Below are 70,666 nucleotides of genomic sequence, written 5' to 3'. Positions count from 1 at the left end.
GTGCTGCTGCCCGCCGCCCCCCTCAAATTCCTCCCCAGAGTTCCTACCTCTGCCTGGAAGTCCCACCTATCCTCTCCTACCTAGCTGTTGGCCATTCAGCTCTCTGTTAAATCAGTCAGAAGGTGCCTTAGGCGGGCAAGGAAAGACAGAGACAAATCTTCACACGGTGTTATCAAATATCCCACAACACAGCCGAGACTACCCTCCCCCAGATCTGTAAACAATCTCCCAAGAGGACTTGGGTTGCTAATAAAGAAAACCTGGAGTCTCTGTGAGTAACCCAACAACTGAGTGTTCATTACATCTTCCAAGATTTGCTGGACATCATCCATTTTGCTTGACCTTGGAGATTTGACCTGGATACAATGTTTTCCAGCCACAACTGCCAACAGACCAAAAATCTGTGAAGGTTTATATCTGTTACTTTGTGCCGCTATGACTGAAATGCCTGAGAACAACTTCAAGAGAATAATTATCTCAGCTCATAGTGGGGGTGGGGGGGGGTGGGTGGGGGGGGATGGATCCACAGTGGCTTGGCTCCATATGCCTGGGCAGAACATCATGACTCTGGGAGCAGGTGGCAGGTGACAGAAGGGAATTCCAGTACTCAGTTCATTCACCTCCCCCTTGTGGTGGTTTGAGAAAAAATCGTCCCCAAAGGGAGTGGCACTATGGGGAGGTGTGGCCTTGTTGGAGTAGGTGTGGCCTTTCTGAAGAAGTGTGTCACCGTGGAGGCAGGTTTTGTGGTCTCCTATGTGCTCAAGCCATGCCCAGCGTCTCAGACCACTTCCTGTTGCCTGCCAAGATGTAGCACTCTCAGCTCCAGCACCACATCTGCCTGCAGTCTGCCACGCTCCCTGCCATGAGGATAACAGGCTGAACCTCTGAACTGTAAGCCAGCCCCAGTTAAATGTTTCCCTTATTTGAGTTGCTGTGGTCATGGTGTCTCTTCACAGCAATAGAAGCCCTAACTAAGACCTCTTTTATTCCCTCCAGGCCTCCAGCCTGTAGAATGGTGCCACCCACACATCAGTCTTCCTCCTTCAGCTAGCCCTCTCTGGAAACACCCTCACAGGCACACCTGGAAGTGTGCCTCACCGATCTTCTAGGCTATTCTAAATCTAGTCAAGTTGACAGTGATGAATATCACAAGGCTGATGAGAATACACACTGGTAAACATCCGTGACCCTGGGGTCTGACTTGCTCGGAAACATCAACAGGTAGATGGCAGTCAGTGTCAAAGCCATTTCAAAACAATAGACTACAGTGAGAAAATTCTCCCTCCCTCCCTCCATCTCTCCCTCCCCCTCCCTCCCCCCTCCATCTTTCCCTCCCTCCATCTCTCCCTCCCTCCCCCTCCCTCCATCTCTCCCTCCCCTCCCTCCCTTTCCTCCATCTCTCCCTCCCTTTCTCCTCCCCCTCCCTCCTTCCTCCCTCCCTCCATCTCTCCTTCCCTCCCTCCCTCCCCCTCCCTCCCTTCTGAAACACCTTCACTTGGAAATACTCCCCAGTTTTGACAGGCTAGGAAGGTCTTCCCACAGGACGATGAGCACACTGTCCAAGGTTATCTAACTGACATATAGCAAGACAAAGGGTAACCGGTCTTAAACCTGTCGACAAATGTCCTTTTATGAAAGGACCAGCCTTTTAGGGGCACGAAGTGCTTGGCAAGTGCTTGGCAAGCAGCCGACTGCCTAGCTCTGCTCTCACCCCAGACCTTGCAGATGAAGAGCTGCAGACTCCGTGTTCAGGACCCCTTGCACACGGGCATCTCCCCGAAGCCCAGACTCTGCCAAGCACACGTGCACTATGACTCAGATGAAGGAAGGTCACTCTGAGATGGCTCCCTGCATGGGGGATGGTGACGAGGAAGCTTACGGCTGGCTGGCGTGGCTTGGCGTGGCTTGGCGTGGCTTGGCGTGGCTTGGCGTGACCCTCTCGTCGGAGCAGACCCTAGATGCAGTCTGTTCCTCGTTATCCCGGTAAGTCTGCATGTCACCTAATGTTCCTTCACGTGCATCGTTCTGCTCCAGCCAGCGGGGTAGACACATTGTCGGAAACTAAGGTCCCTGAGACAGGACAAAGGGTGAGACCTGAAGGGCCTGGGGGCTGTGATGATGAACTTCCAGAGACCGTCAGCGCCCACCCTCTGTGACCTGAAGAGAAGTGACTGCTGCCTTAGAAAAGCCAAGAGCCAAATGGGGAGGCAGGGAGAGAGGGGAGGGCAGGGGAGGGGAGGGCAGGGAGAGGAGGGAGGGCAGGAGAGGAGGGAGGGCAGGGGAGGGGAGGCAGGGAGAGAGGGGGGCAGGAGGGAGGGGAGGGCAGGGAGAGGAGGGGAGGCAGGGGGAGGGGAGGGCAGGAGAGGAGGGGGAGGGCAGGGGAGGAGGGGAGGGCAGGAGGGAGGGGAGGGCAGGAGAGGAGGGGAGGGCAGGAGGGGAGGGGGATGGCAGACAGCACAGACAGGGGCTGGGGGCAGAGCAGGAGGCCACAGAGCCCTCTTGATGGTTGCAGGCAAAGAGTGCCTAATCCTGACATTATTTGCCTTGCGATGAGTGGCATTGTCCCAACTCTCAGTTTCAGTACAATCTGTTTGATCTTTTCATGAATTTGTGTGTGTGTGTGTGTGTGTGTGTGTGTGTGTGTTTGACAGGCCAGTTTGGATGAGTTCACAACTGCAACCACGAGGGTCAAGTCCACTGAAGTCCTAGATGGATTTGTGGCCAACCAGCCACTGAAACACAAGGAGTTGGGAGGGTCCACTAATCTTCCCCTTCTCAAAAGTACACCGCTCCACGTGACACCCGTGTATCAAGTCGGCACTGTCACGATTTCCATTTCCCAAGTGAGAAATTCGGGATTTAAAAAGGTCACATGATGACCCAGCAGATTCATTCAGATCTGTCTATGTCAAATCCAGGTCCAGTACTGTCCTCCCACACCCACTCATAACATGCTATAGTTCTGTTGTAAAGCAATGAACGTTCTAGAAAAGAGCACGTGGCAGACACAACAGAATACCTGACAAGAAGCCACGCAGGGCAGGAGATCTGAGGGAGATGATCTGAGGGAGACCATCTGAGGGAGACCATCTGAGGGAGACCATCTGAGGGAGATCATGTGAGGGAGATGATCTGAGGGAGACGATCTGAGGGAGACGATCTGAGGGAGACCATCTGAGGGAGACCATCTGAGGGAGACCATCTGAGGGAGACCATGTGAGGGAGACCATGTGAGGGAGACCATGTGAGGGAGACGATCTGAGGGAGATCATCTGAGGGAGATCATGTGAGGGAGACCATGTGAGGGAGACCATGTGAGGGAGATCATGTGAGGGAGACGATCTGAGGGGGACCCTGTGAGGGAGACCATGTGAAGTTCACTGAGCCGCTGAAGCCTTCATGGATGCCCATGAACATGCTGTTTGGTCTTACACTCATTTGCAGTGACGACGTCTTGGTTAGAGGTTTGACTGAGTATTTACAGGGTCCCTGGACTATTACCAAATTGCCCTGCACAAACTTACCAGCGTTCTGTCTCAGCACAGGGCACTGCCATCTTAGAATAGCTGTGCAGCGGTGAATGGCCCAGTGGGTACCGGCCCTTGCTGCGCAATTCCAGAGGACTGAGTTCCATCCTTGGAACTCACGTAAAGATGGACAGAGCCAGTGCCACAGCGTCGTGCCCTGGCCCCATCAGTGTGTTTCGATACGCACCCAACAACCCCAAACACAGACAACAATGATAATAATAACAATCTTATAAAATAGTTACACACTAGTGGCAGGGTTTCCTCCTCTGAAGGTGGAATGAAGAGTTGTATTTCCGTGGGACGCTCCTGGTCAGTGGCCCTCTGTGGCCGTTTGAATATAATTGGCCCCATAACCTCATAGGAAGTGCCACTTGTTAACGAAGGTCACTGGGGCAAGCTTTGAGGTCTCTTTCTCAAGCTTCTCTCACTATCACAGTCCACTTCCTGTTGCCTTCCGATCAAGATGCAGCCAGCACCATGTCTGCCTGCAAGGGGCCATGCTCCCGCCATGATGATAATGGACTGAACCCCAAATAATTGTTTTCTTTATTAGCGTTGTCAGGGTCATGGTGTCTCTTCACAGCAATAGAAACCCCAACTAAGACAATCTCCAAACATTTTTTTTTTTCGAGACAGGGTTTCTCTGTGTAGCTTTGCTCCTTTCCTGGATCTCGCTCTGTAGTCCTGGCTGTCCTGGATCTCGCTCTGTAGCCCAGGCTGGCCCCGAACTCACAGAGATCCACCTGCCTCTGCCTCCCGAGTGCTGGGATTAAAGGCGTGCGCCACCACCGCCCGGCTCAGTCTCTGAACAATTTAAATCTTCGTTTTTTGAAGCAAAAAGTCAAGGGAGCAAAAATGCATGAATCCAGAAATGGAGGCACATGTGTTCTGATCACCTACAGGAAGAACTGAGGATGGTTGCCCCTGAGCGCCTTCCTCAAGCGATAGCGCCTGAGGTGGCGACAGTGCTATTGTCTGTAAGCTCCCTGTTGCGTTATATTTTTTTGTCTTCTTGTTTACTTTTTAAAAAATTATTTTAATGTGTGTGTGTGTGTGTGCGCGCGCGCGCGCGCGCGCACGCGCACACACACACACACACACACAAGCATGGATGCCTTCAAAAGCCAAAAGAGGACTTCAGATTTCATGGATCTAGAGTTACAGACACTTGTGAGCTGCCCGATATGGGTACTGGGAACCGAACCCAGGACCTCAGGAAGAGCAGTAAGCGCTCTTAACAACTGAGCCATCTTTCCAGCCCCTTCATCTTTCCAGTCTTAAAAGCATGTCAATGTATTGATTATTTTGCCTCTAATAGGTGACGTATGGATATTGATGTATCTTGCATTTAAATTTATTATCAGAGCCGGGCGGTGGTGGCGCACGCCTTTAATCCCAGCACTCGGGAGGCAGAGCCAGGCGGATCTCTGTGAGTTCGAGGCCAGCCTGGGCTACCAAGTGAGTTCCAGGAAAAGGCGCAAAGCTACACAGAGAAACCCTGTCTCGAAAAACCAAAAAAAAAAAAAAAAAATTATTATCAGAAATGAACACCAAGTAGAGCTTCTGATCTTCCCAGGCTCGTGCAGGAGTTGAAAACTACAACTCCCAGGATTCCGTAAGCCGAAGGGGTGGAGGCCAGAGAGGCGGAGCCCGCGGCTTGCGCACGCGCTCTGGCTCCCGTGTGTGTGCTGTCCACCAGGGCAGGCGCACAGTGAACACCTGCGACACCCGGCGTCAGGTGGGCAGCGCGGGGTCTGCGGCGCAGCTGGGCCCCGGGCTCCAAGCAGGCAGGGCGCAGATCCGGGCTTCAGGTGAGGCGCTGGGCCGGGCTGGGCTTGGTGCCGGGCCCTGGGCTGCAGGGGAGGCCGGCGGGGCTGGTGGACGCCGCCTGGAGCAGGCGCAGAGGTTGGAGGGGTGGGCCTGTGCGCCTGCCCGGGTGGCGCCCTAGACCTTCCAGCTGGAGCCTGCGCAGCCCTGACAGCGGGGACGCACACGCTGGTGCCTGGGAAAGGATGGTGCGCATTTGGCACAGGTGGCGCAAGGAGAGGTGAGCAGAGGGGGCCTGGGCCGTGCCAGCTGCGTTTACAGCGGTGCCTGGGCCGGCCTGTCTTTGACCCTTGGGGTCCGTAGGGAACCAGCCGGGCAGTCGATGAGAGGAGCTTGTCTGGCCTGCTTGACAGTGCCGGGGGAGCCACTGAGGGAGGACCCTGATGGGCTTGCCTGTAGGAACGCGTCTTCTCAGTCATTGGTGGGAGTCCTGGGTTAAAGTTTGGGAATCATGCCGCAAGTGATGAGCAGCCGGTATCCTTTGACCTTATGCCAACCAGCCCCCAGAGCCTGTTGGGAAAGAGGATCTCAGGATTTGGGACAGATAACAGCACAGTTCATTTTGGGTATCTGGACTGTGCCGGGGGCTGGACGTTGAAATCTTGGCTCCTTTACTGGCCATGTCCCCTTAATTAACTCACTCGTCTTCTCTGACCCCTGTGGGGGACCAGCCCCCACCATTTCCTGGGTACTCCTGAGGCGTGAGGGATAAAAGATTTAGAAATATAGAGGGTGAGAAACAGAAACACAGGATAGCTCGGGAGAGCCTGGATCCTTATCCACCTTCTGTCTCTGCTAAAGGGCTTTTTATGGGAATGCCAAGGGGTGGAGCAAAAGACCTCCCCCTAGCACAGCCAAGTGCAGACCCTTCCAGACACCTGGTAACCACGCACTTGGTCAATTCATCCCCTATGCAGCCCTGCTGGGTAAAGCAAGCTCAGCTCTCACTGGGACACCTCTGTGGGCCCCCACAGGTCCCTCCTTTACCTTCTGTAAAATAGAGTGGAAAACAAATAAACGAAAACAAAAAAAAACTTTCACAGAGCTTCTGTGAGGATTCCATGAGGTAATGCTGGCGAGGCTTTCTGTCTGGGTCCTAAACACTGTGAGTTCTAGTCCCCGGTCCTGACTTTTCCACAAACTAGCTGCTCCCAGGCTGCCAGGATCTGGGAGCTCAACCAGCCTACCCTTTGACATGAAGGATCTGAGTTCCGAGTGATGACAGAAGAAAATTAGCTCCCTTATGCTCATAGGTGGCTGGCAGGTCACTTCCGAGCTCAGAGCCCCCGGGAGCCTCCAGAAGGGAGCAGAGGAGAGGGAGGGTGCTGGTGAGCAGATTCACTGTGACTGTGAACATGTGTTGGAGTGTCAGGATGTCTTCAGTGTTTTCCAGTGCTGAAGATTGAATCCAAAGCTTCATGCGTGCTGGGCGATGATCCTACTATTGAGCCACAGCCGCGGCCGCCCCCCTGCTATCTCTTTACTCTTTGCTTTGATTCGAAGTCTCGTTAAGTTTCTTAGGCACACCAAAACTATGATCCTCCTGCTTCGTCTTTTTAGAGAAGATTGAGAGAGCCAGAAAATTAAATTACTCAACACTCCACTCCCAGGGGTCCTTGTCACTCACCTCAACTTGCTGGAGGGACACTCTCCCTCAGGAACTGCTAAAATGATCCCCAGGGTTTTTCCAATTGGACGAGATATTGGAGGGAGAATCCAGAGATGCTCCCATGGGCTTTTGCAGTTCAGGCTTGAGTTTGAACTTCGGCTCCATCCCATAATAGCTATGTGGTACTGAACAATCCATATAACAGCCCCCAGCATACGCCCTTTAGTGTGAATGGGGTTCATAACACCTACTTTAGGTCTGTAGCAGGATGAGACCACAGATGTCGAACACTTGGCATGAGTCAGTAAACAGGTGGTAATTTCACTGTTTCCTTGTAGAGTTGCTATGAGAATAACTGTAGGCACAGTGCTTTGCTCCGTTGGCTCTTTGGATCCACAAACCTGCCCCTCCCTTCACCGTGAAGTAGTAGAAGTGTCTGTCTCTCAGACTGGTGGTAGAGGTTTGCAGTGATTAAGAAATGGTGTAGCAGCCGGCGGTGGTGGCGCACGCCTTTAATCCCAGCACTAGGGAGGCAGAGCCAGGTGGGATCTCCGTGAGTTCAAGGCTAGCCCGGTCTGAGATCCAGGAGAGGCACCAGAGAAACCCTGTCTCAGAAAAGACAAACAAAAAAATTGGTGTAGCATCATTTAGCTGCTAAGTGTCAGGGCCGGAACTCACCTGGCATCTCTGATTGGGGCATTCTTTCCTCTGCTGCCTGTGGGTTCTTCTGTCCAGGAGCCCAGTTAGGGCCCACCGCAGGCATTTCTTAGCCACATGTCCTGCCGTCCCATCAGTGGTGATGCTGAAGGAGGTGGTCCCCTGGGTGAGATGAGGTGAGGCATTAGGAAGAGGCAGCCTGCAGGAAAGCTTCCTTAGCTCTCATCCTGGACCTCGTGGGTTGGTGAGAGCAGCCTGGGTGGGTGGGTCTGCAGCCTGGGTAGGACCTAGAAGGCTTCGTTGGAAGAAAACCCTTGTTTATCTGCTGGAAAGAGTGAGAGCTGTGTGCATCTCGGGCAGAGCTCTGCTTTTGGGAGCAGAGCTGTGGGTGTGAGGTCAGAGTGCTGACTGAGTCCCATGCAGCCACTGTAGCCCTGGCTGCCCGAGGGACCTCACTTATAAAGTAGAGACTTGGGAGAATTTGTTTCCAGAGGCTCTAAAAGGTTGTGGTTTTATAATTGTGTGTTGATGGCTGAACCTTCTCAGCCCAGCACCAGGGCAGTGGGGATAATCGTCACCCCGGCTTGCTACCTAGACTCTGTTTAGGATGAGAGAATGGCCACAGTTTCCTAAGCCACCAGCCAAGCCAGGTGTTTTCTCTGCCTGGCTGGGAGAGTAATTATAGCAAGAAGCCCTGGGTTGCTAAGTTACCATGGAAAGCCTGTGGATCTGTGTTTCCAGAGCCTTCCACACCTGCTCTGCCCTTGAGTCATAAAATCTCCCTGCTCCAAGTTCTTCCCTGCTCCCCTAACACTGGAGACCCCATCAGATGGGGTGACAGCTGGGGTGGGGCTTAAAAATGACCCTTGGAGTTAGGCGTGCTCACATCCTGGTGGTCTATAAGACCTTAAGCATGTGACCTACCCATAGTTGCAATTTTCTCGTATTGAGAGAAAATTAAGGGCTGGGGCTGTGGTTCAGTGGTTTGCCTAGTACATAGGGAGCCCCGAGTTTGATCCCCAGCCCCACCAAAGGAGTTGGAGAGAGAAAAGGGAAGATATGAGGCCCCCGAGGCCTGCATTGGAAGGCTGGGTGAGGCATACAGGAAGGAACTCCGGACAAAGCCGGCATAGTAGGAGAAGCGAGGTGGTGGCAGCATTGGCCTTAACTCTGCACCAGAGGCCAGCAGCCTGATCTGACCAGCACAGATAAATCTTGCATTTTCTATGGCGTCTCTCAGTCTCATCAGTGCCTACCCTCGGACCCAATGTGTCTATCAGAAAATCAGACCACCTGTGCTGCAGGCAGGCCCTTTTCCAGGCCATGCAGTGTGCACAGGCCTCAGCCACACTCAGGAAGGAGACGAGGACCCTTTCCTGCCTATCCCTGCTGCTGCTGCTATTGAAGCAAAGGCTTTCTGTGGGTTGCCACGGTTACGTTTGGTCCCAGAGCTTTGAGAAGGGTGATGGCAGCTGTATTATAAGGACCTGGAGATGCTGTCCAGGCGCTTCTTTCTCAAGAGGCTTGCCTTCTCAGCTGGCCGGCAGGATGACGTGGCATTGCCAGTGTGGGCCACTGGCAGCTGTTTGGAATACCCTCTTCTTCCCTGGCCTCATTTCTCACCACCTCCACACCACAAGCAGCGGTGTCTGCCCGGGAAAGATCAGGTGGGGGAAGCTTTTCTGGAAGATTCCTGTGTGGAAGCTGTCTCAGTCTGCACTGTCCTGGGACTTCAGCTTGGAAGTCACGTCAGCAAAGTTAGCCAGGTTTAGTAACAGGGAGGGAGATCCTCGGCTGGGTCCACCATTTCCTTGTGGCTGAATGCAAATTCCTTCAGAGGATTGCAGAACTGCGTGATGTCAGAACAGCTTTACATCGAAACTGGGCACATGGTGGAATCATCTGGAAGTTTTATCAGAACATGGGTTCCTGAGCCCAGCTGAAAGAATTCTGGGTCATGCATATGTGGGCCACAAAAGTAGAAGAGTTGTACCTACCCCTTGAGCAAGCTCTACGACCCCAAAGGGCTCCTGGGTCTTCCTTCCCCAGGGAAGGGACCTGTTCCTTTAAGTATCCTACATTTGGTAGAATTTCTAGTGCTTTCCCCATGGGGCTGCCTCAAGGTGAGTGTCTCACAAAGATTCACAGTGTGAACTGGGGGTCAAGTGTGTAGACTGATTCCTGGCAGAAGTGCCTATCCTGAACTTGACAAGAAAGATAAACCCAGATTGAGGCATATGTTAGGAAAAAAAAATAGCTATCTGGCTTAAAGACTGTCAAGGTTGGGGTTGGAGAGATGGCTTAGAGGTTAACAGCGTGTGTTGCTCTTGCAGATGGCCAGAGTTTGATTCCTAGCATCCACATGGTAGTTCACAACCATTCGTAACTTTAGTTCCAGAGTATCCAACACCCTCTCTTCCATGGGTGCTGTATGTACATGCATGCAGGAAAAACACTTGGAAGATAAAAAACAAACTTTAAAGAAACTGTCAAGGTCATAGGAAAGACTAAGAAGGAATCCCAGATAGAGAGGTGAGAGATGTGACTCTTCATCCTGGCTTGGATTTTGGACACAGCATAGGGACCATGGATAAAAATAGTATCATCAATATTAATTTTCTTAATTTGCATTATGTAAGAGAAAATTGGTCTCTCAAATGTATACTTAATGGCTATCAGGGAAGATGTCACCAGAATTTTTTTGTTTGTTGTTGTTTTGTTTTGGAGACAAGGTCTTGGTAAGTATCCAGGCTGGTCTTAAATCCTCCAGTCCACTCCCAAATGCTGGGGTTGCAGGCATATACTACCACACCTGGCATCTAGTTTATGTTTAAATAGTTGAGAAAAGGGTTTAGTGACAGAGTGTGAGAAATGTGTCAACTTAGGAAGAATCCAGATGGGGCTGGTTTCCGTACTCTGTGCGGCTTTTGTAAGCTGGAGTTGTTTCCTTGTAGAATGAGGAGATTGCAGACGGCAGAGCCAGCCCCACCCTGAGGTCTCATTTGTACTTGAGCGGCTTCCTGCCCTCCCTTCTCTCCCACCGTCTTTAATATAAATGAAAATTGTCACTGAGGTGAAACAGAGGACCGACCGTGCACCCAGTGACGAGCCAGTGGGTGGTAGTGTCACCATTAGGACAGAGGAGGCTGAGAGTACCACCGCAGTGACGAGACCAAGGGGACCCCAAGCTGAGGCGGTCGCCCCCCTCCTGTCTTAAGCAGGGTTGCAGACGCCCTGGATGTCTGACAGCTGCCAAGTGGCTTCCTTACAAAGGCCTTTACAGGTTCCCCTTGGGGAGTCTTCCTGGTGAAGCCAGCTTTCCGGCAGCCTCACAGCCTGCTGTCTCCACCCCAAAGCCTGGAGTTCCCATTGACTGTGTGGCGTGGCCCCTGCTGAGGTGGTCTCGTGCTTTGCTGTGTCCAGGAGAGCTGCACACAGGAACATAGCGATCACCACCAACCACACCCCTCTAAGCCCTCGCCCGGAACTCATCCACCCACCTCCAGGTGGAGCTTCCTTGGGTCTCTTGTACCTGTGTGTGCTAGGCATACTTTCTGGTGTTTTTTACTGTCTTTCCTACCATGGCATCTCCTGGAGTCTTGATGGATTCCGTCTCACATGGGGTCCAAGTCCTACCTGACATGGACGTTTTGGGGTCTGGGTAGTCCCTGTAAGAATTGGTTTTGAGCTGGGCAGCAGTGGCACACACCTTTAATCCCAGCACTGTGGAGGCAGAATCGGGTGGATCTCTGTAGGTTTGAGGCCAGCCTGGTCTAATAGAGAGTTCCAGGGCATCCAGGGCTGTGCAGAGAAACCTTGTCTTGAAAAACAAAAAACAAGAACAAAATTTGTGGTTTTTTTCCTGCAGTTTTCACCTTAAGAACTTGTAATATCATACTCCTTGTGCCCTGTGTGAGCCTGGGCCCAGTCAGCTTCCAGTGAGACCCATTCGTGCTGTGGAGGTGGACCCCAGGCTGTGAGCAGATGTCTGTATCACCAGGGAACAGTTCCCTTGCAAGAGGGTTGCAGGCCAGCAGGGGAGGCCGAGCCCACCTCCAGCTCACCTGACCCTCCTACCTGCACAAGAAGGGCCGGGCTAATCACCCATCGCACCAGGGCAAAGAAACTCGAGCCTCTTGGAGTTTTTCCTTGAGTTGAAACCCATTCATTGTTACATCAGCTGCTGACACATGGTTCAGTCTCCAGCTCTGAGTTCAAGAGGGTGTTTTCCAGGTCAAGGTGTTAGTATAAGAATGTGAATGGGTAGACGGTGAAGGCTGGAGAGATGGCTCAGTGATTAGGATCCCATTCTGCTCTTGCAGAGGATCTGATTTCCGATCCCGGCCATGTCTGCTGGCTCACTCACGTCTGTAACTCCAGCTCCAGGGGAACCCAACATCTCTGACCTCTGACCTCCACAGGAACTGCACTTATGTGCACACACACACACACAGAATTAAAAATAAAATAAAAATCTAGCTGGGCGATGGTGGCACACGCCTTTAATCCCAGCACTCGGGAGGCAGAGCCAGGCGGATCTCTGTGAGTTCAAGGCCAGCCTGGTCTACTGAGCGAGATTCAGGAAAGGCGCAAAGCTACACAGAGAAACCCTGTCTCGGAAAAAACAAAAAAAGTCTAAAAGCAAAACCAAAAAACCTCAATCACGTGAGCGCAGAACTGCTCAGTGCACCTTTTTTTAAAGATTTATTTATTATGTACAGTGTTCTGTCTGCATGTATTCCTGCAGGCCAGAAGAGGGCACCAGATCTCATTACAGATGGTTGTGAGCCACCATGTGGTTGCTGGGAATTGAACTCAGGACCCCTGGAAGAACCTCTGAGCCATCTCTCCAGCCCCTCGATGCACCTTTATAGTTAATTGCTGCATGTTACAAAGGTGCTTGGGCTGCCTGCATCCTGCTGAAGGAATGATTCCCTTCCCAGGAAGTCCAGTGTGCTTCAAATGTGCAGCTTTTCTCAGCCTTAGGCTCATATGTAGTTTTGGTGCACATACAACCATAGTGTAACTAACTACCTGGTAAACGGGAAGGTGGAGGAGGTTGGAAGAGATTGTCCTGAGGGGCAGCCCGACCTTGTGGAGTGTTTGAGCTTACCCACTTGGAGCGACTGGGACAGCCGCGTGCCACCTGAAGCTTCCATGGTTCGGCACTAGTGAACACATGCTGTGCTAGGCTAAAAATGCTTCTCAGTGTCAAAGTAAGGATTCTACCGTTTTCAGCAGCAAATTCGGGCGGCTTTTAAAAGTCAGATTGCCGTAACATTAGTGTACAACCATCCCCCACCTCTCCTGGACTGGGCCACCCTATCCTTGTCTTCACTCGGTCTGTACGGTTGCCAGAAATTAGGGCTTTTCACATTTTATCTGCAGAAATCAGAAGAGTGCTGTGAGAGACTGAACTGCCCTAACCCAGGGTCCTGAATTCTGGACCTCCAGCCTCCAGTACTGTAGGAGGTAAGTTTGTTGTTTAAGCCACCTAGCCCATGGTGGTAGTTGTCCCAGCCTAAGGTCACTGCTGCCCTGCCAAGCGCTCAGCAAGCTGAGCTTTAACTGTGCCTCCCCTGCCCCAGGCTCCAGGTCATGTGGTCTGCCCTGGCTCTGCTTTCCCATTGGCTCCTGATCTGTGAGTTTGCAGCCATGACTAGTCTAGGATCCTGGGATGCTTCCTCCGTGTCAGACCTTAAGGCCCATGTGGGGTTGTCTGGGGCTGGCCAGGGCATTCAGGAAATGGAGACTGTGTCCATGCTAGATGTCCAGGCTGGCGGTGAGTCCTGTCAGCAGTAAGTCTCACCCTCACTGCCGGGCTGTCGACAAGTGTGCCAGCATCCTTGTGTCCGCCTGTATTTAAGGCTTTTGTGGATGTAAGTCTCTCTCTGTGAAGCTCTGTCCTGACTGAGCCACTGAACTGAATTCATCCTAACCACACTTCTGTTAAGGTTTCTAACTGTGACTGTAGCGGACAGACAGTGCCCAAGTCCGCAGATGAGGAGAGGTTTGAAGAGGAAAAGGAGCCAACCTAGGCCTTGAGGCCCATTCTGTCTGCATCTGAGCTTCTGTACCCACCTGACCTTGTTCCTCCTCTGGGAACTATTATGGGCTAGCCCCTTGAGAAGTGGGAATTATTAAACAAAGGCCAGGCCAGGTGACCATGTGACGTAGTGAAGCGGAGGGGTCATCAGATGGGAATTGGCAGGAAACTGCTTTCCTCCCTGATGGCTTCCCTCCCTGACGTCTGGAGGCAGGAGGATGGCGTGCAGTGATGGCCACCTCACCCCAGCAGCTGTTACTGCTCCTTGGCACGTGTGCCTTGCTGTGACCACTGAATCAGGTCAGGTGTCACAGGGGCTTCCAGTCTCCTCTGCCACAGTGAGACCTGAGGTCACGGCAACCATTTGTCATTTTTGTGTGTGACACCTCCACTAGCCTGGCCAGTGCAGAACCTCATTTCCCATTCTGTTGGCATTCTCTTAAGACTTTGGACTCTGTTCCATAAAAATATGTGCATACATAATTTACATATCTTTAGACATAAATTTACATACGCATATATACTGGGTGTGCATATATACATACATACACACACACACACACACACACACACACACACACACGCAAGCACACACATACTGTATCGCTCATCTGCACACACTGACTTGTACGTAAGATCACTGGAAAATCTGGTTCACTTGCTATGACCCATCTACCCTCCGCTGCCCTGCAAAGTAGGAACGCTGCCTCAGCAGTGCTGGCTGGTGTCCATCCATCCCTCTGTTGGTAGTACACCATGCTGGTGGTTAATCATGTTCAGGGTTGGGCCTGTCCCCGTCCATCCAGTGCCTACCATTGGGACGATGAAGGAAGAACGCTAAGGTCGTTTGTCATGAAAGATTTGAGGACACAGCTTTCCCTGAGTCACAGCTCCAGGCCTTAGCAGGCATGTTTTGTCTCCAAGGTGATTCTAGGTCCTGTCAGGTTGGGACAGGACTCGAGGGCCTGGCTTCTTGCTGGAGATGGAGGGTTGGCCATCTCCCACACTCTACCTCACCTGGGCATCATCCTCAGCTCTCTGCTGCACACCTCTCCTGGAAGGAAGGCCCACTGCACAGACCAGTGTGTACCATGGCAGGAAATGTGGGACAGGTGTGAGTGATGCTTTCCAGCTCCTCTCCCGAGGCCCCGGGGACAAAGGGGGTGCTGAAAATGCTGTGCCTTCCTTCCGTAGTGGGCATCTTTTCCATGTTCTTTCTAGGGGTCTGGGCTCCTTGAGTAAAGTAACCTGAACTTGAATTCTCAGCACCCACATAAAAAGCCATGCACGGTAACTTGTAACATCTGTAACCCCAGGGCTAGGGGCCGGGGATAGGAGCCAGACAAGATCATCTTTGGAGCTTGCTGGCCAGCCAAGCCAGGCTAGCCAGATTGGTGAGCTCCAGGTTCAGTGAAGAGACCCAAAAATAAGGTGGGGTTGGAGAGAGAGCTCAGCAGTTAAAAGTACTTGTTGCTCTTAGAACCCCTTTTGGTTCCCAGTTCCCACATGGCAGCTCACAACTATCTGAGACTCCATCTCCAGGGCATTGGATGTCCTTTTCTGGCCTCCAAGGGCACCAAGTGTTCATATGATGCACAGACATCCATGCAGACAAAAAGATCTAAAAAGAATAAGGTAGAGAGCCATCGAGGAAGGTACTTGTCTACCAGTGGCCTCCACAGGCATGTGCACACATGTGCATGCACACCCTCACATGTTTACACACCAGTCACATACAAGTTTGTTTCCAGTCCCCTCCACAGCAGAGCAGGGAGGGGCCACAGAAGCCACTTCTGATGAGGGGTAGAATCGGGATTAGAGTCCGTTTAAAGGTCTGAGGCCATTTCTTAGAACACTGTTGAGATTGGAGCTAGCCCTTTTTAACTTGTCTGTCCTCAGCCAGGCGTGAGGCTGTTTTCAGGATGCACATGGTGGGCCTGCATAATCCAGAAACAGACAGGCAGGCTCTTCTTTCTCTGTGTGAAATGTCCATCGACACAGACCATCTTGTCAGATCCTGTCTGATGGGAGGCTCTGGAGCCCAGAGGGTGGGTGTGTCCTTCGGCCCTCACAGCATGCTCACCTGCAGACCCTAAAGAACCAGCATAGGTTTTTAGGGACAGTGGGTGGAGACAGGATATGTTTCCCTGCTGGCCCCTGCCTCTCACCCGAGGAGGCTTGCCAGCCCCATTTATTTTTATTGAAGTGCTCCCTGCCTCTGAGATCTGACTCTGCCAGAACTTTTGATCTTGCTGGCCTAAGTAGGATGCCACAATGCAGTGGGGGTAGGGTGATGCAGGAGAATGTGGGAAAGACAGGAAGGATGTTATGGTGATCACTGGCCGCCCCACACCTTGGCTTCTCCACCGTGATACCATAAGGGGATCCATTATAAGACTCTCCAGAAGATTTAAAGCAAGCATGAAGAACAAGTCCATTGTCCGTCCTCCATCCTGGTTCACCTGGGAGAGTGGGGAGGGAAGACACTCAGAAACATTAAGCCAGAATAGCTAGCCCCATGGGTGGACCCAGAGCCATATAGAACAGGTCTGTACACAGTCCCAGCAGAGAGGGGTGTGGGTTGCTAACCAAGGTGGCACCGTTCTGGTCGCTGGATCCCCGTTGCTCGGCCATGATTCAGGCTGCCTCACTGGCTGAAACCCAGTCAGTCCACCCCATGCTTTAGAACACACGATTGGGCAGCATGTTTTCTCTCACCAAAGCTTCACATTTCCCCCCTGAAAGGGTAACACCAGAACCTGACATGCCCAGTGAAGTCTTTGTGGCACATTCCACGGCTGTGCCTGACCTCTGCCAGTGCCGTATTGGCAGGCCCTGGCATGGCCACCACCTGAGGTCTCTCCAGCTACCGCGGGTTGCTGCAGTCCCGCTTCCGTCCAGCAGGTGGCACTCGTGTCAAGCTGCTGATTCTCTGTAATGGTGTTTGGCTTGCTGTGTCGGAGGTGTCTTAGGGAGGCAGTTTCATGGACACAGACGGGTCCCAGGGAAATGGATGCAGCATCATTCTGCTGGGTCTGAGCACATGGCTCAGAAAGCTGTACCCTCCTGGCATGTGCTTGTCTGTGAGAAGCCAGAACCACAACTCAGTCTGGCTTCAAAGATGAAGAAAGCTCTCTCACAGCAGACTGGGCAACATCACCAGGGCCCTGTGTCTCCTGTGCCACCCTTGGCATGCTGTCTGCGCCCTCAAGCCAGCTTGCTTACGGTTGGCAGATGGCAGCCAGGGGACACCCCTTTGCTCCTGTCCCTTAGGCAGGAGCACACACTGGCTGCTTCTCCCCGGTCTGACTGGTTCCTCTTTGCAGCATGTCACTGGGTCGGGCCAGAGCTCCTGAGGTGAGCTGTCCACATCCTGGGTCCCAGGAGACTCAGCATGGGGTCAGAGGAACGTGGACACACTGAAGACTCCTTAGGAAGATCGACATCGATGGACATGATCACCCTGTGCTGACCCAACCCAGAGGCCCAGGCCAGGGTACCTTAGTCGGATGACTGACTGGCCTCTGTCTTCTGTGGCAAGAGTTCTGTGCTTAAATTTAAAACACTGTTTCAAAGTGGCAGTAATGTAAGGGACAGTGCCTGCCTGGCACTGGCCAGCCTTGGCTCTGAAGCAGATGGCAGCAGTGTGCCCGGGGTGTCCCAGCCCCTCTCTTCCCTGCGCTGGAAGCCTCACTTATCAGGGGCTCCATCTGAACATCAGAAAACAATTGGGTGCCAGGACTTGGATTTCAGCCAGTGCGTCACTCCTGACCACCAAAGCCTGGGACAGGGCTGCCAAATTCTTGCTTTTTCCAAAAGGTGACTGAATTCCAAAAGAAAGGCCACCCAGGCCAAGGGAATGAATGTACCTGGCCTTTACTGTGTCTCGGTACTGGCACCGTCTAATTACTGCCCTACCCCAAATGTAGGGGGTTCTGTTTGGAGACAGATGTTGGCCCCAAACCTGGACCTTGCTGAAGTTCTGCAGAGCTCTGGTGGTGGTAATGTCTTTCCTTCATAGGGCATCCTCAGACCGATGAGACCACGGGTATTGTATGGTAAAGCAGAGCAGATTCCACCAGCTGCTGCTGTTGAAAAGGGTGTAACATGCGGGCTGCTCATCCAGGCAGAGGGGTTGTTGCTTCTTGCAGCAGCTGAAAAGCATCTTCATTCTCCCACTCTGCAGCTGAGTGACGCAGGTGTGATTTGAAGGGCTGTTGAGATGACTGAGTAGTGTCTGCCTACTTAAGCATGAGGACCTACTTACCTCTATAATGCCAGCACTGGAGGGAGGCAGAGACAAAAGGATCCTGGAGGTCACTGGCCAGCCAGTCTAGCTGAATCAGTGAGTACCAGGATCAGTGAGAGACCCTGTCTCAAAAATACAAAGTGTAGAACAATCAAGGAAAGACACTTGATTTCTGGCTTCCAAGCACACATGCATACATGTGCCCATGAACACACACACACACACACACACACACACACACACACACACACGAAAGTTTAAAAAGCCTAGAACTTGTCGCTGGACTTGCAGCCACTTTTTATCGCTTACTTTTTCCTGCCTGGCTGTGGCTGTTACCAGGGAGCTTTGCCGAACCCGGTGTGGGGGAGCACACAGTGGGGTGTGCTGAGACCCTGGCTGGGCTGACTCTCTCTCTCCCTTCACAGGCTTTTTCTTGTCCTCCGGCACACATAGGGATGGATGGGTGAGGCCCCCCTGGGCTGTGGCACTGCCCAGCAGCCGTCATCTCGTTAAGGCCCCTCGGTGGCAGTAGGATGCACCTCTCTGCAGTGTTCAATGCTCTCCTGGTGTCTGTGCTGGCTGCAGTCCTGTGGAAGCATGTGCGGCTGCGGGAGCATGCGGCCACCCTAGAGGAGGAACTGGCCCTCGGACAGCAGTCCCTGGATCCGGTTCCGGGGCTGAGGATTGACTACCCAAAGGCCCTGCAGGTCCTCATGGAGGGCGGCACCCACATGGTGTGCACAGGCCGCACCCACACAGACCGCATCTGCCGCTTCAAGTGGCTCTGCTACTCCAATGAGGCAGAAGAATTCATCTTCTTCCATGGCAACTCGTCCGTGATGCTGCCCAACCTGGGCTCCCGGCGCTTCCAGCCGGCCCTGCTGGACCTGTCCACTGTGGAGGACCACAATGCCCAATACTTCAACTTCGTGGAGCTGCCCGCCGCGGCCCTGCGCTTCATGCCAAAGCCAGTGTTCGTGCCTGACGTGGCCCTCATCGCCAACCGCTTCAACCCCGATAACCTCATGCATGTCTTCCATGACGACTTGCTCCCCCTCTTCTACACGCTGAGGCAGTTCCCTGGCCTGGCCCAGGAGGCCCGGCTCTTCTTCATGGAGGGCTGGGGCGAGGGCGCTCACTTTGACCTTTATAAACTCCTTAGCCCCAAGCAGCCGCTGCTGCGTGCGCAGCTCAAGACGCTGGGCCGGTTGCTCTGCTTCTCCCATGCTTTTGTGGGCCTGTCCAAGGTCACCACCTGGTACCAGTATGGCTTTGTCCAGCCCCAGGGCCCAAAGGCCAACATCCTCGTCTCAGGCAATGAGATCCGGCAGTTCACCCGCTTCATGACCGAAAGGCTGAATGTGAGCCACGCAGGGGCACCCCTGGGTGAGGAGTACATTCTGGTCTTCAGTCGCACCCAGAACAGACTCATCTTGAACGAGGCAGAGCTGTTGCTGGAGCTAGCACAAGAGTTCCAGATGAAGACGGTGACCGTGTCCCTGGAGGACCACACCTTTGCCGATGTCGTGCGGCTGGTCAGCAACGCCTCCATGCTAGTCAGCATGCACGGCGCCCAGCTGGTCACGGCCCTCTTCCTGCCCCGTGGGGCCACCGTGGTCGAACTCTTCCCCTATGCTGTCAACCCTGACCACTACACCCCCTATAAGACGCTGGCCACGCTGCCTGGCATGGACCTGCAGTATGTAGCCTGGCGAAACATGATACGGGAGAACACAGTCACACACCCTGAGCGGCCCTGGGACCAAGGGGGCATCACCCACCTGGACCGGGCTGAGCAGGCCCGCATCCTACAGAGCCGAGAGGTCCCCCGGCATCTCTGTTGCCGGAACCCTGAGTGGCTCTTCCGAATCTACCAGGACACCAGGGTGGACATCCCGTCCCTCATGCAATCCATTCGGCGTGTGGTGAAGGGCCGGCCAGGGCCTCGGAGGCAGAGGTGGACAATCAGCCTGTACCCAGGCAAGGTGCGGGAGGCTCGCTGCCAGGCGTCTGTGCAGGGTGCCACCGAGGCCCACCTGTCTGTGTCCTGGCAGATCCCGTGGAACCTCAAGTACCTCAAAGTGAGGGAGGTGAAGTACGAGGTGTGGCTGCAGGAGCAGGGGGAGAACACCTACGCACCTTACATGCTGACCCTGCAGAACCACACCTTCACCGAGAACATCAAGCCTTTCACCACCTACCTGGTGTGGGTCCGCTGCATCTTTAACAAGAGCCTCCTGGGACCTTTTGCAGATGTGCTGGTGTGCAGCACGTAGCCAGCAGGCCATGGCCGGGCCTCCGGGGTGGCCTTGGCAGCTCAGCTTTCCCAGGCCGGAGTCCTGCTGGCGACTATGGTGATGACGCATCTATTTATTGAGTAGGCCAGGGCTAGGCCCGCTCCCAGAGTCCCACTGCTGCGGGGTGCAGTTTGCAGAAATCTTTGTCCTGAAGAGGTGGTACCTGCCCCCTCTGCCACATTGATTGTTCCCACCCAGGAGGAATTCCTTTGTGGCGAGGAGGCGGCACAGGCAGGCCCCAGGGATCTGCTCTTGCTAATTGATTGTGCTGTTTCCTGCCATGGCCTTGGTACAAGTCCTGGCTTCTAGAAACAGTGGTCATGTAGTTGGTGGGCTAGGCAGATAGTCTCTGAGAATTTCACCTGTAGCTGAGTGGCAGGTGTGTTTGGAGCAGTGATTAAATGATTATGAACATCGTGGGTCAAGTCTTTTAATGTCTTATTAGCATATATGAATTATACCTTGTATCGGGTGTCATATGACACTTTCATGCATATGTATAATAATACATTTCAGTCCTATTCAGCCTGTTAACCTTTCCTGTTCCCCCTGCTACTGAGCCTTTCCTCTTTCCAACCCACCCCTCCTAATTTCATGTCCTTTTGAGTGGGTCTTTATATGAGCCAGTGCGTTTCATTGGGTTGCCTGGAAAGCACACGGTTGAGGGTTTGTTTGCATGGGCCTTGCCATCGACTGCCCAACTAAAGAAAATGTCTCCCTCCATCCATTAGCTTTGCTCCTCAGTGAAGGATGAGGCCCCACAAGCTCGTCCATTTCCATGGTGGGTACGACCCGATCCTGTGACGGTCATCACAGCTGCTGTGTATTCAAAAGGACCCAGAAGTCAGTGTTCCACACCACCACCACCCCTTCTTTTTGCCCCTTTCATGATGTTCCCTGAGCCTTGGAGAGAGTGAGATAGATGCCCAGGGATGAGCATTCAGTAGTCAGTCACTTACCCTCAGCACTTACCAGTTACGGGTCTCCGGGTACTGCTGGCCACTGCCAGAGCTGAGAGCAGCGCTGATCCATAGGCATGGAAAGGTGTTTAGAAGACAGTCTCATCGGCGTGCCATAGCCATGAAACATCCCCATTAGCGCCCATGACCTCCCAGCCAGGCTTTGAACAGGTTATAACATCAAACCTGAATGCTCTCCTGTGGGATGGCCCTCGAATCCAATCAGAAAGCAGTTGGTTGCCCCCATGACAGACCTGCCACTACTCTATCAGTAGACGCATCCTGCCTGGCCGGTTGGTATTGCCGCACATGGAGTCTGCAGCCGGTTATCCTGCCCCAGAAGCCTGCCTAACACGGTATAATACTGTGCGGGTTAGTGGGCAGTGAGGAAGCTTCCGGTTCCAACTTGATTTCTCTGCCTGTGACAGGCGTTTGGTGTCCTCAACTGTAGGGTTTTATCATCTAGCACTGTGGGCAACAGTGGCAATGGTCTATATTTGGGGGTGGCCTTAGGAGCCACCTTAAGCTGACAGCTCACGGGAGATGGCCTTCGGGCAAGTCTTCTTGGACACCAGGAAGCAAAGTTGGCGCTGAATACCCAGATGACCTTTAACTTTGATTGTCAAAGGAGATGACACTGTGGGACAGGATTGGGATTGTGAAGGGAGCATGCTGTGCCCACCTTGCATGGCAGTGTCTTGCACAGAGGCTGTGAAGAGGAGTGCATCCGTGGGGAATAGCCACAAAAATCACATTTGACCTGGGTAGTGCGTGGTCGTGCATTCTCCCTGATGCAGTTAACAGTGAAACCATAGACATGCTCTCATTAAAGTCAGGAGTAAGATGTAAATACTGCTAGCTGTTATTCAACCTTTCTCCCAAAAAACAAACCAACAAACAATGAAGGTCACACAACATCATAAATGAAGAGAAATTAAAAATAAAACAGACAATTTGATTTTCCCCTTAAAGGCTCATATAAATATTTATCTAGAGGGCTAGAAAGACTACTCAGCATTTAAGAGCATCAGATGCTCTCCCAGAGGACCCAACTTGAGTTTCCCACACTGCATGCATGTGGTGCACAGACATACATGCAGACAAAACACTCATACACAAAATAAATATTTTTAAGTGGATACTTGTGCGACCAGACAGAATAAAGTAACTTTGATTAGAACAGTTGAAGCAGGGAGCTAAGAAACTATCAGCAGGGCATAGTATAGTTCACAAGTGGGCGTCTGTGTGCTTGGGAACTTATCTGGTAAGAGTATACTTTCAGATTGGTGGGAACAGAATAGACACTTGAATAGAATCTGGAGCAAGGAAACTTAAGTTACACCCCTAACTCAAGCCACTTTCAAATGCAAATTTCACACAAATATGCACTGAAGTAAAAGTACACCAGTGATAGTTCTGTGATCTAAAGGAAACCAGCCTAAGAAGACAGGAACCCGGGAGACTCACAGGCAAAATCAGCAAGTTTGACTGCATAGAATTAGTTTCCTACTTCACGGAAGAGAGTCAAGCCATAGATGGCAGAGAGGAAAGACAGGCAAGCCTAACAGAAAGGGCTGTGTAGCTGCAGCTCAGAGTCCAAGCTAACACACTACCAAGGAAGGGACAGACATCTTACACTGAAAAGTCGGCCCATAAAACATGCAATGGCTAACACTGAAATGGAGAAAATTTCTACAATTATAAGGGAAATTCAGTTTTTATAAAGGGCTTCTCTCCCTGTTGCCATTGGAAAGATGGCTTAATGGTTAAGAGTATGCTCTCATAGAGGATTACACAGAGTTCAGTTCCCAGCACCCATACTAGGCAGTCTGATTGTCCTCTTCTGTCCTCCAAAGGCGCCCAAACACATGTGTAACACACACACACACACACACACACACAATTAGGGGCTGGGAGATGGCTCAGCGGTTAAGAGCACTGGCTGCTCTTCCAGAGGACCCAGGTTCAATTCTCAGTACCCACATGGCAGTTCACAGTTGTCTAACTCAAGCCCCAGGGGTCCCTTCTGGCCTCTGCAGTCACCAGGGACGCACATGGTGCACAAATTTATGGGCAGGCAAAACACCTATGCACCTAAAAGTAAATTTTTAAATTAAAAAATGAATCTTAAAAAAAATAGGCTTCTCTGGTTGGGCATGTGAGTTCAGTTGGTAGAGCCCTTGCCTAGCATGCATGAAGTTCCAGGTTCATGCGTATATCTACATACCTCACACAGCACTGCATGTACATGTGCAGGGAACGGTTCACAGAACATTCCTAAACACTTTTATTGTTGCATGTGAGTACATAGCCAGAGCTGAGGATGCAGACAGGAGTGTGAGGTGGGAGGCCTTCCTCCATCCCCAGCAGGGGAACTATCCCGTGGCACTGTAGGCTCCGCCAGTTCCTGGCTTTTCCCATGTGTCAACAGGATGGCCAACACTCACCAGCTCAGGCTTACATTGTGGGAAGTCCTCCAGCAAGGTGTGCTCTGCCCAGGCAGAGATGGGCTCACAGGTCCTTGTCCCTGAAAAGCGTGAGGTTGTGCTTCTGGATGTGTCTCAGCAAGATCTTCCCTCGCCTCTCCAGTGTCTCAAGGACATGCTTCAGACCTCTGGCTCCACCTTGGCTCTCCCAGAACACCTGGTCCATCTGCAGCGACTTGAGCAGCAGGTTCTGTAGACACCCTGATGCAAGAACCTTCACAACGGACTCAGGAAACCTGGGGCCGAAGTCCCAGAGCCCATGCAAGAAAGGAAAGGCATAAGTGAGCTCAGAGAGTCTCCACATGAACCCAGAACTTGCCCCCTAGGGAACCCAGCAAAATGAGCCAGGGAAATGCCAGGTCTGTGCCTGCTGGCTCCTTGTCAGAGGATTCTGTGACTTGCTGTGTCATAAAAGCAGAAGGTAGTGCTCTCAGAGAGGCCTCACCTTACAGTGAAGCCTGGAGAGCCAATTCTACCACTCTGGCCTCAGCTGGGCACAGTTAGGGCCCCAAAAGGCCCTGAGAAGGTTGAGTTGCCTACTGGGAGTAGACAAGGAGGGGCAGATCCCCAGGCTAGCTCTTTCACATAGATCCAGGATGAGCTAGCCTTCAGACACTGAAGCAGGAACCAGAAGCCCTCTAGATCTGGGGGAACAGGTCCGATGACTGTAGCCCCTCTCAGCCTTCCTCAGTCCCAGAAGCCTCAGATCCAACTTTGGTCTGATGGACTTTGGCCATTCGAGGACTGTAGTTGAAGGTTCCACAGTCTACAGCAGGGCCAGCCTCATCCCTCAAACCTCTACCCAGTGCCCTGGATCCTCACCCGTCTATGCCCTCCAGCAGCCGAAAGTTCAGCTTGTCCTCAGGATGCTGAAGGTTGCCAGCATTGTCTATGTACACCATGTGAGATGGATCACTGCTCCGGACCTCAGGGGAAGAAGACGGACAAGGGCAGCCATTGGTATAATCGGAGTGTAACTAGTACCACTCTGTCAGTTTGTGTCCCATGGCTGAGGGCTTACTCTACACCAGCACTGTGTACCTCTCTGGGGATGTCTCAGCAGCCGCAGGAGGCATAAGACTGATAAGCAATTTACACAGGATCACACAGCTAATATGCAATGGGGCAAACTCAAACCTGGACCCATAGCAGTGAGCCATAATTGCACCTTCTAAATTGCAAGGCACAGGGGCTCGTTCCTGGGACAGTGGGGCCAGGAGCATGGTGGGAACTGAACTGGCAGGTGTGAAAGGAAAAAACATACTCCTCAGGGTCAGAAGCTTCATGCCACATCACAGGCGTGCTTCACACCACACACACACACACACACACAGACACACACACACACACATCTCTTCCATCTGTCCCTAAATATCACCAAGAACATACAACTATGTCCTTTATCTCTATAGATCACTGGCCATACCCTAATGTCACAGGAAGAGTCTTTAGCATCTCTTATATCCTTTCCACACTAAAACAAGACAGAATTCTCTAGTACTTAAAAAAAACTGTGGCATGGGGCTGGGGAGATGGCTCAGTGGGCGAATGGTTTACCATGCTGAACACTACGAACCTCATAACGAAGCCAGGTGAGGTTGTGTAATCTGCAATCCCAGTGCCGAGGGAGAGGGGGGGGGTCCCTGACGCCAGGTGAGGTTGTGTAATCTGCAATCCCAGTGCCGAGGAAGAGGGGGTCCCTGACGCTAAAGGCCAGTTGAGCTGGATTGGCAAGTTCAGTGAGAGACCCTGTCTCAAACTAACGCGAGGAATGATAAGGACAGTGCCTGATGTCAATCTCTGACATCTACAGATTGCCTGCACTCACGGGAACACACACACACTTAAAATCTGGTGTTTGGCAATAAGAGGCCATCTCTTCTGGCTTATACTCCCAAGCACACACACTGTTCCTACACAGTCTCCAAAATCCCATGCTACTTCCCATCACCATCCCTAGCAATTGAGACTTCAGGACCAAAGCATTCCCTCTGTCTACCTCTTCTCTCTTCTACTCAGAGCCCTGAAAGACCTCAAAGTTCCCTCAAGTGTCTTGAGGAGCAGTGAAAACAGGGGCTCACCAAAGAACAATCAGACTGCAACCCACAGAACCAGGGAGGTCATATAGCAGGGGGGACCCTAGGATGACTGTGGCTTATAATAAGTTTTGGTTTTACTCAATTACTGGGCAAGCCTCAATGAAACATTTCACTATTAGGATAAGAATTTATACTGTATCAAGCTGATAATAGATAGATAAATAAATAATAAATGAATAAATGAATAAATAAATAAATAATAAATAGAGACCACACAACACTTACTACCCAAATAGGCAGAACAGCATCTACACTGAGTTTGGGAGGAAAAGAAGCAGTTCTTGCTATGGGGGTGTTATTCCATCCTTCAGGGAAGCTCACTAAGACAAGAAGTAAACAACTCAGAATAGCTTCAGGAAGTCCCTGAAACTGAGCGGTTTTACTAGGGAGGGTAGTTTATAAGCAGTGAAGACTGTCTCTATCTCACAACCCCAGCTGCTTGGAAGAAGCAGAGACCTAGAAGACACAAAGACCAGCAGAGCTTTCTGGAAGAGGCTCAGACCAACCAAGCCACCTGGAAAGGACATTCTTCAGCCTGTTGAGTTTCTTGCTGGCTGTGCAGTGTCCTCCAGATCCCAAGCTTTTATGTCTTATCACCCATGCCAGGGTGACTTTAGAGATATAGCTGTCTTTGAGTCATTTCTGCTTCTGTAAGGAACCACAATAAAACCGAATTGGATATTTTAGGTTGAGAGAGAGGGAGGGAGGGAGGGAGGGAGGGAGGGAGGGAAGGAGGGAGGGAGGGAGGGAGGAAGGAAGAAAGGAAGGAAGGAAGGAAGGAAGGAAGGAAGGAAGGAAGGAAGGAAGGAAGGAAGGAAGGAAGGAAGAAAACAGGGCTTCACACACATAGCCATTCCACCTCAGCTGCATTCTCAATGTCCATTTTGTCTGTTTTTTATATTTGGCTTCCTAGAAGTATTATTTCAGCCAAGGTTTGCTGGCAAAGAAAAGAAAGAAGACTGGGAAATCCCTGTGTCCAGCCATCAGGACCATCCTCTGCAGGAGAGAGGTGTACCTAGTGCTTACATGGCAAGGCACTGCGTGTGCATGCAAAAGAAACATACCAGGATGTGGACCAGCCGCAGCTCTTCTGGGTTCTGACACTTCTCTCGGAGTCCCTCTTCCACACAGGGGTCTGAGGGTGCAGGCTCGAAGCCACAGCAGTAGCGATCCAGGCGGTCATGGACCTGCAGGGAAGGCTAGCATGGTACCGGTCTTCTCCAGACCCAGAATCAAGGCCATTTGGCCTGCTGGGCCCCACACCAGTCCAGGGCTGCCTGGGGACAGAATTCAGGGGCTGTCTGTACTAGTGAGCCCTGCACTAGCCTCCAGCTAGGAAGAGGAATCTGCCCTAATTCTTTTAAGCCTAGAGCTCATGTCAATATCCTGAAGATGAGTTTGGGGTCACAGGACCCCCTATCCGCTCCTCTCTGCTTCCTCTGCTTGTCACCACTACTCATCTCTTTATGTTGGTGTGTTAGGAAGGATGGCCAAGCCTAGTCCATTAAGTCTGCTAGAGCCAGGCTTCTGTCCTGAAACTCCAGGACCCAGCCCTGACCCCAGAGTGTCAGAATGAGTTGATGGGCAGCAGGTTGGTGTCAGAGTTAGCCAGTATATAAAGGACTGTCACTCAGATGACCAGCGGTCACTGCCACCTCTGCCTCCTTCCCTCCTCACTTCAGACTGTATCATCCCAAGCTCAGACACATCTGGAGTCACAGGAGAACACATACGGCTGGGATTTGAAGTTGACATTGTTGAGGCATAGGTTGGGTCCCCCATTTGTGGACAAGGAGGGCTGCATGTGGGGGGGGAGTAGGATGGTGGTACCCACAAAAGTTGAACCAGGTCTCTAGCCTGGCTGACTGGCAGCAACAACAGATGGTAGCTGTGGACCTGCGGCCACCACCTGTGCCTTTGCTGCCTCCACAGTCACAGGGTGATGGTCCTGGATCCTCTGGTACCTTCTCTTCCTTCACCTTAACAAGACTAAGACCAAAACAATCAACCCACAGTGCGCAATGACCTCTGTGAGTGGCTCACACTTGCCATTCTTCAAGGAGGACAGTATCCCAGAGAGGGTGTGGGCCGTTGGGCATGCGTGAGCCCATGCCCGATCAGAAGCACCCAGACTTCCTGTGAACTGTGTCTGCTGGCCTCACCATTGAGGTCCCCTGGACTGTCAGTCACAGTGCAGATGGACCCCGGCTCCCTGCTCTCCTTTCCCTCCACCCTGGTTCCCTGGGGCCTCATTCTTTGTTCTCTGACATTCTTTCCTTCCTTGCTGAAGTCAAGCCTTTGTGCTTCAGAATCTCTCAGTGCTGTGCTCTCAGGGCTGTGCTCCCTGAGCTTCTGACTTGCGGGGCTGTGCTCCCTGAGCTTCTGACTCTCAGGGCAGTGCTCCCTGAGCTTCTGACTCTCAGGGCAGTGCTCCCTGAGCTTCTGACTCTCAGGGCAGTGCTCCCTGACCTTCTGACTCTCAGGACTGTGCTCCCTGACCTTCTGACTTGCGGGGCTGTGCTCCCTGACCTTCTGACTCTCAGGGCAGTGCTCCCTGACCTTCTGACTCTCAGGACTGTGCTCCCTGACCTTCTGACTCTCAGGGCAGTGCTCCCTGACCTTCTGACTCTCAGGGCAGTGCTCCCTGAGCTTCTGACTCTCAGGGCAATGCTCCCTGACCTTCTGACTCTCAGGACTGTGCTCCCTGACCTTCTGACTCTCAGGACTGTGCTCCCTGACCTTCTGACTCTCAGGACTGTGCTCCCTGACCTTCTGACTCTCAGGACTGTGCTCCCTGACCTTCTGACTCTCAGGGCAATGCTCCCTGACCTTCTGACTCTCAGGGCTGTGCTCCCTGAGCTTCTGACTCTCAGGGCTGTGCTCCCTGACCTTCTGACTCTCAGGGCTGTGCTCCCTGACCTTCTGACTCTCAGGGCAATGCTCCCTGACCTTCTGACTCTCAGGGCTGTGCTCCCTGAGCTTCTGACTCTCAGGGCTGTGCTCCCTGAGCTTCTGACTCTCAGGGCTGTGCTCCCCGGGCTTCTGACTCGCGGGGCTGTGCTCCCTGAGCTTCTGACTCTCAGGGCTGTGCTCCCTGACCTTCTGACTCCCAGGGCAGTGCTCCCTGGGCTTCTGACTCTCAGGGCTGTGCTCCCCGGGATGTGCTCCCTGAGCTTCTGACTCACGGGGCTGTGCTCCCTGACCTTCTGACTCGCAGGGCTGTGCTCCCTGACCTTCTGACTCTCAGGGCTGTGCTCCCTGACCTTCTGACTCTCAGGGCTGTGCTCCCTGAGCTTCTGACTCGCAGGGCTGTGCTCCCTGACCTCCTGACTCTCAGGGCTGTGCTCCCTGACCTTCTGACTCCCAGGGCAGTGCTCCCTGGGCTTCTGACTCTCAGGGCTGTGCTCCCTGAGCTTCTGACTCACGGGGCTGTGCTCCCTGACCTTCTGACTCGCAGGGCTGTGCTCCCTGAGCTCTCTCCCTCCCAGGTGTGTAGTTGCTAAGGATTTAGCAGATGCTCTTGGCGCCCAACCCACGAACCCAGGTTCACCTGTAAAGGTCTCATCATCCCATTCCCGAGTTCAGAGGGGCCTTCTGGTCCCTGAATAGGCTTTGCCTACCCACGTGACAGACTGGAAGTAATATAAAATTAACGCTCCTTCCACCCAGAGGCAACCTCCAACCAGTGAGCTATCAGAGCTGATGTGCAGACTCCATCCTCAGAGGGCTGATGTGCTTCGCAGGTCTCTGTGGAGCTGCACAGACCCTCGTCAGGGTCGGGTCTCACTTGCCCATGGCGCAGCCTTCTCATGACCACTCTGTGGGCTTTTCTTCCTGCTCTGCCTCTCCTCCCCATTATGCAGCAGACTTCCTGGGACCACTTCCCAGATGAACTGCTCCTACCCACATCCTAGTACCAAGCTCTGTTTCAAGAGAAACCCCAGCAGGGGAGAGGACCCACACCATCGCTGTTGCTTCCAGGTGCACAGGCTCTTCGGATCCAGGCTTGTCAGAACCTCTGACTGTAGGGAGCCGCTATTCAAAGATGGCGCTGGCTTCCTGGTAGCCTAGCTGTAAACAACTCCATATTTGGCTATGATGCACGAGTATGGTAATTGGCCTTATGTCCTCAGCCTATCCTGTGGCTCCCCGTGTTCGCATTCTGGCGGGACCCAATCACAGTACGGCACGTTTGCCTGATTCCCTATATAAGCAGCTGCAGTTTAGTCCTGGGGCCCCTCACCTCCCGCTCTCCCTTAACCAAGAGGCGCTCCAATAAAGTGAGATGTGAGAAGAATCCTCGCGTGGTGGTCGTTCTTCCTCGCTGGCCGAGGAGCTCACCGCAACTGGTGCCGAAACCCGGGAAGGAAACTTCGGACACCAGGTGAGGGGTCGAAGAGGATTCAGAACTCAACACACGGAGCGGTGACGTCGGTAAGTTCTCCAGGAACGGTGACGACGTCGGTAAGTTCTCCAGGTATGCTGAATACTGGGATTAATCCGCAGCCCTTCGCTCAGACATGGTAAACGGGTATCGGTAATGCGGGCGTTACCGCTACATCTGACCTCCATGCATCTCACCCCAGAACAAACAAATAAATGTAATTTTAAAATTTTAAAAATGGGGTGACACCACCCTATGTGGCCACATGGAGAACCACGTAGGCAGAGGAAAGATTTAAAGCAGGGCATATGCTTTGGGCACATGGTTGTAAGAGTTCTGTTGTCTACACTCCTGGGAGGGACTGACCAGAAGTTCCCCTCAGGAGGCACTTGTCTTCCCCAGCTCCCCCAGTGCATAGAGTCCAACGTGGAGTAAGCATTTGGTGACGTGACTCCATGCAGGCCTAGTATTTGGACAGCAATGGTGTTATGTGCTGATTAGTTTTCTGCCAACCTGACACAAGCTAGGGTCATTTTGGAAGAGGGAACCTCAATTGAGAAAATGTCTCTATCAGACTGGCCTGCAGGCAATTCTATGAGGACATTTTCTCAACTGATGATTGATATGGGAGGGCCAAGCCCACTGTGGGTGGTGTCACCCCTACACAGGTGGTCCTGAGTGTTATAATAAACCAAGGTGAACAAGCCAGCCAGCATCACTCATTCATGGCTGCTGCTTCAGTTCCAGCCTCCAGGTTCCTGCTTTCAATTCCTGCCCTGACTTCCTTTCATGATGGACTGTAAGCTGTAAAATCAAATAAACCCTTTCCTCCTATCAAAGACTACTGGGATCCAGCCCCTACGTATTTCTACAGCCCGCAGCATCCTCCCAAGCGGCTTTTGGTCGTGGTGCTTATCACGGCAATAGAAAGCAAATTAGGAACCCTGCCTGCTTGCCTTGCCTTTGGCTGGAGACTGGAACATGGACATAGTAACTGCTCTGGCCTGTGCTCTGCCCTGGATGCACAGCCAGAACAGCACAGGACTGCTGTTCCTGCCAAGCTCCCCACCCCCACCCACATCTCCAGGAGCCAGCACAAGACCCTGCCCCTGCACCACACCCCCATCTCCAGGCTGCTCTGTTCAGATTTCCAGTCATGCATCATTTATTTGCAGACATGGGCCGTGCTGGCCTCCTGAGATCTACGCCCACCTGGCCTCCTGGCAGGAAGAGTGTGCTCACCAAGGTGCTAGGTTGATTATTTTGCCACGCTGTCTGTTTTGTTTTCCCATGGCTGAACGTGACCAAGCTCAGGCTGCAGCCCACATTCCTTCGGGACTTTGCCCTTCCTCCACTCTTTGCAAAAATGAGCAGTTACCCAGAGAAATGATGATTCTGTGCACTCCCAGTGCACTGAGCCAGCCCAGCAGTGCCGCAAGTGTAACCCAATCTGGGGCTCTCAGTTAGTGAAGGCTTGCAAAGCTCAGGCTGTGGAGGCGCCACCCTGAGGGCTTTACCAGCACAGTGCCCCGGGTCTTTCCAGGGCGTCGAGAGGGACCAATTGTGAAGAGGACAGTGAGCCACGGGAGAAGACCGACCAGTGCTCTGAGGGCCACATAGCTAGGAGTGGTGACCCAGACTTGAAGCCAGGAATCTGACTCTGACCACGAAGACAGAGGGTGTGGCAGGCATACCTTCTCTGGCACTCAGCTGTGAATTCTTGGACAGGAAAATAAACGACCAAAATAAAATAAATAATTAAAATAACCAGTCTGACCCCAGAACCCAGAATGCATTCAACACAAGTTAAAACATAGTAAGGTCCTCTGAGTGCAAGAATAAATGAACCATGAAGAACACACAAGGTCCCTGGGGAGGCCGGTAGTCACTGGAACCTGCCCTCCATACCCACCACCTAGTTTCAGGGGATGCCTGGCTCTGTCACCTTCCAAACAGAATATCTGGCTGGGACAAGACCCTGCAGTTGGTCAAGGAAGGCTACAGGCCCTCCTGATAGGGATGGAAGGCCAGGCAGGGCCAGCACAGGACTCTGAGTAGGTGCACCAGGTTCCTGGGCCAAGCCAGGCAGATTCCAGAAAAGATGCCTGATATTCTTGTGGCCCTCACCCTTCAGCTGGGACCCTCCTCACTTCCTTTCCACTTGACAGTCTAAGTATCCAGAGCCTCTCCTGGGGTGGGGGTCATTCTTTCCTTCATAGAAACACTATCTTTCCCAGAGAGCCAATTCCTCATGTCTCAGGGCCATACACACGCATGCACATATACATATGCACACACATGCACATGTGGATACACAAACACATACACAAAATTAAAAATAGATAAGCCAACAAATAAACTAGGCATGATGGCATGTGCTTCTAGATATAGCCCCGGGGAAGTGGAGACAGATGGATCCCCAGGTTCAGCTGCCTGCCAGGCTAGCCTAGTGGCTAGCTCCAGACCAATTTTTGAAAAAAATAAAAAAGAAAGAATAAGAAAAAAGGTCAACAGGGACCTGAGGAATGCAACTGAAAAGTCGACAACCTCTGGCCTCAACACACACACACACACACACACACACACACACACACACACACACACACACGAGAAGGTGGAGAATAAAATGGAGTTAGTAGAGGGAGTCACAAGATGACCATACAGAAGTCACAGCCACGCCACAGTCCATGAGCAGCCGCCCTGGACATATGCTGGAAGGAAAGATCCTGTCCTTGGTGGTCCCAAGGATTATGGGAAACTGACGACACCATGGAGAAAGACACTGTCCGAGGCTGACTGCTGTGATGGAACACAGGACCAAAAGCAAGCTGGGGAGGGAAGGGTGCGTCTGGCTCACACTTCCGGGTCACAGTCCACCACTGAGGGAAGTCAGGACAGGGGCCTGAGGAGCTGACGTAGAGGACGTGGAGGGGTGCTGCTTACTGGCTTGCTCAGTCTGCTTTCTTACAGAACCCAGGACCACCAGCCCAGAATGGTCCGGGCCCTTCCCCACCAATCACTAATCAAGAAAATATCCTACAACTGGATCTTAGGAGGTATTTTCTCATTAGTTTCCCTCTTTCAGATGGTTCTAGCTTGTGTTAAGTTGACATAAAAATAGCTAGGACAGACCCACTGGGAACAAGTGCAAGACCCTCCCAGAGACACAGGCAGATGTCTGGGAACACTAGAGAACACGAGGGCCCGTTCCGGCATGAAACATGTTTGTTTTTGAGTCAGGGTCTCTCTTTTGAGCAAGGTAGCCCTGGCTGTCTTGGAACTCACTCTGTAGACCAAGATGGCCTCAAACTCACAGAGATCCGCTGCCCCTGCCTCCTTTATACTGGGATTAAGGTTGTGTATCACCATGCCCAGTGAATGATAAATTTTATGGCGAAACTTGGCTGTCAGTCCACAAAAAATAAATTAATTTCAATAAAGTATCAGAAGGATTTGGGAATGGAAGCAACATGCTGACTGTAAAAATCACACCAAAACATTATTCCAGCAAATCCTGAAATGAGCAGTGAGAAAGATAAGACCACCCCTCCATAATTAGAACACAGTAGTGCTGGCATCTGGGGCAGAACAGCATAGAAATAGCCACACATACATAAAGAAGTTGGCTATCTGGGGAAGGTCGCATTTCAAAGGGAGGAATGAGTCTCCAACAAATGGCACCAGGACATGTAAGCTTTAAATATTTCCAGATGGACCCAAGATGGATTTAAAAAAAAAAAAAAGAAGAGAACTTTTAAAGTAACTCTGAGCGAGGGTGGCTTTTTGAAAACTCACAGATTCACAGTCAGAATGCAAAGCTTGATCATTTTCACAGAGCAAAGTGAGGTTTCTACACAACAAAGAGTCTTCACAAAGTTACTGATAGTTACAACCACAGGGAATAGTATACTGTACTGAAAACAGAAGGATAATTTCCTCAGTCCAAAGAAAAACTTTAGAAGTACTTAAAAAAACAGCCAACACAGTGGGACCAAGTCCTGTGTTCATTGCATGAGATGGCTGTTTGAAACCTGGAGCTTATGCAGGGACACTTGGCTCAGTCTGGGAGGAAGGGACTGGACCTGCCTGGACTGAGTCTACCAGGTTGATCGTAGTCCTCGGGGGGAGGATTTGCCCTGGAGGAGGTGGGAATGGGGGGTGGGCTGGGGGTAAGGGGAGGGGTGGGAGGGGGAGAATAGGGGAACCCGTGGCTGATATGTAGAACTGAATGGTAATGTAAAATAAATAAAATTAAAAAAAAAAAACAGCCAACAACCCAGCTGTGATGGTTAACCTTTATTAACAGCATTTAGAATTACCATGGAGACAAATCTCAGGGGTCATGTCTGTGAGGAATCATCTAGATTAACTGGGGTAGGAAGATCTATTCCGAATGTGGTTGGCACCACATTGGCTGGAGAAAGTGGGCTGAGTACCAGCGTCCAGCTCTCTTTGCTTCCTGACTGGGGGGTCATGTGACCTGCCACCATATGCTCAGGCCATGTGACCCATGGCCTAATGCTCCTGTCTCCCCTGCCAGAGCCCGAATAAACCTTCTCTCCCTTAAGTGGCTCTTGTGAGACAAATAACGAATACCAAGAATGAAATGGGACAAAGAACACAGACTTTCTTTTTTCATTTTCTGTTTAAAAGGCTTTTAAATAAAGGCAGGACTCCAGTGAGGTAAGAAAAAAATTGAGACTCATTGTTGGGGTGAAAGACCCTAACCCTTCAGGCTTACACCCCCCAAGCCCCAGGAGAATGAGGAACTAAAAAGCTGGTTCCAAGGGCAACCTGACTCAGCCATTATTCAACTACCCCCTGCCACAATGTAACAATATAAAGAGATTTCTATTAAGAGATGCGCTCAACTGTGACCGTGATAGTTGCAAGTGTTCCAGGAAGGACCACTGTGACCTTTGTGTAACCTTCACTCCCACCCTGATAGCCCCCTTGAGGTTTCGGGAAGAATGTGCATGCAGTGACCACTCTGTGATCACTCAGTGATCAGACCATGATCTTATGAGATTAGCCTCTAGACATAAATCAATCGAAACGAAATTGTAGTCTTGTGGCTTTTGTGGGTTTTCCTTTAAAGGTGCCTGTGTGGCTGCAGTGCGGTGCGACTCTTGCCCTCAGGACAGGGGAGCCCGACTGTACAGCTGCTCCTTCAATAAACCTCATGCTGTTTGCATCAACTGGACCGGGGTCTGGGTTCTGGGGGCGCCCCCCTGAGAAGGTAGTACCCTAGATTTTGGGGTCTATCAAGGGATGCAAGGGAGTCCCTCACAGTTCCACACCTCACTCCTTTTCTTAATTTCAGGACACCAGGGGCTCAGCAGAACGTAGATATTATTCCATAGTTTCTTGGGGTTCTTCCTGTGTTGACTGGGGTGTGTCTGCTCAGCCCCCCCAACTAAAATCGACAAGATTACATGTCACTGTAGTTCAGAGTTTTTGCTGAGGTGGGCTCCAACCCTGCAGTCGCTGCACCATGGTCCTTAGGGGTGCAGCATCCTCCCAAACCCGCCCATCCCACAGCGGTTCACAGATCACTGTTCACTTCCTTGAGGCCGGGGGAGACTCACTAACACTTCACCAGGCTTGAAGGGCTCCCTGATGAGGTCACTCGGAGTTATCTCCTTTTTGTGTCTGAGGAGGGGAGGTACATGACCCCCACTCCCACCCGTGTGTGTGTGTGTGTGTGTGTGTGTGTGTGTGTGCGCACGTGCCTGTGTGTGGCCCTGAGACCGTGCTCTAGCCCGATGAGGAAGTGACTGAGGCCAAATGCCAAGACAAAGAGCTGGAGAGGGAGAAGGCAGAGGCCACCCTCGGCACTGAAGGCCTTGTTTGTCTGGCAGGGAGGAATGGCTCCGACTGCGACAGAAGACAGACGTCCTCTGGCCCCTGCATGGCTGAGCCCGTCCTCTAGGCTGCAGCTGCTGGACAGCTTTGCTGTGGAGGGCGGCTCCATCACTGCAGGCAGAATGCTCCTCCTGGAGCATCCCCCAGCTGCAGCCTGACAGGGATCTGGCTATAAGCACCTCGTCTCCTCGCTCCCTCCAGGCCAGCTCTGAGTCGGTCACCTCCCACCAACCGCTCAAGTCTCACTGTGGAGTTGGGTCACACACACCCTTGGATGGCTGCCTTCTCTCCTGTGGGTCGGTCAGTCCTGTTGGGATCATGGTGTCGGCTCTGCTGCTGAGAACTGAGACAAAGGCATCTCTCAGGTTTCAGTTGGACAGGTTGTAACAGAGGCAAGAGACACAATAGGAGCCGTTGTGTTGTCCCCAAAAAGAGACAGGGCCCAGACCAGGATCCTGGCAGCCGAGGCCTTCTGGGTCCTCGCTTAGGGGGCCATGAGCCTCCTTCAAATGCCAACACCACCGACTTAACTTAGCTCACCTGACTTCTCCACAGGTCACCCAAGTCAGACAGTGACATGCGCCTGAGAGGCGGACTGGAGTGTGGCGCTGTCTTCCAGCTGTGACGTGGTCATTGCCACTGGAAGTAAGAGTAGCTGAGATTACCCACAGGGGTCTTCACGAGGGGGTCTCTATCTGTCCCCGTGGAGGGTCAGGGACAATGTCTCACAACACTTAGGATCTATAAGCAGTTCACAGTTGTCGGGGTGGGGTTCCTCAGTGGCACAATTGTCCAAGCTCTGGTGACCCCACCCATGTTCCTGTGAGCAACCTCAGGAAACTCAGGTTTGGGGGACTTCAATGGAATCTCTCTCTCTCTCTCTGAATAGAGATAGACTCCCCAGGAAACACACGGGAGAAAAGGCCCCTGCACAGGGAAACATGGTGGTTCCAGACCCAGCGCGTTCTTCCCGGCCTCTGAGTTTGCTGACAGGGTGTGAGGGAGGCTGGCAGCAGACCAGCCTCAGTGAGCTGCCTCTGGGGTTTGTGGCCAGCCGTGGGTCACCCCGTGCAGACTCGCACCTTCTGCAGCCTCGCTGAGGTTTCTAGGAAGGTGTTGCCAGCCAGATGCTTGCTTTTCTTGACTGCTGCCCAGCACGCTGGGAAAGGTGGCATGGTCCCAGCCCAGTGGTGTCTGACCACACAGCTGACCTATGTGCGCCTCGGCTGCAGAGATTTCTGTCCAAGCTACAGCCCTGGAGATGAACAGAGGGGCTCTGTGCAGAGCAGAAAGCCATCCTGAGCACATGGCTGGAGTGTGGCTTTGCAAGCAGCTACTCCCTGGGTCTCAGGGCTCCAGGGCCCCCCTGCAAATGTCCCCTTCTGCTCCCACTACTGGCCAGCTCAATAGTGACTCTGTGAGAAGCGGGGAAGCTCTGGGCCAGGCCAGCCAGGCTGCCTCTCAGTCCCCTGGCTGTGACCTTAGACAAGGAAATTAATCTCTCTGGACCTCAATGGTTCCATTTTATTTTTCACTAATAATCTCTCTCTCTCTCTCTCTCTCTCTCTCTCTCTCTCTCTCTCCTCCCTCCCTCCCTCCCTCCTTCTCTCTCTCTCTCTCTGTACACGCACATGTTCATGCACTTGTACATACCTATACATGTGCATATAGGAGCCAGAGGTCAGATGCGTTCCCCATGCACCTTTCCCCGCCCAACAGTCTGTCTCCTCCTCCCCAGCACCAGGACTCCAGCACGCACTCCACACTTGGGTGTTCACTGGGAGCAGGATTGAACCCTCACTCCACACTTGGTGCTCACTGGGAGCCAGGGATTGAACCCTCACTCCACACTTGGGTGCTCACTGGGAGCAGGGATTGAACCCTCACTCCACACTTGAGTGCTCACTGGAGCCAGGATGACCCTCACTCCACACTTGGGTGCTCACTGGGAGCAGGGATTGAACCCTCACTCCACACTTGGGTGTTCACTGGGAGCCAGGGATTGAACCCTCACTCCACACTTGGGTGCTCACTGGGAGCAGGGATTGAACCCGGGTCCCATGCTCACACAGCAAGCACCCTACCCACTGAACTGTCTCCCCAGTCAGCTCAAGTTGAGAACATAAATAAACATGGCGTCTCACCAGTAAGGTTGCCATGGGGATGGTCTGGGTCTGTTCCTGACTAGCATTTACCAAGTATATACCCCCACCAGGTACTTGTGTTAAGTATATCCATAAACAACCTAGCAAACAGAAGCCCCTGGGGCTGGTATAACAGACATTAGGACAAGAATCCAACCGGAGGTAGTTTGTGATCTGACCCCAGGACACTTCAGCCCCTCTAGCTGTGCAGAACACGCACACGGGGCGTGGCTTGAACTCCTTTCCCATTGCTGTGGTAGAATACCCCGACAAGCACAGCTTAAGGGCAAAGGGTTTATTCTGACTCATGATTCAGGGGGTACAGTCCATTATAATGGGGAAGTCACATTTTAATTGTGGGCAGGAGATTCTAGGATGTATAAAATAGAGAAAGTGAGCCAGCCAATCACCACAAAGCATCCATTGTTCTCTGCTTCTTGGTTGTGAGTGTGAATGACCAGCTGTTTCAGGCTCCCTATATCCATAGCCAGCATCACATGGACAAGCCTGGAGCAGCCACACTCATGCACAATGGGCCAATTAAACAGCTGGTACTCACAGCCCCCAGCTGGACCTTAACCTTGCTCTTCAACTCTACCTAGATCCCACCTCACCCCTCCACTCAACAACTTTAGGCTTTTCTCTTTCAGACAGAGAAGCAAGAGCCTCAGTTGGCCACAGTGAATGCTCAGTGCCCAGATGGACGGGCACCTCCCTTTATGGCTCTCCTTCTGTTCTTTCTGCCTCAGCTCCTCTCTCCCTCTCCTTCCCTCCCTCTCCCTCTCCCCTCTCTCCCTCTCTCTCTCCCTTATTTCAACAATCTTGACTCCATGTTGGTTCAAAGATATAAAATTATAAAGTGTTGAGACTAGAGAGATGGTTCAGTGGTTAAGACCACTTGTTCTTGCCAAGCACCTGGGTTTGATTCCCAGCATCCTACATGGCAGCTCACAATCATCTGTGACTACAGTTCCAAGGGACACAATGCCCTCCTCTGGCTTCAGTGGCCATCAGGCATACATGTGGTAAACATACATTCACACAGGCAAAACACTCATTCACATTAAAATAAAATAAATACATCAAAAAATTATAAATGGTGAACTGGTATTTTAACAGTAAGATGGGGGGGGGGGGTGGTCCTGATTTTGTAACTTGAGATTGCAACAGAATTTCCAGTAATTTCTGACATGGTCCTAAGCATACTTCTGCCATTTCTGTAGAGGGTGTGTGTGTGTGTGTGTGTGTGTGTGTGTGTGTGTGTGTGTTCTCATGTGTCATGAAGGTGTATGTGCATATGTGAATGCATGCATTTGTGGAGGCCAGGGGTCATCTTTGAATGTCTTCCTCAGTTACTTTTTGAGACAGAGACTCCCACTGAACCTGGAGCTCACTGATTGGCCTGGCTGCCTGGCCCCGCCTTCCTGGTCTGGGACTACAGATTTATGATTATAAAATCAAAATACAATCAACTATAAAGAGTGAAGTGTTGAAGATGCCCTACATCCTATAGTGCCAAGTGCTAAGTCTTCATTTAAAAATAAATAAGGACATACTCCAAAGCTACACAGAGAAACCCTGTCTCAAAAAAACCAAAATAAAATAAAATAAAAGTAAATAAGCATATGCCTCTCATTAATATACAAATTTGCTTTCATCTTTAACAAATGGCAAGGTTTTGTGTATATCTGAGAATTGTTTTAAAATAAATTTCTTCATCATTATTATCAGCAAATATTTCATTTATATGCCTATTTTACATTCCTATATATCCAAGGTCACATAAAAATTTCTTAGGTAAAACAGGGTCACAAATGGAATTTTTTGTTGGTAGTGGTCGGGTTTTTGTTGTTCTGTTTTGTTTTGTTTTTTTAATGTGTTTGGGTGTTTTGCATACATGTATGTCTGGGTACCATGGGCATGTCTGGTGCCTGACGAGGCTGGACGGAGGCATCAGATCCCTGGGATTGGAGTTGCAGATGGCTGTGAGCCACCATGTGGGTCCTGGGAACCAACCCTTGGTCCTGTGCAAGAGCAGCCAGTGTTCTTAACCACTGAGCTATCTAGCCAGTCCCTGAGTGGAAAATGTTTAAGAAGCCCTGCTCTAGGGTACCACGGGATAAACGGGCAGAGAAGTTACACAACTGTTGCCAGCATGGTGAGGAGCGGGCAAAGCTGGCCTTCGCCTGGAACTCCCTGACTCCGCCCCACTGCCCAGCCACACCTACCTGCAGCAGGAAGTCAAAGAGGGCCAAACGCGCCCACTCGGCACGGCGGATGCCCAGGCACGGCATCTGGCCTGGCCAGCGGCAGCCTCGTGCCAGCAGGGCCTGGTATTGCAACCAGCCCAAGGCCAGAGAGTTCTGGTCCTCATCTGGGTCTCCCAGGTGCTGCACGTCGGGTGCCCACCAGATGATGGGCCTCAGACTACCGTCTGTGTAGCGGTAGGGCAGAAGAGGACTGTGGAAGCTCCGGGCCACAGCAGGCAGGCTCCGCTGGAGTCCCAGCACACGGTCCACATGAAAGGACAGGACTTCATGCAGGTCACTGGGCCTCTTCACCAGCCCACAGAGGCCCTGGGAGCAGAGCTGGCTGAGCCTGAGAGGAGACATGTCCTGGAGGGCACCGTCAGCAGATAGTCCGACCTGCAGCACCTGCCCATGGGCCGGGACCCTGGCTTTGCCCACCACCTCCCCATGGGCCAGTAGCCAGAGAGTCTGCACATCGTGTTCTGTGAACCAGGGTGGAACCTGCCCCCCAGCCGCAGCACTGGCCAGTAACCCAGGGGTCTCAGTACGGCACCACGGGACCTTCTCAGCTCTCCAGCAGAGCCAGACCACCAGGGAGTCCCAGAACCTGAGGCAGCACCCCCAGCCTTCCCACCAGTCAAGACTCTGACCCTGGCTCCCGGCAGGGAATCCTCCCCTTCTGATGGTTGGGGCCTAAAGCTCACTGCAGCAGTCCCTCTCCATGCCTGGCTGCTCCCTGTGAGTGGGCTAACCAGGGTGTCCTTCTTCCTCTGTGTCTCTTGGACAGGACCATCTTGCCCAGGCTGTTCGAGGGCTGTGCCTCCTGCATCTCTGACCTCATTCTCCATCAGAAGCACAGGATGGTGGGCACTGAGTGCCGGACCTCCTGTCACAGCAACGCCTCTCCTGACCCTCAGTGGGTGTCCGCTTCTGTCTGGTCGCCTTCTGTGGCTTTGCTTCTCAGCACAGACCAGGATGGAATTTCTGGGCAAAGCCTGGCCTTTCTGGAAGCCCAGGTTTTTTGCCCGCTGCCTCTGGCTAGGGTTCAAAGTCTGCCAAATGTTGGGGTCAGGCATGCCCATTTCCCCCTGGGGCTCCATGGGACCAAGTCCTGGAGTGGAAGCTGGATGCTCTGGAGGAAAGTGAGTGACAGCCACGGCAGACAGAATCATCAAGAGGCAGGACGCCATCACTGACCGCTTCCTTCCACGAAGCCTTCTCCAGAGCCAAGACGCCTGAGGACAGGGTAAAAAGATGGTGTGAGATCTGGGAAAGCCGTCAACTTGAAACCACAGAGCAGTGAAGGCCATGAACATAAGGGGCAGAAGGCAACAGCAGGACACCTAGCTGCCCCTCAAGGGGACATGACAGCCAGCTGTATCCCAACTCCAGAGATGGCTTGCTTCTGAGCCAGCCTTCGCTGATCCTTACAGATATGCCTGGACTTCTCCGTATAAGCTACTGCACGACGCTGATCACCATGCCTCACAATAGACTCACCCACCATCTAGTGCTGACCCCGTTCCTTTCAATTCTGTGGTCTTTATTACCATTTCAAACACAAATACCAATAAAGCATCCATAGAAAATCCAAGTCATGCTAAGAAACTCAGAGCAAGGGGCTCAGGCATTGAGAGCACATGCTGTTCTTCCAGTGGACCCCAGTTCAGTTCCCAGCACCCACACTGGCAGCTCACAGCTGCTTATAACTCCACTAGCATGAGATCTGGTCCCCTCTTCCAGCCTCCATGAGGTACCCATACTCACACAGACACACACAAAAAACTAAATAAACTTTAGAAAAATAAAAAGTAAAGAAAATTGGAGGGAACAAAACCCACCTTCTCCATGCAGGAAGCCATGGCCCTAATCTGAGGGTACGCCACACAACGTTCTGCTGAACATCAGTGTGCACATCGCTGCAGAAACATCTGAGAATTTCTACAAATGACGCCAAGAGGAGTTTGGGGGCACTTCCCGCATCTCTCTATGGTATGGGGACTCCTTTAACCATCAGAACTAGAGAAATTGGGATTACATAATTCCTATTTTAAAGCTGAGAGCAGGAAGATCAGGGCCAGTAAGCATGGATGAAAATATTCAGATAACACAGAGGAGAAGAGTCCAGGGAACATTCGTTTGGATTTTCCTTCTATAATTGAAACAAAACAAAAGATTTGTTTTCAAGTTGAATTCGTAATGTGTGTTCTCAAAGGGCTAGATATCCCCAGGAAAAATGAACCCCTTCTAAGATGGGCTGAGAAGGGGGTTGTTTGGATCCTGGTGCCGGCCTTCCTTGGCTTCAGGAAGCCTGGGAGGAGTTGGTAGTTGTACCAAGGGAGGCTCAAATGGCCAAGAGCAGATGTCCCTGCTGGCCACACACGTGACACTTCGGGAAAAGACAAGTGTTTGTGAGAATGCAAGGAGAGTCAGCGGTGGAGCCTGAGCTGACCTTCCCTGCTCCTCTGCTGACAGTTCTCAACATCCCAGCACGCGCAGTCTGCCCGGAGAGGAAAGAGAGACATCCTGTCCTCCGCCTAGCTCAGCAGTGGCTCTCCTCTCAAGTCCCCACCCTCTACCCATCACTGGGATGCCTTTTAGTTCCTGGGAGAAGATGCCAGAAGAGAGCAAGATCCAGAGAACCCACAGCCCAGGCACCCTAGTGCGGGGTGTTTACCCACCAACCCCACAGTTCCCCAGAGTGTTCTTGAGTGACAGCATCAGGAAATATTAGAAGGATTTAGAATGTGGAGATAAACATAGAAAATACAGGATAGCCTCGAGAGGGCCTGGAACCTATTCCAATGAGCCCTGACTGTCTCTGGTATTTATAGAAACACCAAGGGGTGGAGCTGTGGTGGTAATCTAATTGTACTGAAATATTATTTTGATTGTATGTTAATAAATAAAGTTGTCCGGGGGTCAGAGCTATTAGAGCCATAGCAAGAGTGTGGCGGTGGTGGCACACGCCTTTAATCCCATAGATATCTGTGTGTTCAGGGTCAGAGCTATTAGAGCCATAGCAAGAGTGTGGCGGTGGTGGCACACGCCTTTAATCCCATAAGATCTCTGTGTGTTCAGGGATACAGTCAGCATTGGAGACATATGCCTTTAAGACCTAGGGGGCTGTACATTCAGACAGTGACGAGGCAGTCATGTGTTTGGGTTTACAACCAATGAGAAGGCAGAACGACATACTATAAAAAAAAAAGGAACCGACAGGAAGTAGGTCTTTTTTCGCGAAGCTGGGACAGCAGGAGGAAGGGTGAGATTTTAGCTCTGAGCTCTGACCTCTCGGCTTTCTCTTTTACATTGTTTCTGTGTTTCTTATTTAATAAGACGGTTGGTTACATCAATATCTGGCGCCCAACGTGGGGCAAGAGTTTCCACCTAAAGCCTGAGAAAAGATTCTAAAACGGAGCTTAAAACAGCTTCCTAATTGTCTCTCTCAAATGAGCAGCAGCTGCCGGTTTGAGTTACTGGCGGGTTCCTGGTGTGTGTGCTTGATCTGCAGTATGGCGGAATGAGGCCTCTGCAAGTGGCACATTAAGTTGCGTGGTGGATTTAGCCTTTGCTAGTACAAAACAAAAAAAGAGGTTTCTGGGCTACACGCTGCTTGGATAAAAGCACAGACCCACGATGGCTCCCAGAGCTGGCGGAAAACATACCACCGCCATGTTGGGAAGCTGAAGTGGGAGGAGCCAGCAGCCACAGCGCCGTTTCAGGCTTAGAAGGCTGCAGTTTAAAGCAATAGGCTCAAGGTAATATAAAAAATAAGCCACGTAAAGATGGCTACCACACAGAGAATCTGGATTATGTTCTCTTTGATATTCGTAACTGAAGAGAAACATTTGATTGCAAAAGCTGTTGAGTTATGCCAAAATGTATATTTTAAAGGTACCTTGACTTCAAAATTTGGATGTAAGGATATGTTGCTTTGGAAAGGAGGCTCTGTTTTTGTTTCTACAGAAAGCCAGAGGCTATGGATTTGTTCCAGATTAAGATACATCAGGTTTGACCAACCAAGACCACCTGAAAGGTCTCCGATGACACCATGGCCCAGATGATCCAACATCCAGAATCGTTTCAAGGCAACTGGCTCAGATGATACAGCCTCACGGACTACTCCATGATCCTAAAATTTTCTTTGTGTCCCCATAAGATACAGCGCCCTCCTCCAGCAGGAAGTAGTAAGAGAAGCTACGCCCAAATTCCCAAATATACCAAGCTGATTTTGGAGATGTGTAAAAGTTAAAACCTTCCTTTTAAAAAAAAGAAAGGGGAAGTGCTGTGGGACGGTCTGTATGTCAAATTGCTCTGATTGGTCAATAAATAAAACACTGGTTGGCCAGTGGCCAGGCAAGAAGTAGGTGGGACAAGGAGAGAGGAGAATGCTGGGAAGCGGAAGGCTGAGGAGAGAGACACTGCAGCCGCCGCCATGACCAGCAGCATATGAAGACGCCGGTAAGCCACCAGCCACGTGGCAAGGTATAGATTTATAGAAATGGACTAATTTAAGCAATAAGAACAGTTAGCAAGAAGCCTGCCACGGCCATACAGTTTGTAAGCAATATAAGTCTCTGTGTTTACTTGTTTGGGTCTGAGCGGCTGTGGAACTGGCGGGTGACAAAGATTTGTACTGACTGTGGGCAAGGCAGGAAAACTCTAGCTACATGGAGCCAAAGACCTCCCCCCAGCACAGCCAAGTGCAGACCATCCCAGACACCTGCACTCAGGCCCGTGGTCCAATCACCCTCTCTATGTGGACCTGCTGGGTAAAGCCACTAGGAACCTGAAAATGGGCTTCCACACCCTGGGCCCAGGGCTGATCTTCCAAAGCTATGAATGATGTGCAAGCCACACATCTCTGTCCCTGTGACTCAGAAGATGGAACGCAATTACTGCTCCCTCTGAGGGCCCACATGTGGACTAAATGAATCAAACTATGTAATTAGGCCTGCTGAACCCTTCCCATGAGTGTTGGGGGGGTCACCGCTGCAGCCTTCCCATGAGTGTTGGGGGGTCACCGCTGAACGCTTCCCATGAGCGTTGGGGGGTCACCGCTGAACCCTTCCCATGAGTGTTGGGGGGTCACCGCTGAACCCTTCCCATGAGTGTTGGGGGGTCACCGCTGGGGGTCACCGCTGGATCCTTCCCATGAGTGTTGGGGGGTCACCGCTGGACCCTTCCCATGAGTGTTGGGGGGTCACCGCTGGACCCTTCCCATGAGTGTTGGGGGGTCACTGTTGAACTCTTCCCATGAGTGTTGGGGGGTCACCGCTGAACCCTTCCCATGAGTGTTGGGGGGTCACCGCTGAACCCTTCCCATGAGTGTTGGGGGGTCACTGCTGCACCCCTCCCGTGAGTGCTGGGGTCACTGCTGTTCTCTCCTATTGTGGTTTGATAGGTACCTGTGTTTGAACACTTGGACCTAGCAATTGGCACTGCTTCAGAAAGTTGGGGGACCTTTAGGGACCTTGATGGAGGACAGGGTCACTGGGGTGGATGGGCCTTAAGGTTTGGTAGCTGACCCCCCCCCACTTCCTGTGCTCTCTCAACTTCTGACTGTGGGTGCAGTGTGAGCAGCGGCCCCAGGCCCCCGCTGCCGTAGTCTCTCCACCGTGATGGACTCCTCCTCAGACCCTGAGGTGACAAGCCCTTCCTCCTTCAAGTTGCTTCCTGCAAGGAGAAAGGTAACACATGCCCCCACTTTCCAGACGACCCCTTATTTTTCTGGGGTCTGAAACCAGTCCCTCGGGTCTGGGCACACTGTAAGATCAGGATACCCAAGGCCGAAGCATAGAAGGAATTTTTTTTAATGCTAAAACCTCAAGTGTGGGCTGGGAAGAGGCCGCCTGGTAGGGTCCAGCAGAGGTTCTGTCCAGACACGAGAGGGGGATGGGCTGGGGTGTTTGGGGAAGTGAGCGGAGAAGGCCATGGCCAATGGCTGGCAGGAGGATGAGTACTGGAGACCAAAACAGAGACACAATCCTTGGAGAAGGATGGAGGTATCTTAGTGGCTGGGTCTTTGGGTTTTTTTCTTAATTCTTATTATGTTTTATTTATTTTGTGTTATACGTGGGCACGAGTGTGTGTAAGTGTGTAAGTCCTGTGTGTATATACATATGTAAGCCCTGTGTGCGTATATGTGTGTTTGAGTCCTGTGACAGAGCATGTGTGTGTGCGTGTATATGTATGAGTCCAGTGACAGTGTCTGTGAAAGACCTGTGAGCATGAGTGTGTCCAGTGACAGCGTGTCTGTGAAAGACCTGTGAGCATGAGTGTGTCCAGTGACAGTGTGTGTATTTAGTAAAAGTCAGTTCTGGATCTGATTTGGGGGTCATTTCTAAAGCTGTGCTAAGCCTTGGTTCCTGACCACTGTCCCTTCTGACCCCTCCACCCTTTTCCACCGACCACTGACTCATCACTGCTCAGACTGGGGCTGGCAGAGAGTCCTGAATGTGGAGATCCTGTGCCATTTTCCTCAGGCTTAGTTAAATAACTGTCGTGACAAAACACTGGCTGGGGTGAGAGGAACACATGAGCTGGCTTCCAGAGTCAGATTAAAGCCACATGTCACCACCGTCACTTGTCACTGTGACTGTGGGACTCTGCTGTTTCCCAGAGTCAGACCCCAGCAGGGAACATGGTATGGGCCTGGGCCTGGGAAAGGCCCAGCCACAGAACCACCAGGCGCACAGGGACCCTCTCCTGTCCAGATCTGTGGGGCTCAGGAGGCTGAGCTGTCCCTTCCTGCGGGCCGAGTCCCAGGCTGTCTGTCTCCAAGGCCACCAGCTGGCCAGGCTCCAGTGCTCATCCCCTCGGGGGCTTGTGATTTTCTCTCCACATCAACAACTCCAAGGCAGGAAAGGGCTTTCACCCCTGTAATTTCTGGCTCAGCCAATTTAAAGGAAGTAAAGCTAAGGAATGAAGCTGAACATTCACTTGGTGTTCCCTGTGTGCCTTGGACTGTTTGAGGGACTTACGTTAACTCACTGATCCTTGTGCCAGAGTTATGAGCCAGAAACTAGTGCAGTTACTTATCCATTGCCCCATTTTACAGGGGAGGAGAGTGAGGCCCACACAGGCATCAAGGGCAGCACCAGGCACAAACCCAGGCTGCCTGGCAGAATTGCTGTTATATCCCAGCAAGCTCTTCCAGATTGAACTCGTGGAGATTATGTTGGGTTTCAGGAATGGACCAGCTCTGAATGGAGATTTAACTGTTTGGGACTGGCCAGCTCATCTGCAAAGGGAGACGTAAATGAGACCAGATGTGTATGGTAACCCCTGGGCACCAAGGCAAAATCACTGACGGAAAATAAAAATGTTTTGAGCTACACATTCATTCAAAACAAAAGCTGCTGTTTCTTGTCTGTGTTGTTCCTTAATTTCTATAAGCAGAAAACTAACAATATCAAATTAGAAATGCCAGGATCTGACTCCTTCCTTTCTGGGCATATTTGAGAAGCAACTTCAGAAGCAGTTTCTAATTATCTATAGTATTCAAAACAAACAAAGACAGAAGAACCAGGCAGGTTCTACACTTCCTGATTGTTCCAGAACCAGCTCAGCATTCAGGACTGGAGCCCAGAAAGTGAAAAACATCTGGCCAAGGTGGTGAGATGCCTGTGCCCGACAACAGCCTCTGACTGCCCACATGCCCTGCACCAGGCTCTCTCCATGCCCTACCATGCATACACTGGATAGTGACCTTGTTACCAGAAACATCCAGACCACAGGATCGAAGGACTGTATTCAAAATCAGCTGACTAGTATGTGGCTGGCAGGATTTAGTTGTTTCCCAAGATAATACACTTCTCCCCCACCACAGAATGATGGGGAGGCTTCAGGTCCTGAAAAGCAGGGGTGAGTTTATAGAGGGCCAAACATGGGAAAGCCACCTCTGTGGGTGTCTTCAAACAGCTGCCCTGTCCCTTCACACCGCCCCTTCCCTAGGCATCCCCAGGCTTCACACGCACACATCTGAGATTTCACCCAGCCCTACCCCAGGCCTCATGAAGTCCCAACTTCACACAGCTGCTTCCCTAACCTTCATGCAACCCTGTAACTTCACACACTTCCTGCTACTTCACAGCCCCTTCTCCAAGCGTCACACGGACACTTCCCATGACTTCTTCACATGGCCCTCTTCCCTAGCCTTTGTAGAACCGAATCAGCTACAGAGCACTGGAGATAGCTGACAGCACCATGGAACCAAGAGGCTCCTGGGTGAATCTGAAGAATCACCAACACTGACCTCAGCAGCCAAGAGAGTCACCTCAGAAATCAAGGAATGCACCCGTGTTCATCTCGCCCTGAATGTTCCCAATTGCCCAATCTGGTCTGATCTTGGAGGGGTTGGGCCTGGTTACCGTGTGAATGGAAGGCCTAAGTCACCCAGATGGAGTCCAGGGGCCTTTGAGTAAGCCAGTCATAGTCTAGTGAACTTTCATCCTCAAGCACTCAGAAATGAAAACCAGAGGAAATGGCCAGGAAACAAGGAGTGTGGGGGTGCTGGGCGTTGCTCTCAAGAGCAAGAGGGCTGGGAACTGTTGTGACCCCGTGTCCTTCTAACCCAGAGCCATCCAACCAGAACTGAAGCAAATCACACCTGCAATTTAGTGTTCTCATAACTGGGTGTGGTGGCTTACAGCTATGACCCCAGCACTGAGAGGCCGAGACAGGAGGATTGCTGTGTATTTGAGGCCAGCCTGGGCTACAGAATGAGACGGTCTCAAAAGTAACAAGCCCAGCAGCTTCTACCCAAGACAGCAGCAATATGTATCTTTTTCAAAAGCCTGGGGAAGTATGGCTCCCTGCTACCAGTGGTCTCCCAGAAGTTCCCAGTACAACAATGTTGTGTGCAGCATGAACTAACTAATGCATGCATTCTGCCTTTGATCAGCTAAGAACTGAGCTTCCGTGGCCATTGGGCCAGTGAGCAACTCTGTGGGTAAAGGCACCTGCCACCAAGCCTGAGGACCTGAGTTCAATTCTCAGGACCCACATGGTAGAAGAGAACCAACGCTCACAACTTGTTTTCTGACCTACACACACACACACACACACACACACACACACACAGTCACCCACAAAATAAATAAATGTATATTTTTATATTTTATGTGCATGAATGTTTTGTCTGCATCATGTATGTATGTGTACCGTGTGCATACCTAGTGCCTATGGAGGCCAGAAGAAGGCGTTGGATCTCCTGGGACTGGAGTTACAGATGTTTGTGAACTGCCAAGTGACTACTGAAAATTAAACACAGGTCCTCTGAAGAGCAGCCAGCACTCTTTATTTATTTGGTTTTTCGAGACAGGGTTTCTCTGTGTAGTTTTGGTGCCTGTGTTGGATCTTACTCTGTAGACCAGGCTAACCTTGAACTCACAGAGATCCTCCTGGCTCTGCCTCCCGAGTGCTGGGATTAAAGGCATGCGCCACCACTGTCCAGTGAGCCAGTACTCTTAACTACTGAGCCATCTCTCTAGTGCCTAACATTTCTTTTTTTGAAAGAACTGAACTTCCTGGGACCAAATGATTCTAGGGAACCTTGATCCCAGAACCATGCTCCAAGACAAACCTGACCATGAAATCTTTCTCTAGACTCCATGCTGTTTGACAGTTCCCTCTCTGGGCTGGGCCACCTGCCTCACCTAGCACACAGGCTCAAAGCAAGCTGCCAAATCCCAACTCTACCATGTCCTTGCTGTGTGACCTTGGGCCTCAAAAGTCTTCATCCATCCAATGAGATTATGGCAGTATGCTGTGGAATATTATTTTAACTAAGCAAAGATGTGTTACATTTGTTTACGCTGCATTTGTTTAACCATGTAAGGATGTGTGTTTATGTAAAGATGGTTGCATCCGTTTCACCTTGCCTGCCTAAGGCACCTGATTGGTCTAATAAAGCAGCTGAATGGCCAATAGTTGGGCAGGAGAAGGATAGGCAGGGCTGCAGGGCAGAGAGAGTAAACAGGAAGAGAGGAGGAGGAGGAGAGAATGAGGGACACTCCCGGGCAGAGGCTTCTCTGTGTCTGCCTGACTGGGGCTGCCTGGCTTCCTGCCCCAGCATGTCCCTCCCTCTCTCCTCCATCTCTCATTCTTCCTTGAGCCTAGGTTTTCCCTATTTATCTCTCTGCCTGTCAGCCCCACCTGTCCTCTCCCTGCCTGTCAGCCCCACCTGTCCTCTCTCTGCTTGGCCACTGCCTGTCCAGCTCTTTATTAGACCAGTCTGGTGCCTTAGACAGGCAGGTGAAACAGATGCAACCATCTTTTCATAATATAACAAATGCAGCAGAAATAAAAGTAACACATCTTTGTAGCAGGAATCTTAGAGAGTCTTATTAATAAAATGAAACCTGAGCCAGGTATTGGGGTGCACACTGGAAGATCAGAGAGACAGAACAAGCCACAGCCAACCTCACCTTGCTAGTTCCTCAGCTGGTCCTGTTTCCTCAGACTGGATGCCTCTCAGCTGCTCGAAAGCCTGAATGCTTAACCAGCCAAATGCTTCTAGTTTCTGGTCTTCACGCCTTATATATCTTTCCTTTCTACCATCACTCCCTGGGATTAAAGGCTTGCTTTCTGGGATTAAAGGCGTGAGTCACCATGCTTGGCTGTATCCTTGAACACATGGATTTCTGCCTCTGGAATGCTAGGATTAAAGGTGTGAGTGCAACCATTTTCTAGCCTCTGTATCTAGTGGCTGTTCTGTCTCTGACCCCAGATAAGTTTATTAGGGTGCACAATATTTTGGGGAACACAGCACTGTCCCCAGGGAAAAGAGCCATCAAAAATAAGAAAAACAAAAGGAAGCTAGAGGGTGGCTCAGTTGGTAAACTGCTTGCCTTGGAAGTATGAGGGATTGCAATGGTGCCAGCTGTAACGAGGCAGAGACAGGACAGTCACTGCAGCATCCTGGCCAGCTGGTCTAGCTGGACCAGTGCGCTGCAGGTTCACTGAGAAATCCTTTCTCAAAACATAAGGCAGTGATTGAAGGAGTCTGACCACGACTGTGACTTTGCAGCAACGTTTCTGGGAACACCTCCATGGCAGCAGCCCTGGGACCTTCACTGACGGAGTGTGAGCCCTCTGCCTGCTCACGAGAGGACGGTGTCTGCTGGATGCCAGGCTCTAGTCTTAGCCTGATTGTACAGCAGGGCTTGGGGACCCACTGGCCCTGGGAGCCCCCTCCTCACAGACTCAGCTGCAGCATCGTTTTCCCAGCTCACAAGAGCACCACTGTGGTGACACCACAAACTAGTTGGAATGTTGGAGAACCGTCATTTGTTAGAAATTTCCTCTGTCTGCAACACTTTTTGTTCTCAAATGCCAGGAATTGGGGCCGGGGTGGAGCAGAATGAAAATTGTGACTGAAAAAGTAATGGCATGTTGCTCTCTGGCTGCTGCTTCCAAATATTTCTACTTTCTGGCTGCTTAGAGGCCCAGACACAGCAACAAAGGGGGCCAGACTGTCTTCCAGTCACACATCTCTCCTCTTCTGAAGACACTCGTGATAAGAGGAGATAACCCACACTCCCTGGCTCTAAAGTCCACCCCAGCCTCCAGCAGCTCAAGGACTTCTACAGGACTGGACAAAGAAAAGTTTGTGACCAGACCTGTGGGTCCGTTCTGGCCTGCAGATGTGTTTTGTTTGGCCTGAAGTGTTTAAAATAAATCTGGGCTGATGTTGAAAATCCCATAAAAACATTCATATTTGCAGCTTCCCTGGACAAGGCGTAGGGTGGAGGTGGGATAGAGATAGACACCCAGAGCCTACATCCTCACAGCTAGAGTGAAACATGTCCCCCCTGACCATGACAGGGTGGCTAGCCCCAGTACTCATATAGCGCGCACGCGCACACGCACACGCACACGCACACACAAAAAAAAAAAAAAAAAAAAAAAAAAAAAAAAAAAAAAACACACACACACACACAACACACACACACACACACAACACACACACACAACCATTATCTCCCAACACTACCTTGTCTGGGACATCTCTCCTCTTTTTCTGGGCCCACTCCCTTGCTGATGCCAGCAGCCTGGTCCACCGGCCACGCAGTGCAGAGTTATCGGTGCAAGGCTGCCCCGTCCAGTACAAGACCACTGGCCTGAACCCCACATCTGAGTTCGGTGACACCAGTGGTTGTGTTCCTGGGAACACTGGCCACATTCGAAGAGCTCATTCGCCATTGTGAGCGGCAGCTACTGTGTTAGACCCAAAGAAGCCAGGATTGTCATAATCTCAGAGGGTCCTGCCAGGCCCCTCTGGGGACTGGAATATAAGAACTCAGGAGACTGAGGTCAGAGGGAGAGCCCAGGGCCAGCCTGGGTCTCAAAAGGAAAAACAAGAGAGACAGAGGTCGAGAGGAGAGAAGAGGAGAGGGGAAGGGAGGAGAGGAGGAGAGAGGGGAGAATTTTTGCACAGGCCTCTGCACTTGCGCCGCACTGTGCTGGAATCAAACACATTAGGCTGCTGCCTTTCAGAAATTCGCCATCTAACTAGGAAGAAAGCCACAGTTAAGAGAGCACAGGAAGCCTCAAGGCAGCCATTTGCTTCTTATTCAAGGCTGGGTCAGTGGCCATGGTCTCTACCTGCACCTGCCAGTACCAGAGATCCACAGGAGGCACGGACACCAGACATCATGGCATGACGCAACAGTGTCACCAAAGAGTTAGGAAAACTAACACAGCTGCAAACAGTTGTTTACTTGGTTGATCCTGGAGTTGAGCAAGAAGCTGGGCCAGGATAAAGGACAACACCTCAAAACACACCTCTAGGGGACGTGAAGAACCCGGATGAGCCCAGTCAGAACAATCAAAAGCAACATTTGCACAATCTGGTAGTCACCACCAGCAGAAAACCAAGGAGAGGATTAAATTAGAGAAATGTATCATTCAAGCTCATGGTTTATGTCTGACTATAAAGGAGGGAAATGCTTCTGGGACAAGGTCTGAGGTGTTGACACAGGAAACGGTGTATCTAATGGTGGGAGGAGTTGGCACTGGTGCCTGGGAACTCACCTTGGATCCCTGTAACTTGGCTGATACTCAGACTTGGTGAGCCTCTATCTATTGCTCTCTAAAATGGGCCCAATAGCCGGGTGGTGGTGGTGCACACCTTTAATCTCAGCACTCGGGAGGCAGAGGCAGGCAGATCTTTGTGAGTTCAAGCCAGCCTGGACTACAGAGCGAGATCCAGGAAAGCGCAAAGCTACACAGAGAAACCCTGTCTGAAAAAACCAAAAAAAAAATTAAAAATAAAATGGGCCCAATAAGATAATGAATAAGAAATCTTGAAATCTCAGCATTTTAGTAGAATTATAACATTACATTGTAGTGATGTAATACAATAAAGTCCTGCATGTCTGTCTGTCCTGCCACGACCAATGTGGTGCCCAGTGCCCAGTAGAAGCTTGTTGTGTTTGTTTGTGGTGTTTGTTTCTTTGTTTCACTGTTTGTTTGAGACAGGGTCTCACTATGTAACCCAGGCTGGCCTTGAACTTGGAACAATAATTCTGCCTTAACCTCTATGCTAATATTATGTCAACTTTACACAAGCTTAAGAAGTCATTTGGGAAGAGAGAACCTCAGTGGAGAAAATGCCCCCTGTGGTGGTCTGAGTAAAACGACTCCCATAGGTTCACAGATTTGAACGCTCACCAAGGAGTAGAACTCTTTGATAGGATTAGAAGGATTAGGAGGTGCGGCCTTGTTGGAGGAGGTGTCACTGGGGTGGGCCCAGTCTCTGTCTCTCTGCCCGAGGACCAGGATGTAGAACTCTCAGCTACTTCTCCAGCACCTGCTGCTGCCTCCTCGCCCCCCATGATGTCAATGGACTACCCTGAAACTGTGACCAGCCCAATTATGCTTATTTCGGATCGACATGCTTTAATCCCAGCACTCAGGAGGCAGAGGCAGGGATCTTGGAGTTCAAGGCCAGCCTGGACTACAGAGCAAGTTGCAGGAAGGCCCAAAGATACAAAGAGAAACCCTGTCTTGAAAAACAAAACAAAAAAGAGTTGCCATGGTCTTGGTGTCTCTTCACAGCAATAGGACGATGACCAAGATCACGCCCCGCCAGATTGGTCTGTGGGCAAGACTGGGGTGCTTTTCACAGTGATGATGGGGAGGGCCAAGCCCATTGTGGGTGCTCCCACCCCTGGGCCAGGGGTCCTAAGTGCTAAAAGAAAGCAAGCTGGGCAAGCCATGAGGTGCAAGCCAATAAACAGCATTCCCCATGGCCTCTGCTTCAGTTCCTGCCTCCAGGTTCTGCCCTGTTTAAGTTCCTGCCCTGACTTCCCTCAGCAGTGGACTGTGACATGGAACTGTAAGCTGAAATAAATCCTTTTCTCCTCAAGTTGTTCACAGTCATAGTGTCTCACCACAGTGATAGAAATCCTGACTGAGACAACCTCTCAAAAGCTGGGGTTTTTGACTGCCATCAGGACAGATGTATTTATTTATCATGTAATTTCTTATGACTTAGGAGTAGAGGCCATTATAAGGACCCTTTCAGGCAAAGTGGCTTTTGATTCTCCCAATGACTAGATCCCACTGACGTGTGTGGGAGCCCACAAAGGTTCCTAGTGAGCTTGCTTTACCCAGCAGAGCTGCGCTAGAGGATTGCTTGACCACGTGCGTGGTTATCAGGTGTTTGGAAGGGTCTGCACTTGGATGTGCAGTGTGCTTTGGTCTAGCAAGGGGAGGTCTTTTGCTATACCCCTTGGCATTCCTTTAAAAAGTCCTTTAGAAGAGACAGAAGAGGCCAGTGGATAAGGATCCAGGCCCTCCCGAGCTGTCTTGTGTTTCTCTCTGTTTCTCTCCCATCCTTTTATCTAAATATTTCTCACCTCTCCCTCCTCAAGAGAACCCTGGGGTAAAGGTGGGAGCGGGTCTCCCACACATATGTAACATAGAAACAGCCTCTAAAGCTTCCTAATACCAGAGATTATTTGGTCTACCTCATAAAGCCATGGGTGGGGACTTTTTAAACAGAGAAATTAAAGATGCAGGGTTACAAAGGTAACTGCTGACAATCAAATGGGCTGATTAAATTGTGATGATAAAAATAAACTTGTGTCCATTTTCCCTATGAACACACTAAGCACATCAAGCCAGTGGGCTTTCAAAGTTTGTAATGAGCAGACAGTACTTCACAGTATGTTCCCACTCTCCTGATTTGAGCAGACAGTACTTCACAGTATGTTCCCACTCTCCTGATTTGAGCAGACAGTACTTTACAGTATGTTTCCACTCTCCTGATTTGAGCAGACAGTACTTTACAGTATTTCTCCTGATTACAGACTATTCACAGTATGTTCCACTCTCTGTACGAGCAGACAGTACTTCACAGTATGTTCCCACTCTCCTGATTTGAGCAGACAGTACTTCACAGTATGTTCCCACTCTCCTGATAGAAAATGTTAGTGATTTCTCTTAGTGATCAAGCCATAGGTGGCCACATTCATTATCAAAGAAATGCTAGATTTAGCTAGAAGTCTGTAAAAAACAAAGTGGTTAACAGGTTTCAACCAAGCTTAGGACTCCTTGAATTCTATGCCTGGGCCCCAGGTCAAGAATCTTTGAACTAAGTTGTGGTGATATTGTGTCTCCCAATATATTGTGCACCCTAATAAACTTATGTAGGGTCAGAGAACAGAACAGCCACTAGACAGACTTAGAGGTCAGAAAATGGTGGCACTCACACCTTTAATCCTAGCATTCTGGAGGCAGAGATCCATCTTGATCACTTTGAGTTCAAAGCCACACTGGAAACAGCCAGGCATGGTGACACACACCTTTAATCCCAGGAAGTGATGGCAGGAAGCAGAAAGGTATATAAGGCATGAAAACCAGAAACTAGAGTGCTGTGGGACGGTCTGTATGTCAAATTGCTCTGATTGGTCAATAAATAAAACACTGATTGGCCAGTGGCCAGGCAGGAAGTAGGTGGGACAAGGAGAGAGGAGAATTGTGGGAAACAGAAGGCTGAGGCGGAGAGACACTGCAGCCGCCGCCATGACCAGCAGCATGTGAAGACGCCGGTAAGCCACCAGCCACGTGGCAAGGTATAGATTTATGGAAATGGATTAATTTAAGATAAAAGAACAGTTAGCAAGAAGCCTGCCACGGCCATACAGTTTGTGAGCAATATAAGTCTATGTGTTTACTTGGTTGGGTCTGAGCGGCTGTGGGACTGGCGGTGACAAAGATTTGTCCTGACTGTGGGCAAGGCAGGAAAACTCTAGCTACACTAGAGCTTGTGGTGGTATTCTAATTGGACTGAAATGTGATTTTGATTGTATGTTAATAAATAAAGTTGCCTGGGGGTCAGAGCTATTAGAGCCATAGACAGAGTGTGGCGGTGGTGGCACATGCCTTTAATCCCATAGATCTCTGTGTGTTCAGGGATACAGCCAGCATTGGAGACATATGCCTTTAAGACCTGGAGGGCTGTACAGACAGTGACGAGGCAGTCATGTGTTTGGATTTACAACCAATGAGAAGGCAGAATGACTATGAAACGACTTAAACACAGGGAAACAGCTCTCTTTAGGGAAGCTGGGACACTGCAGGAGGAAGGGTGAGATTTTAGCTCTGAGCTCTGACCTCTTGGCTTTCTCTTGTACATTGTTTCTGTGTTTCTTATTTATTAAGACGGTTGGTTACATCTACAAGAGCTGGTTAAGCTTTTAGGCTTTTAGCAGCAGTTCAGCTGAGATCCATTCAGATGAGGACTCAGAGGCTTCCAGTCTGAGGAAACAGGATCAGCTGAGGAACTGACGAGGTGAGGTAGCTGTGACTGGTTCTGTTTCTCTGACCTTTCAGCGTTCACCCCAGCACCTGGCTCTGGGTTTGTTTTCATTAATAAGACTTTTGAGATTCGTGCCGCACTGTGCCTTCCTCTGTTGCTTTGAGTTCATCTATAGTTTACCACTGTGGGGAACGACTGCAGGACTGGTATCAAAGCAGCTGTCTCAACTCCGATCCCCTCCTTCCTGGGATCTTAAATCGTAGGATTCCCAATGCTTACTCGGCTTGGTGCCCTGACAGACCCGTGACAAGGCAGGTCTCAGAGGCCAAACCCAGGCCTCCTTTGCTGTCTTCAATACAACTTCTCTGCCCCATTGACTGGGTGTGGCCGTGTGGTCACACTCATGCAGAGGAGATTCCCTCTCCTTACAGCACAGTGTACACAACCCTACCTGCAGACACTGTGATCTGCGGGGAACTGAGGCTAGGGGTTACATGTCCACAGACTGACACCAGGTGCTAGGCAGAGTTGAATCCAGAACTCACCTTCTGAGCCCTTCATGCTTTAAAACCAAGGAAGATATCAGTGAAAGTCTAAACTGTCACCCTGGACCACTGCCACGAAGGACATGCATATGATGGAGGAGCTCCTAGGCAGGGCGTCACTGCACTTAGCCAGTCATACCTGGGGAGAGGGGTGATTTTAACTGGTATTTCTGAAAGAAAGGACACAATAGCATCTTTGTAGTTGCAGGAGGATCTGGGGAGAAATCGGGGTGGCTGACCATCAGGGCCAATTGGACCAATGCCTGCAGGAAGTCTGCTGTGCAGAGGCCAAAGGACGCTCCTGTGGTATCCACGAAGAAGCCCTGTGGTGGCCAGAGCCTGAGCAAGGTCCAGGTCCCCAGGAAGCACACACTGAACCTTTGTGTGGAGAACAGAGCTATTCTGTCCTGGAAGAAGAGTGTGTCCCACCTCCCCTCCCCCAGCATAGGCTGGGTACCCACATGGCCCCTGCACAGCATCCCAGCCTCTGACTCTCAGACTCTGCTCCCACTGGTCCCAGAATTCAAGAAGACCCATCCACAGCCTCACTCAGCCTTTGCAGCCCATCTTACACCTCTGCTTCAGAATAGCCTGCTGTGAGGCAGGCAGCCCGCCCCCTCCCTGCTCTCCAGGGAACTGCTGCCCAGAGACTCCAAAGAGACCCAGAAACAGGTGAGATTCCACACACGGAGGAATCGCTTATCATTAAAGAAGAGAAAGATGATTTAAAAAAGAGAGAGAGATTTTCAAAGCACAGCTGAACCCCATAAAGCTTCACCTTCATTATCAAGTTGACTGGATTTGGAATCCCCAAGAGACACATCTCTGCGGTGTCTGTGAGAGATTTTTCAGAAAGGTTTAATGGGAAGACCCGCCTGAATGTGGGGAGCACCATCCCATGGCCTGGGGCTCAGGACTGACTACAGAGAAGAAAGCAAGCTGGGCGCCCGTTCACCTCTGCTTCCTGACTGTGGATGGCATGCGATGTGACCAGCTGCCGCCATGCCTGCCGCCTGCCCTGCCCTGACGGACTGCACCTTCAAACTGTGGGTAGACCCCTCCCTCCTCAACTTGCTCGTTAGGTGTGTCCTGTCCCAGCGGTGCGAAGAACTGCAGCAGGTCTCCAAAGGGAAATGGTCGATAATCAAGTCGGAGGAGAAGCAGCAACAAGCTTTAGAAGAGCGCTGTCAGAATTGTGCCTCAATTCTTCATTCATAAAAAAAAAAAAATTTTAAATCAACTGCACTTTGAATCCTACAAGGAGAGCCCAGACAGACAGACAGAAGGAGAAACCCAGAAACTGTACAGACCAGGAGACAGCAGGCCTGAGGCCATGCCCTGCTCCGCACAGACCATCACAGACACAGCTCCTTCCTGATAAGGCCTGCCACAGAGCACACCTCTTATGAGCTTCTTAGAAACCCCGCCCCTTGCTCTTGACCACACACACACACACACACACACACACACACACCCCGAGCCTCCATAGCCTTCTCCTCTCCTTCTGACTTCGAGAAGTTTTCCTATAAGCCCAGGCTGGAGTCCTTCCTTTCCTTTGGAGAAAGGATGAAGGGAGCTGTGGATTCCGTATGTTTTAAATTCTCACCCTCTGATATTGCCAAACACTTCACAGAGGCTTCCTGAGCCACTACAGATGTGCCACCAAGCATCTTTAAGTACCAAGTCAACTTTTTATTCCTTGACGGAAACTTGTGTCTCCTTCAGCCCAGAGCGTGAGAATTCACCTCACAGCATGGTGGGACAGAGCCTAGGCTGGAGCTGGACGGAGTTGGGCTTCTCTTGTTGACATTGCCTCCTTAGCCCGAGCACAAAGCTCAACCTGTACCTGGATGAACACATGAACGTGACCACCAGCCTCCAACTGTCCTGCCAGTGGGAAGCAACACTCTCCTACCAAGGGGCCGCACCTCGGAGGAAAGCCAACTCAGAGCAGCGTGTACCGAAGCCCAGAACCTCCACTCATGGCACACCCCCAGGCTGCCAGGGACATCGCCTGCTCCCAGGCCATCTCACAGGGAAAGGGCTATCCACAGAGCTAGCCTAAGGCATCCCCATGCCCCCCTCTCCGTTACAATCACAGACTCATCTCTTTTTCCTCCTCCTCCTCCCAGACCTTCCACAGTTGTTAGCCAGTTCTTGGCTGATGGCATTTCTGGAAAAACCACTACCCATCTTGGCTCCTAAGCACAAAGCCACAAACCTGCTTCCCCAGCCAAGATGGGGATTTGAATTCTCTGGATGGTACTGGAAGAGATGTTAGCCCATTGCAAGCAAACACCTTCCAAAGCCAAACAAACACTGCCCACAAGTCAACAGCATGCGACATAGCCCTTCCAGCAGCCACTTAGGAGAAACCCAAGCCCATGGCCAGCAGCAGGGAAGTGGGCTGGGTTCTGCAGCAGCTGCAGGTGGGGTTCCCCCAGCCTCCAGCAGGGGTGGTTAGCTGGGCCTGCCTGGAGGCCAGGAGGTAGGCAGCCAGGTGACTGCACTGGCATCAGAACCCACAGGCAAGGCAGCACCAGGGACATGAATAACAGCATACTCAATTATTACCAGAATTGTTTCCATTCTGCTTTGTAAAAGACTAATTCAGAAGACTAACTGAGAAACATCATTTAGCCTTGTTCTGAAGGATAATGTATTTTACAGAACTTTGGCCATTGAGGTGGATGAGGGGATAAAGACACCACCATGCTGAGTTCAGTCCCAGAACCCACACAGTGGAAGGAGGAACAGACTCCTAAAAGTGGTCCACGACCAGAGACCACTAACAACCCTCAGAGTACATGGCTGTGGCTCATACTTTTTGGATGGCAGGCTTGCTCCTAAACCAGGAATGCAGTAAAATCTGAGTTCATACCCCACACCTCCAGCCATGCCTCTTTTCAGACTTAGAGTTCTGGAGAAGCCTGGAGAGAGGCCAAATAGGGGTCTCAGCATCTCAGAGCCCCCAGGCCACAGCACTCAGGCCTCCGTGATTGGCCCTCACATCTGCTCCCACACTGACCTACAAAGGACTCTCCTGAATTCCTGGCCCATGGGTCAGCTTCCCAAGAAGCATCTCTGGGGATCTCCCATCTGCCCCCCAAAACCTGGAGAGAAAGGGATCCCTCAGGAGTTCACAAGGTCCCCCACTCACTCCCCTTCCTGGGCTGCAGGTTTTCTGTCCGAAGCAAAGCTCACCAGCCTGCCCGGAGGGGTTACATCAGTACCTCGGCTAAAGCCACGTGGGCAGGCTTTCAAATTCTTGTTTTCCTCTCGGTGTCTGTGAGGTTGGAGAAGAATGCAGCCCACAGGACTGTATCAATAACTCCTCAGACCTGCCAGCACCCCACCCACGACTGCTCTACAGCCCCCTGTCTGGCAGGTAGGGAGGTGAGGCCATTCAGTCTCCGCAGTGAGACTAACTCAGAGGTGATGCAAGGCATTTTTAAAAACATTAAATCACCACTAAGCCATAGAACACTGTGGAATTCACACACCAATGAGAAGGAAGCGGATGACTTCAAAGGCTCTCCCCCATGAGGTCTGCCTTGGGTGCCCAGTGGAATCTTCTCTCCCGCCCTAAGGGCTGGTCAGCCAGCGTTTTGCTTAGATGGCTATTCAGCTACGATGTGAGGGGTCGGTCCTTCACGGATCCTTTATCACCACCCTCTTCCAAGGGCACCCCCAGTTCCGGGCAGAAATAAAAGTCAAGCGGCCCCATGAGAAAGCTTGAGGGTTAACTGTGGCCTGGGATACCGCGTGTGCAGGCCGTGCACGCCTTCGAGGCCGCCTGCCTCAGTGCCCACCGCCCCATCCCATGACTCCTACCATGTCCCCGTGGTGCTCCAGCAGGTTCCCCAGCTCAGCCTGCTGGCAGTCTCATCCCTGGAGCTCAGACTTCCCAGGCTGCGCTGGGCTCGGGTCCACACTTTTCCCGCCGCCACATCGCGGCGGGGAGCGGGGGAGGACGCACAGTAGGCTGCTCCGCGCGTGGGTCTGCGGGGTCCTGCTGCCGCGAGGCGCCTCCAACCGCTGGGGACTTTTCAGAGTTTGCAAAGCCTAAGGCGCGGCCCAGCCTCCCCAGTCCCCAGAAAGCGCGGGAGGGGGAGGCCCCTTTCACAATAAAAGCCCTGCCCACGTCTGGCCAGCGGCAGCCGCCTGGGGCGAGGGCCCCGGTGCTGGGAAGGAAAGGGTCCCCTGCCCGCCCCGTGCCGGGTTCAGCGCCAGGGCTGGACATAGAGGAGCCCAATCGCGCCTCTAAGGTGTGCGGGTGCAACCCACGGGGCGGGGGCGGCCGAGGATTCCCCACGTTGCCTCTCTCCTCTGTGAAAACTCAGGTCTGTTATTGGACCTCTCCGGTTGCTTTGGGCACAGTGCCCAAGGGAGGCTTGGGAGGTAAATCCTTTAACCACTGAAGGTCATTAACAAGGAGCAGAACCTCACTCAAGGGACCAGAGTAAAGAATCAATGCTGGATACTGACCTGGCCGCTGATAGTCCCTCTGTGTCCCGGGGCCAGCTACAGCAGGGGTCAGATTGCCTGAAGTGGAGTTACAGGTGGTTCTGAGCTGTCGTGTGGGCGCTGGGAATCAAACCCAGGTCCTCTGCAAGAGCAGCCAATGTTCTTAAATGCTAGCCATCTCTCCAGCCCTGTCTCATTAACTTTAATTAACTTGATGTAATCTAGAATCAGCAGGAAGAAGTCTCTGCGAGGGGTTGTCTCGATCAGGTTGGCCTGAGAAGGGCCCTCCTAAGTGTACTGAGGTAGGAAGGCCCACCCTGAGGGAGCAGCCCTGTTTCACAGGCTGGAGTTGTGGACTGAGTAAAACGGAATCAGTTGAACACACACACACACACACACACACACACACACACGCACGCACGCACGCACACACGCATGCACGCACATGCATGCGCGCTTCCAATGCTCTGTTCTTGACTGTGGATGGCATGTGACCAGCTGCTTCAAGTTCCTGCTGACTCAGCTTCCTCGGCTTCCTCTGCTGATGAAATGTAACCCAGAAGTGTGAGCGAAATAAACCCCTTTCCTTGAAGCAGCTTTGTCAGGGTGTTTTAACATAGCAAAGAAAGGAAATGAAAACAAGTCATGTGACACTCTCATATGCTTTTAATTGAGTTTTGTTTAGTGTGTGTGTTTGTAAATGTGTGTGCATGTGGAGGCTGGAGGACAACCTGCTGGAGTCTGGTCTCTCCCTCCACCATGAGGGTCCCATGTGTGCAAGGTCGTCAGCTTGGCGGCAGTCATTCGCCTGCTGAGCCAGCTCATCACCCCAGTTGATATTTTTATATTTTATTCTAATATTCTTAATGGTGATCTCAAGTTAACTCGATTTCACACACAACTACTAATGAATAAGATCTGAAGAACCTGTGTTAACAAATGGAACAGGTGAGTCGAAGTGACTGCTCTTACAGAGGACCAGAGTAGTTTCCAAATCCCAGCACCCACATCCACTGGCTCCCAACGACTGCCGCTTCAGCAGATCTGACGCCCTCTTCTGGACTCTGCATGTCTCTCACCAGGCACGGGCACAGAACTTCCAGGTTGGCAGGCTGGGTTGGATCCATCCAGGCGGATGCCTGAAGCGAAAATACAAGAAATGCTTTTAACCAAAGCTTAGGAAGGAATGACGCCCTTGTGTGACCGACATTCCACGCAGACAATATCTGGCTTTGGTTTAGCTGCAGGTCCCCCAGCCCTGTTCTCAGAGGGTACAGACAGAACTCAGTTTGAGACAATGAGCATAAATGACCCCAGTCTAGACCCTTCAACAAGATCGAGCGCTTAGAGCGTCTATCTGCACAGCCAGACTGATTCCACCTCTCCATTGGGCATCTTAAGGGTACTAGCTGAATAAGCCCCACCCTCCTCCTGCTTCCTGCCAGGTGACAGCTCAGAGGGACTCTTGTCACCACAGTCCTTATATCCTCCTGCACATGGCTGCTATTTGTGGCAGCAAATGCAGCAGATGCTGCTGCAGCTTGGATTTTGAAAATGCCCCCAGGCTAAGGCTTGGTCCCAGGGTAGTGCTGTTGGGAGAGTAGGACCTTTAGATGACTTCTGTGTGGTTCTCTGATCACTGGGGTTATGTTCTCAAAGGTGATGTGGGACTGTAGTCCTTTTCTCTTTTCTATGGCCCCTGGTTTGTGAGCCTTACTTCTTACCAAGCCTTGCTGCCTCACTACATGTCCAAAGCCACTGATCATGGGCTGTAAACTCAAGAACCCCTTGTCTTTCTAAAACGATTGTCTCCAGTATTTTGTTATAGTAAGGGTCAGGGTTAACTGAGAAGGGATGAACCCTGAATGTGGGTGGCACCATCCCATGGGCTGGGATCCCAGGCTGAATAGAAAAGGGGGAAAGAAGCATCCATCTAGGCATGATAGCTCATGCTTGTATTCACAGCACTTTGGAGACTAAGACAGAAAGATTACTGCAAGCTCAAGGCCAGCCTGGATAATAGAGTCACAGGCCAGGCTAGGCTACCAAGTGAAACCCTGTCTCCCAAAGGGGGTGGGTGAGAAGGACATTAAATGGGTAAACCAAAACTAAGGATGTATGAAGAAGCCTTATGAAACCCCACCAGTTTCATATTGGGGGGTTCACACTGTGGAATTTGATTCAAGATTATTTAGACCAACAACATAAAGTTGATTCAATTGTAATTCAACAACCCCATAAATCTGCCAGTCTACTCCAAAACAGACTTGGAGATGAGAGAGAGGGAGGGAGGGAGGTAAGGGGGAGGGAGGGAGGGACGGAGAGAGGACCCTGAGGACAAAAACAACATCAGTTATTAAATTACTTTTGCTTCACAATGCCCCAGAGAATGATCAAAGAACAGGGTTTTTTGGGTTTTTTTTTTTTTTTTGATGATACACTTTTAAAATCACTAAAATATGTTTCCCACCTGGAGGCTGAGCTAAATGTGCCTCCTACAGCATGGGATTTTGCAGATAAATGGAGTGATGGAAAGAACACAGTCGAAGCACAGGTCCAAGTCAATCCCTGAAGTAAAGCAGAACTAGAGCCTATTCTCAGCCTTCGAGGTCAAGACATAGCTTCTACTTGGCCCATTTCTAAAGGTTTATTGTTTGGCACACATGCTGCTTGAATTTGTGTGTACCATGTGTATGCAGGAGCCCACAGTGGCCAAAAAAAGGTGTCAGATCCCCTGGAACTAGAATTATAGGGAGTTGTAAGCTGCCTGGTGTGGGTGCTGGGAGCCAAACTTGGGTCCTATGCAAGAGTGTGTGGTGGTTTAAATGAGAATGGTCCCCAAAGGCTCATGCATTTGAATGCTTGGTCCTGAGTTGGTAGAACTGTTTGGGAAGGATTATGGGATGTGGCCTTGTTGGAGGAGGTGTGAGTTTTGAGGCCATTTCTCTCTTCCTCCCCTTCCCTCTGCCTCACAAGAATGCGAGCTCCCGGCCACTGCTCTAGCATCATGCCTCTCTCCTACAACCATGCTCCCCACCATGATGGTCATGGACTCACCTCTGAAAGTAAGACCCCAATTAAATGCTTTCTTTTATAAGTTGCCTTGGGCATGGTGTCTCTTCATAGCAATATAAAAGTAACTAAGACAGTATCCAGTGCTCTTCACTGCTAAGCCATCCCTCCAGCCCCAAGGCCCTTTCCTTCAAGCGTATCATAGCAACCTAAGGGTATGTATGTGTGTGAATGTTTACAATTAGCCCTTTGAAGTATGCATCATCAAAATTGTTACAAAATATTATTCTTTCCTCTGAAATTTTTGTGGGACTCCCTGGGTTATATGATCATGGGGGCTAGGTTTCTGGGTGTCAAGTGGAAGCTGAGGTCCTGTAAAATAAAAGTTGTATGCTTCCAATACGGTGGCACAACATAAACTCTTCCATTCTAGGGAAGAATGGAGACAGTCAGGCCTTGTCATCAGAGCAAAGCAGGACTGAAACCCAGCAGGGCAAACTACAAATTCTGCAGTTCCCTGTGTCTAGCACTTAGGACTTGTGATAGAATCATCTAGGCTCCCAAGGGCTTTGACAGGCCTCCCCCTCTAGCTCGGCTGCCTGTGCACCCATAGCCTCTTGTGCCAACTCTGCTCCATGCTGGCATTTGTCTTTGATGGTGTCATGGTTCTGGGAGCTTTGTTGTAGCTTAGCCTCCATCTTTAGCTTTAGAGTGGCCTCACTGCAGATTCAGACACTGCCACACATCGTCTGGCCTCAGCGGTTTTCTGCAGTCTTGGTACTGCTTCCAGTTTCTTTTCTCCCACATTCTTGAATCTTTCATGCCTGTAAAACCATGTAGACAATAGTGCTAAGTTCTGCTGCCACCTAGGGCTGGAGCCTGGGACTCTTAGACCACACTTCAGTGCAGAAACACTTCGGTAAGCCTTGGTTTGGAGCAGGGTATTCAGTGGCATTTATGGTGTTTTCTCCTTTCTAACGAATGAGCATTTTCACTAGACTTCAGTGAGCAGGATCCTGCCTCAGGGTACCTTACTGCTGTCCCAGCAGTACCAGGCTCCTCTTCAATAGTGCCGATTTCCTTTTAACAATGACAGCCGCTCTCTTTAACAAATATAGCTACTTTCAAAGTTGCCTCATCTTTAACAAACACAACAGTTCCTTCACTAAACTGCATTTTTCAGCTTTCTGTCTCACTCTTTTCTGACTGCAGACCTGGATGAGAGAAGCATCCATGTCACACATCAGATGTTATCTTCTCTCACAATTTCTGTCACCAAGTTGGTCCTTTACTCCCAGAAGATTCTGTCAATTTACCACACAAATAGGCCTTAGCCCAGTTCCTGATGGAGTCCTTGTTCACGTTCTGGAAATATAATTAAATGGGACTGCACTATCCTCACTTCTCTCAGCATTAGCGCCTTCTAAATCCCACCAGAACCATCCTTAGCCTCTGCTTCCATGTTCTAGGCCTTTCTACCCCAAGCTTCCAAACTCTTCTACACCCCTCATGCAAACCATTCCAAAGACCTAAGAACCACACGGCCAGGTTATCACAGCAATAGCTCTACTTTTGGTACCAGTTTTATTACTTTTCTCACTATGCAGACAAAAGCAACTGTAAAAAGGGTTCATTGACTCCAGGTTTGAGGGCACAGTCCACAGTGTCCGGAAATGCTAACAGCAGGAGTACAAGGTGGTTGGTCTCATTGTACCTGTCAGGAATCAATGGGTCCTGGTGCTCAGCTATCTCCTGCTTAGTCCACACCCACACCCCAGTGAGCCTAATAAAGGAAGCTCACTCACAGATGACCCGGGTTTCCATCCTGACTCTAGACCCAGCAAACTGATGATCAAGATTAACCACCATCAAGTCAACAACCAAGTCTTAATAATCCAAATGCTTTCAGGAAAAGTCTTGTGAATTTGCATGTTATGAATTATACTGCTGAAATGGTTGTTTCCAGTCTGTTCAGTGTGACAGTGCCACTTTGGTACTTTATGAAACAGTATTTTGTCCAGGAATGTACTAACACTGAAATATCTCAAAATGAATTTATAAAGGTTCTGTCACAATAATTTCTCCAAAACACTGTATTTTAAAGCAAATGAAGTGATTCTCAACACTGTAGATACCTAAATGTAGAACAAGTATGAAGATACATGGCACTTTGGGGATTCAGAGCAAAGATGCATGAATACTTTTAAAAAAAACTTTTTATTGATTCTTTATGGATTTTACATCATGCACCCTTCATTTTCCCATCCCTCCATATCTGCCCTCCACCCTTGAAACCGCCCCCAGAGAAAACAAACAAAAATACCGAAAAATTAAAAAATGGGGGGAAAATGTCACCATGGAAGCTGTTGTGTCACAGTGTCACCTAGGATACCCTTTTGCCCAAACAGCTTTGCTTGCAGATGTTCATTGCAATGAGTCATTGGTCTGTTTCAAGGCCTCTGCTTCTGCTACACTGTCAACACTGGACCCTCACTGGGACTCCTCTCAGATATCCTGCTGTTGTACTGAGTCATGGAGATCCTGAAGCTTTGGTTCTGCAAGACCAGCCCCTTCACGAGCTCCAGCAGTTCTTAGATGGGGGTAGCTGTAGGGGTGGACCAACTCTCCTGGATCTGAGCCTGGGTGGTTGTTGAGATGGTCATCAGTCAGTTTTCCTGCACCCATGCCACCAGGGGCAGCTCTCCCACTTTTCCCAGGTGAGGGGCAGGGCCAGCTTTCCAGCATTGCCCTGGTGAGGGGAGGGGCCAGATCGCCTGAATTCCAAAGTCAGTGAGGGGCAGCCCCAGCTCTCCCACTCTTACACACTTGGGGTCGTGTTGTTGGTTTTTTTTTCACTCTTTAGTCTTTGCTCTTTTGGGGCCCACCACCCAGCTCCCAAATAAATCACACACATGGAGGCTTATTCTTAATTATAAATGCCCAGCCTTAGCTTGGCTGGTTTCTAGCCAGCTTTTCTTAACTTTAAATTATCCCATCTTTCTTTTGCCTCTGGGCTTTTCCTTTTCTTACTTCTGTAACCTTACTTTCACTCTTACTCCATGGACGGCTGTGTGGCTGGGTGGCTGTGTGGCTGGCCCCTAGTGTCCTCCTCTCCTTGTTCTCTTGCTTTCTTCCTTTTCTCCCAGATTTCTCCTTCTATTTATTCTCTCTGCCTGCCAGCCCCACCTATCCTTCCTCCTGCCTCAATATTGGCTGCTCAGCTCTTTATTAGACCATCAAGTGTTTTAGGCAGGCACAGTAACACAGCTTCACAGAGTTAAATAAATGCAACATAAAAGAATGCACCACAGCTTTGCATTATTAGGCAAATGCTCCACAGCATAAATGTAATACACCTTAAAACAATATTCTACAACAGGGTTTGCTCTCCTATGCCCATACCACCAGGGTCAGCTCTACTGTGCTACCCAGGCGAGCTCCCAAGTACTGCAGCCAGCAAGGGGGTAGGGGCAGCTCTCCCACGATGCCCAGGCCATGTGGTGGGGTGAGGGGTTGGGGGTAGGGGGCAGCTCTGTGCAGTCCTTGGACATCAACATGGCCCCCAGATGGCAGCCCAGAGCAGGAGGATGTGCACAATGGGCCACAGACATTGACCCAGGCCCCTGCTACTTCAGGACCACAGACCCAAATATGGCCCTCCTTGTCAGCACAGGCCCAGGCATTTCCATGGCCTCATGTGGCGCTGACTACTCACATCAGACTGTTCCTCACCACTCTCTCATCACCGGTTTGGTCTTTCTTTGTAGTGCTTAAGCAGATCCACTTCATTCTCTGCCTTCTCTCCACCATGTATTTGCTCATCACAGTGACGCCTACCCTCCTGTGCTGGGCCTCTCTAGTGCCGAGCCTGCCACTAAGTGCTGGAAGCAGATCTGACTTGAGTCAATCTTTTTTGGCACCGAGTCAATCCTTCTTATCATTACTGCTTCTCTGAATTTGTCTTCACCAGCCAACTCCAAGCTCAGTGAGAACAGGAAACTGCAACTGCCACAGTCTCCAATGCTAAGGGCCAACACCAGTCGCTGCCATCACCTCTCCAGGTCTACCTCTCTCAATAGAGGGGCCGTTTTGATAACCGGCCCACTTCTCCTTCACGTATTTCCTTGTAGTGGTTGGTATCCACTCCAACCATGTCAGAACTGGAGGAGAGAAGCAGAGCTGGATGTGGAGACGGGACACTCTGAACGGCAGCAAGTCAGCCTCCAGTCAGTCGGGGGTTTCTGCAGGGTAATGCTTTACAAAGGACACAGAAGGACTAGAGGACTAGCCCACAATGGTTTTTTTGTTTTGTTTTATTTTTTTGCCACACCCCGTTACTTATCAGTCAATCCCAACTTTGTTCAGAGACAATAGCATCCCAGAGCTATCTTAAACTCTATGAGTGCTCCTCTGGAGAAGCTTAAATTCAGAATCTTAAGATCAATTTGTAGAATTTTGTGTCAATATTCATACCATTTAGTCAAAGGAACTTCTTTTTCTCTGGACTCCAGCCCAAACTTGAAATGAGCTAGATGTCACAGTCTGTAGATCGCTGGCTAAGCCTTAAAGTCCATTTCTATCCCATTATTATCTTTGTGTGCTGAAAAGGGTTTTTATTTCACTCTAAGTAAAGTGTATGGTTTGTGAAGTCTATCTTCATAAAGCCATTAAAAAGGACACGATGGCCTGCTTTGCACCTCATAATGAACAACTTTAATGAACTAAAAGCATTGCATCTACTTGGATGGCAATGTGCATGGCTACAGAAAAACCCACACTTGACAGCAGTGACATGGCTCTGACATCCCCTTCCTTTATCCCTGTCTCCCGCACACCTGACTTAGAGGAACGCCTTCACCCTGGATGCCTCTGCTTCGGCCAGTTGAGTATATTTTCTTAGTTTTGAAATGTACCCTAAAGGAGAGGGAAAATCACATTATCTGTAAGCTACCTTTACACATTTCAATATCAAATAATTTTTAAATTTTAATGTTATCATAAAAAGCAAAAATAATTTCCTTGTTCTGTTTGTTACTACACAAGGTAACACTCTACCGATGCAAAGCTAGGGGAGCACAAAAAGTGATTGTGCACATATAACCAGTGAAATATCTGAACTTTTATTCTAAATACCCTCTAAATAAAAGCATTTTAATGTCCAAAACACTGAAGACCCTGTAAGTTACTCCATAACTCATTAGGGCACACACCAGAAGTTTAAACACATGAAAGCAGACAGGACAAGTTGGGAAGACAAACGAGATTACAGTGCAGGGATATGTGAGGGGTGATGGGGTAGAAAATATGATCAAAAATACTTTACTCATGTATAAAATTTCATAATGAAACCCATTACGTATGACTAAAATATATTAAAACTCTTTTCTTGAAAGCTGAAAAAGTAATTTAAATGGGAGCATGGTTAAGGATATAACTCAGTGGTTTAGTACTTGCCTAACATATCTGC

At 50.8% G+C, this 70,666-nt stretch overlaps 3 protein-coding genes across 6 annotated transcripts in view; 1 reads left to right on the top strand and 2 right to left on the bottom strand.

The window, feature by feature from the left end:
- The first annotated feature begins 5,210 nt into the window (after positions 1 to 5,210).
- On the top strand, positions 5,211 to 20,634 carry Pomgnt2 (protein O-linked mannose N-acetylglucosaminyltransferase 2 (beta 1,4-)). 3 transcript variants are annotated; one of them, XR_005092056.1, is made up of 3 exons: positions 5,211 to 5,341; positions 13,012 to 13,095; positions 17,856 to 17,991. XR_005092056.1 is itself a non-coding variant. In XM_028890429.2 (3 exons), the coding sequence occupies exon 3, from the start codon at positions 18,452 to 18,454 to the stop codon at positions 20,192 to 20,194; it is 1,743 nt and encodes a 580-aa protein (XP_028746262.1). In that variant the 5' UTR covers positions 5,211 to 5,341; positions 13,012 to 13,095; positions 18,344 to 18,451; the 3' UTR covers positions 20,195 to 20,634. The 3 variants fall into 3 exon arrangements, 2 of the variants coding, with proteins under 2 accessions (XP_028746262.1, XP_028746263.1); XM_028890429.2 differs by lacking the exon at positions 17,856 to 17,991 and adding an exon at positions 18,344 to 20,634; XM_028890430.2 differs by lacking the exons at positions 13,012 to 13,095; positions 17,856 to 17,991 and adding an exon at positions 18,344 to 20,634.
- Positions 20,635 to 23,425: 2,791 nt separating this feature from the next.
- On the bottom strand, positions 23,426 to 61,809 carry Gask1a (golgi associated kinase 1A). Its single transcript, XM_028890431.2, is given in 6 exon segments — positions 23,426 to 23,896; positions 24,483 to 24,586; positions 26,824 to 26,946; positions 40,381 to 40,967; positions 40,970 to 41,636; positions 61,555 to 61,809. Coding segments are annotated over 6 exon segments (1,695 nt in total). The 5' UTR covers positions 61,558 to 61,809; the 3' UTR covers positions 23,426 to 23,685.
- Positions 61,810 to 69,886: 8,077 nt separating this feature from the next.
- Positions 69,887 to 70,666, bottom strand: part of Krbox1 (KRAB box domain containing 1) — a 6,571-nt gene continuing 5,791 nt past the window's right edge. For both annotated transcript variants that reach the window (XR_005092106.1, XM_028890420.2), the window contains exon 4: positions 69,887 to 70,113. Coding sequence is in view for 1 of the 2 variants with exons in the window: in XM_028890420.2 (XP_028746253.1) it covers positions 70,040 to 70,113 (74 nt within the window). In the remaining variant the exon portion in view is untranslated. The remainder of the gene's footprint in view (positions 70,114 to 70,666) is intronic.

Source organism: Peromyscus leucopus, chromosome 7, assembly GCF_004664715.2.
Source record: "Peromyscus leucopus breed LL Stock chromosome 7, UCI_PerLeu_2.1, whole genome shotgun sequence".
In the NCBI taxonomy this organism is placed as follows: Eukaryota; Metazoa; Chordata; class Mammalia; order Rodentia; family Cricetidae; genus Peromyscus; species Peromyscus leucopus.
The sequence above is the reverse complement of the archived record's forward strand: the minus strand, read 5'-3'. Positions and strand labels throughout refer to the sequence as shown.

Coding starts and splice junctions, on each gene's coding strand:
- Pomgnt2 (XM_028890430.2), top strand. CDS start 18,452: ATGCACCTCTCTGCAGTGTTCAATGCTCTCCTGGTGTCTGTGCTGGCT.